The sequence below is a fragment of the Mastigoproctus giganteus genome, chromosome 3, assembly GCF_048544385.1.
Source record: "Mastigoproctus giganteus isolate SK-2022 chromosome 3, ASM4854438v1, whole genome shotgun sequence".
Lineage (NCBI taxonomy): Eukaryota > Metazoa > Arthropoda > Arachnida > Uropygi > Thelyphonidae > Mastigoproctus > Mastigoproctus giganteus.
This window is the reverse complement of record NC_143577.1, coordinates 32,266,091-32,338,179: the sequence shown is the minus strand read 5'-3', so window position 1 is coordinate 32,338,179 and position 72,089 is coordinate 32,266,091. Positions and strand designations below refer to the sequence as shown.

The following is a 72,089-nucleotide window of genomic DNA, read 5'->3' as shown; positions in this document are numbered from 1 at the left end:
TCGTCCAGCATCTTGTTCACTGCCGAACCAACTTTCCAACAAATTAATAATCTCCAACTTTTCATCAGTTAACAGAATTTAATTTCGAACTTAGAATATTTTGAATTAAACTTTAAATTTGCATCTTATGTACATTTTATACGCCAAGTTATACTGCATACGTTAAACCATTTTAAAATTCCAAACCAAGGTCAGTAGATCTTTTATTATAAAATTAGTTTTCATAATATAAAAAAATCCTCTTTCTATCTCAAGATTAGAGAAGTTTAAGGCGATTCTATAAAGTGATGAACAAACGCGCATTTCATCAGAGGGCTTATTGCCTCGATACTTAAATTAAAAAAGAAAAAAAAAAAAACAGAGAGTAGGAAAGAGCGACAAAATTAATTTGGTGCACGTGGTAACACAATGTGACAAGCAAATTTCCGAAAGTTCGCATTTTAATAAAAGCGTCTTAGGAGAGAAAGGTTGAACCTGCATGGCTCCCTACAGACTATAGGAAAGAGCTTAGTTTCTATTGTCTTGTTAAGAAGGGACAAGGCACTTATTAAGCTCGTGTCTGCCAGTTAAATTTATCGAAGCTACACATCAAAACTAAATTTGCCTCGGGGTCCATTTTATCCAGAGAACAAAGAAGTGGATGGCTTCGCACCAAGATATAATCACATTTTTATACGTAATTTGTCACTTAGATCGGCTTTAATTTCATGATACCGGTAATGTCCTCTCGAAGTGTTAATGATACTCTTTTTATCTTCTTTATTCTCACGCAATTTTGATTAACGTGTCACTTCGAAAACGAGGATTAAAGTAAGTGTGTTACACTATTGACAGCGCGTTGATCGTTTCATGGCAACAAGATGATAGCGTGTAAATTGATACGAGACATGGGCCATTAATAAGTTTGTCCTTTGATTAATATCAGAATCCATTACGCAAGAACTTTGCTAAACACGACACCATGTGAAAGCAAAGACAAGTTCTTGTCAACTTTAGACACCACCTTATCTGTCTATCATCGCTCTATCTTTCTAGAGTGGTGGATAGGGAAAAAAGTTTCGTTGAAGTACTTTGGCCAGAGTGGCTTTCTTGGCGTTGTGAAATCTAAATAAATAAAGAAGGATTATCTCTGTGGAATACATCCCAACTGTATACGCGTACCTGTTGTTGTAGTGTGGTTTTAGGGGCATCAACAACATCATCAAAAACAAAACCCCGATTTTCCGGGAGGAAATAACCATGCTGCCCTCTCCTGAGATCTACGTTGTGAAAAAGTCCATTAAAATTCCTCACGTAACCGACAGTACTCCAACTCAAGTCTTTGTGTGGGGACGATGGGGGTTCTACCAGCTGTGCTACCCACGAAGGATCACAGTATACAAGGATAAGGATCTTTCTATTATTCGTATTACCAAATACTCTTTGGTGCCCTTCTTTTCTATGAAATTACTGCGATCAAGGGATGATCTTCAGTATGGTATGACAGCTGTAAACAACAGACCAGATCCAGAGGCTCTATGGAGCTCTGGATCTGATGATTGGCGTTTTGTTGATAATGAGAATGACTTTTGTAGAAGATGCAGCAGGATCTTGGAGAAGTAGAAGCAGTTTCCTTTTTTTATATGAAGTACTTTGATTCCAGCTTGATGATACCAAAAGCTGCCTCAAGATCTAAGTACACAGTGCAAAGGATGTGGTTTATAATGCGGGGAAAGATAGCCTTTTCCCATCAACTTCAGTAGTAGTGCCTGAAATTGGACTAAAATGTGGTATTGTGTGTGTCAGTAAAGAAGAAGATTCTTTGAATCTTCTTCTTTACTGACCCAATCACATATTCCTTCTAGATTCTTATACTTTCATACTTATAAGTGCGAGAGCAACGCGGGACTGAATTTCGGAGAACAAAAGGAAAGGTGGAGGAGATATGTTGAAGAAATTTATGAAGATTCAAGCACGTAAACATGGAGGAATACGGCACTAGAAGAATAAGAAAACATGGAGGAGGAAATATCTAAAGATGAATTCAACACAGCCATAAAGTCTCTTAGAAATAACAAAGAACCAGCAATTGACAACATATCTGCAGAGCTTTTAAAATACAGTGGAGAAAATCTGAAGAAACCTTCTTTGAACTGATTAAGATATACAGGGATGGACGTTGGCCGAAGGAATTCTGCAAATAAATCATAATCCCCATACCCAAGAAGATGACACTAACAGTATGCTAAGACTACAGAACTATAAGTCTTATTACCCATGCATCCAAGACTCTGCTGAAAGTTATCAAAGTCCGTATGGAGAGTCATATTGAACAATTTCTGGATGACTCACAGTGCGATTTTCGCAGAGGTAGATCGACGAGAGATGGTACTGGAACGTTGAGAGAGAAAATGTGTAATATGGGAAGAAACTCTATGTGGGTATTGTGGATTACGAGAGGAGAGGGCTTTTGATAGAGTAATTTGGAGAGAACTGTTTCCATTGCTTGAGAAAATTGGATGCAAGAAGAAGATTATTGGATTGATCTATGACTTATATAGAAAAAATGCCAAGATAAGAGTGAGGGAAGAGCTGAGAGAAAAAGCTAAAGTTAAAAGTGAGTAAGACAGGGATGCTTAGTTTCACCTGGATTGTTCAATGCTTTTGCCGAAGAGATAATAAAGGAGGCACTTGGGAGTAAAAAGTGGAGGGTTAAAATAGGTGATAAGTACGTACAGGCTATTAAGTTTGCAGATATGCTGAGATTTAAACCACAATTGCAATGGCAAAACAATCTTTCAAGAATAAACTGTCGTTGATTACACAGAAGATGTCACAGGAAATTAGGAAGAAGAAGATAATAATGACACATATCTGGTCAGTGGCACTATATGCAGAAGAGACATGGATTCAAATGTGGAAGTATTAAGACCTGTCCAAAACAACGAAAAATTCTAGGCACACTAAGATCAATTAAACTGAAATGGGTGGGCCACGTGATTCGACATCGTGGTTTGCTTCTGGATGCCATGGATGGAAAACGCCCTAGGGCGTTTTCCATCCATGATTTCATTGCTTCATACAGCATGTCCCCCCACTTTTTCTTACTATCGAACATTCATGTGGTTTAAATCTCAGATTGACATGAAATGTTCTGTGCAAATAACAACGATGTCGATGGCAAACCAAACATACCTTCATCGGGACGTTGTTGGATGATGCAGGACTTCGAAATTTTGAGGAACTTAAACAAAAAACACAAGGGAGATAAAGATGGTGACAGCTCATCACAGGAACTGACCAGTCACAAGATTGAATTACTGATGATAAACTGTATTTTCTGACACGCTATTTTTAAACTCGGGGGCCCAATAAGATTGAAGGCTGCCTGCATGGCTTCGGGTCACACAATGTGAAGGAGTGGGTCGTGGGTTGTAGTAGGGTTTTAGGAGGATCAGCAACTAAGGCCATATTGCTCTGTGTATATTGTCTGTAAGTTGCGCGTGTTATCAGGTAGATTTTCTGTTTGCTGGACGAAAAGCCCAAGTTTCTGAGAGAAAACACCATGTTACCCTAGCCTGAGACCGGCTAACTCAGCCACGTTGTGAAATGGCACATAAAAATTCCTCCCGTCGACGATGGGACTCAAACTCTGATCTTTTTCATCCGATGTGGGGAGGACGGCGATTCTACCAAGTGCTACCCACGAGGGCTTGCACTGGACACCTCTGGTGTTGTTGAAGCACTGGATATTGTTTGGTGTCGTGCACTTATTGAAGGAATGAATAGGCAAAATGTTTTTTTTTTTATTTTTTATACAACTATTTCAAATGAAATAGTTCTATAAAATAACGCTACTATGCAGTATATTTTTCTGTCGACCGTATGATGACACGGTTGTTCCTCCGGTAACGGTTACAGCACTTTGGCTTAGACTCTTTAGAAACCACCACATTTGTGCACTTAATCGATCAGTAGTAAATAAAATAAACCAAAAGTAACTAATCTCGGTTTTAATCAGATAACGTCATCCAGTAGGTGAATCCGTTATCCATTAAAAACTCATGGCACGGATTTCTTACTGGGTGATGCTATTCAATTAAAAATGATATTAGTTACTTTTGGTGAACTGCGCGGACAAATGTATTCGTTTCTAAAAAAGCCTAAGCCATCTCAATCAACTGCCACTGTATCACACTGCTTTTTTACAACTTTTCTAAAAAGCCTAAGCCTAAGCGCCGTCAACGTCACTGGAGAGACAACGGCGTGGAGGCGCAGTGTTCAGCGTGGAGGTGCAGTGGCACATCCATTTGAGTTGACAGTGGTTCAACCTTGTGAGACTGCTAAATATGATAATTATATTTATGCCAAAATTATTAGTTATGAACCTCTATGGCTTGTATACTTGTGCAAAAATGATTAGTTATAAACTCCTCTGACTTCTGCATTCATGCTGAAATATAAACAGAACTTTTTTTTTTCTTTTTTGCTGATAGGGGTTGAATATGGCAGACATGAGTGCTTATGTTACTGACATGAAGGTTGATGTGCAAAGTGTGTAGATGGTCATGAAGGTATAGTGAGTTTACCATACCTTTGCATCTAGGAATAAGGAGATTATAGTTTGTTACACAAATCATTAGTGAAACTGCATATGCAATATTGTGTTGAGGTCTGAAAGCTTCATTGAAGGAAATGTATTGGGCCTCTTGAAAGAGTCCAAAGACAGGTGACTAGTGAGAATTGCAAAGTGACATCTGTATGAAGAGAGAGATTGAAAACATGGATTAGAGAGCTTGGAAACTAAGCATTTCTGAGGGGATCTGACTAAGGTATGTTAGGGATGAGGGGAAAAAATTGAACAACAGTAGAATTTTCGCATTGAAATGGAACCCAAAAATTGGAAAGCATATATCATAAGTGAAAACTGACCAGAAATGAAACTGTGAATTATGTTCTCCCCTACAAGATTCTTGATTATGCATTAGCATTAGTAGAGACATATGATACAAGAAAGCAAGCTTATACAGCATTAGCAAAAAAAAAAAAAAAAAAAAACCATTTCACACATCCATTCCCCCCAAAAGTTCTTCTAGTTCTGCCTCGAATTTATTTCAGCTGTCAACTTCCACTACGACAGATGGAAATTTGTTCCAGCAATTAACTACCCGCTGGCTAAAGGCAAATTTCCACATCAATTCTACAATTTTCTTTTCTCAGTTTGACTTTATGCCCCCTCAAGTTCGTAATCTGAGCAAAAAGAAGAATCTCATCAGGATTGAGCTTGCTCAAACCATTCAAGGCCTTATACACCCCATTCAGATCACCTCACAGGTGTCTAGTCTTCAGATGCTGCAATTTGTAGAACTTAAGCCTTTCTTGGTAAGAGAACCCCTTCATTCCACTCACCAATCTTGTTGCCCTTCTCTGTACTTGTTCTAGCAGCTCTACATCCTTCCTAAAATGAAGCCTCCAGACCTGTATGCAATATGAACAGTATGAACTAGCTATTGCCTGATACAATTGGATAATCCCCCCTTATCCCTGCTAGCAAAATTCCTGTTTATCATTGACAAGACCCCATGAGCTGCTCTTGCAGCCTGTCTGCACTGCTCAGAAAACTTTATATCTCACTGCACAATTACCCCCACGTCTTTTTCATTCTCCACTACCCTGAGTGTAGTACTGCGCAGTGGTATGTTACTGTGGGTTTAAAAATGCAAAGTACTGTTACCCATGTCCAGTACTTTGCATTTGTCAATGTTAACCTTTAGTTTCCCTCTTTGTGCTCTTTCCACACAGTATAGACCATTGTGCTGCTTGTGAAACTAGGTGCGTTTGCCTGATGAAATGCATCAACTGCATTTCAGTATCATACTGTTTGATTGTGCTGTGCATTATTATTATTATTATGAATGTAGATTAGAAATTGGTATACAACAGCTTTTCTTGATGTCTTTAGCATTTTATGCACTTTTTTTTTAAATTGTAATTTGGATATGAGATTCCATTACAACAAATATTTTTTTTTGATTTTTTTCACTTCTTATCATTGAACTTTCACTGTACTGAATATTCAATCATAATTAAAGTGATCAGATGTTCCGGATTTCAGTAGTTTGCCCCACATTGCAAACTGTCCCGGAAAATGTCCTGGATTGGACATGTAGTCTCCATACTTTGGTAAACATAATGCAAATTATTTGCATTATGTTTGCCGGGAACCAATGTTACAACGGAAAGAGTTTTTTCAATAGTAAATGAGCTGTGGGCATCAACAAAAACACAGCTGACCGTAGAAACGCTGAAAGCAATACTACAAGTTAAGTGCAATTTTGCTAATTCTTGTGAAGAATTTTATGAAGAAATAGCAAATAATGAAGAATTATTAAGACAAAATTACCCCAGGGGCTCACATCTGGTGAGTATGGGCTTGGTACACCCAGGGTCCTGAGCTGGATATCATCATTCTTCTAATTCTTAGTGATTCCCTTCTACTTTTGACTCTCTCTCTCTCTCTCTCTCTCTCTCTCAGGGTAACTTGAGATTTTTTTTTTTTTTTTTATCCCTTTTGGCTGGTGCAGCATAAGCCTCAGGCTTCCTTGCACCATATAGCTAATAATAATAAAAAAAAAATAAATAAAATAATATATTTGCAATTTTTGCATATCATTAAAATAAATAAACAAACCTCGAACTGAAAAGCGCCGGTTGTGTGGTGCGTCAAAGGGGGGACATTCTGAAAGTGATTGAATTCTGATTGTAAGAATGTGCCCTGTAAAAATTTGAATTCTGTGGATTAGGTGCCAGCTTTCGACTCTAAGACAAGAGGTTTTACTTGCTGTTTATTTCTCTTTATTATTATTATTTTTTTTTTTTTTAAGAAAATGAATCTTATAGTCGGTACAATACGGTAATTAATCATGGCATTTGAACGTACCCCACTCTTCTGCTGCAAAAAAAATTAAATTTCAAGCTTCTTCTTAACACAACGACTAAAATTTTAGCAATTAGATAGCGAATTTAGATATTAATTAGCGATATCTGATTGGATAAACCTTTCCCCAAGAGATCTTTGGCTTCACACCAATCTGCATTTAAACGAACCTGGCTCGAAGTTATTCTCACAAAGTATCTATCGAGTAACAACGTCCCCTAAGGCTGTAATTATTCATAATTATTTTTCAAAATTAATGTTTAAACACCAGTTTCAACTTTTAGTTAGCCTTAATTAATGCTAATTTACCCGTTTAGTATATTTTCTTACATCAATAAACGATGCACGTAAATGCGTTTTTGTGCTCGCACATAAGAAACTACGAGGTTTAGAATATTCTTACGTTAACCGGGTTGTGACCTTTCACCTACGGAAAGCTACACTAAGGAGAGTACTTCTCCGTATTGCAGTTCCCTCGCACGGTATTTCCTCAACTAAAGCGATCATTAATAATATTATTTACTTCGGTGCTATAGCTGTGGTAGGGCAATAGGAGGTAGAGAGGAAGCAGCCATAAAAGTCGCTTCTACATTTATATAAGGAGAATTCCGAAGATATTATGGCTCAGGAAATACCAGAGTACCTCACTGTTAAGAGTTGTGAGGCGCATCCACAAAATGCAATAACTTTTCTATTTATCCACTTCGAAAATATTGAAGCATTCATCATAAATGTCTGATTAAACATCCAGTTTTAAAATAACTTCGACCATACAGGAATATCCAACATGAAACTTCTAGTCACCATTATTTTGTAACAGCGTAGTCAATCAATTGCCAATATGCAAATACAATGCTTTTGCATTGGCATCAGTTTAATTCGTAGCCATCTACCAAATTAAATAAATTGGCATCGTTTTAATTATGTCTCATATTATGAATACCTTCACAACGAGCTGCCATGGTATTGCGCTACCTCGAATCGGTGGGGGGGCACGTATCCTAGTGTTGCAATAGTGACAACCCAGTTATGAAGTATAACCGGTGAGAGGCCAATAAGCTTCGAAATGGTGCCGTCTGGGGGTTGGTATCCGCGGAGAATAAGTAACATTAGTCTTCTCCACTGGTGAAGCGTTACTTATTTGAGGTAGTGCAATACCATGGCAACTCGTTGTGAAGGTATTCACAATATGAGATATAATTAAAACGATGCCAATTTATCCCCTTTGGTAGATGGCTACTTTGGCCAATTTATCCACTTTGGTAGATTGCTCTAAAATACTTTACAGTCTATACAAGGCTTTTGTAATACGAATTCAAATTCAATACAATTCGAATTCGACAGACGTTTAATACAATTCAAATTCAGCACACATTAAAATTCAATACAATTCAAATTCAACACATTCAATACAATTCAAATTCAACACAAATTGAATACAATTCAAATTCAGCACTCATTCGAATTCAATACGATTCTAATATTCAACACACATTCAATGCAATTCTAATTCGACACACATTCAATACAATTCAAATTCACCACACTTCAATACAATTCAAATTCACCGCACCAACAGAATTCAAATTCACCACACATTCAAATTCAATATAATTCAAATCAATACACATTCAAATTCATCACAAATTCAATATGATTCAATACAATTCAAATTTAACACTATTTCAATACAACTGAAATTCAACACACATTCAATACAATTGAAATTTAACACACATTCAATAGAATTCAAATTCAGCACACATTCGAATTCAATACGATTCTAATTCAACACACATTCAATATAATTTTAATTCAATACAATTCAAATTCACCACATATTCAAATTCAATATAATTCAAATCATTAATATTTCAATACAATTGAAATTTAATACACATTCAAATTCATTACTATTTCAATAAAATTGAAATTCAACACACATTCAATACAATTCAAATTTAACACTATTTCAATACAATTGAAATTCAACACACATTCAATACAATTCAAATTCGGCACACATTCGAATTCAATACGATTCTAATTCAACACACATTCAATGCGATTCTAATTCAACACACATTCAAATTCATTACAATTCAAATTCAGCACTAATTCAATAAAACTCAAAGTGAATAAATATAAAAGTTAAAAAGTTCTTTCTGTGAGAACTCTATGGTACTATCGAAAAAAAAGTTTTTAAGGTTTACTTCTTTGTTAAATAGAAACCTTTTTGATTTGTGAGCCCTTTTCACCTACACAACGAGTTGTCTCGATATTGGACTCTCAAATAAATGTTGTTTCGAATTCAAAGTATAAAATCTTTATGGAAATGTATATTTCGCCATACTGATAAAGTCATCCTCCCGAGAGAACAGTGCCATTTCTTTTGGCTCATCTCAATACCAAGGCAACTCGTTAGGAAGGTAGAGAATACTTCCGATTGTCGAAGCTTTGTTCGCATGGGGATAGGTCCGAGAAATAAGGAGGTAGTACTCGCAAAACCACCTTATTAAAATAAACTACAATGAAACCAAATTGCACAATGATGCAATTAATATGCGTATGCTTAAAATAACATCGCTATAGCGATAAAGCAATAAACAGAGTTAAAATAATCAAAATTGCAAAATAAAACACTAAAATACACCGGTATTTTAAAAAAATACCAGTGTATTTTAGTGTTTTATTTTTTGAGAAAAGTGATTTATTTTATAATTTTAAGTCAATTCGCAAATAAATCTGTGACGTCTTGAGTTTCCTTTGCAAAAATCCAAAGCCCCGCCTTTCTTAAGTATTTGAATTAAATGTGTTAGAGGTTGATGTTGTATTTAAGAATGCAATTAATTATTAAATAATATAAATTGGCAATTTAATCACAGTTTTATTTTTACCTTACTGTATAATATGCACTGTACTGTGCAGTATTTACTTTACATACTTTACTTTCCCGTGTACTGTAATTGGAGAAATGTAAAGGTCTCGTCTCAGAGATGAGCCAACGGTCTTTAAGGGACTTGAATTTTTGAACTGCGTCGTTGATTTGGGTTGCCATTCTTCTAATTCTATTAAATGTATTTTGGGCTGATAGTTGAGTTTAAGGCTAGGTGCAGTTCCAGGCCAGTTGAATTTGAGCAGCCTCGAAGTTGAACTTTTTATTGAACTTCGAGTCTACTTAAACTCTTGAGTTTTTGTAGGAGCTTTTCGTGGAAGTAGTTGCTGGAAAAGTTTTTCTCTTGGTGGTTGGTAGAATTGCCATCTACCCCACACTGGATGGAAAAGACCTGAGTTCGAGTCCGGTCGATGACATGAAGAATTTTTGTGGCCCTTTTTCACAACGTGGCTGAGTTAGCCGGTTTAATACGAGGGTAGCATGGTTTTTTCTTCCGGAAACTCGACTTTTTGTTTAGCAAACAAAAATTAACCACAGAACTCACGCAATTTAGAGACAATATACACAGAACAATATGGTATTAGATGCTGATGCTGTTAAAACCCTACTTCAACAACAATGTTGATGCTATGGGTCTAAAATCTTTGCAGGACTATGGATTCTTCGTCTTTGGGACTTGCTGCACAGTATATTACTTCCAGATTATTCGGCAAAGAGCCGATTCGCAGAATTTCGTTTTTGTTGCGATCACTCTGTTGTTGTTGTAAGGTTTTAAGCACATGAGCTACTTAGGCCATATTGTGCCGTGTATAACATGTCTACAAATTGAGTGTGTTCAGTGGTCCATTTGCTGTTTGCTTGAGGGCAAACTCAAGTTTCAGGGAGAAAATACCACGCAATCCACGCAGTCTCACAAATGTTCGATGAGATTGGTTTCTGGGCAGCCAAGGGAACACACGAAATGCTTGGACATGATTTTTGAACCTGCACAATGCGGCCTTGTGAGAAGTGTCTTGCTGAAAGGGCCCAGTACCATTCAGATCCACGGTCACCATGTAGGGAACAACTTAGTCCAAAACAAAGACAAGTTAGGATCTGGTGGTGAGGGTGTATGTTAAGGGGACCCAGTAATGTACATGAAGATATTCCCTAAACCATAAACCGCGGCCACCGATGGTTCATAGTTTAGGGGATATTTTGATAGACATCATTGAGTGAATATTTTCCATCAACATGACGTCTGGTCTCAGCTGTTCACCTGATCGCTGTCGAATACGCACACATCTATCACTATGGTGAGCTGGAACCTTGATTCCTCAACTAAGGCGAACCTTTTCCAGTCGTCTGATGTCCAGGAACGGCGCTCTCGTGCCCAATGAAGGCGTAAATATCGATGACTGTCAGTCATCATGGATACATGAACAGGTCGCGCACACTGGATTGTGTGCTCGGAAACGTTTCTCTGTTCACCCTGGTTGTATTTTTCCGTTAATTGAGGGATCGTGAGACCGTCTGTTGTCCCAGACAACATACGCTAACCATCGTTCACCTAGACTGTCAAACAGTGGTGATCTTCCGTCCTACGTGATAGGGTGGTTGTGTCACTCTTGGGACCCTTCTCGCCATGCGTTCACTACGACGGCCCTGGAACAATTGACAATGTTCTTGTTTATATTACTGCACAACCACCAGGTCAGTGGAGCTTACAATAAATCATCAGTACAAGCGTTAATCGTATTAAGCAGTGCGTGTGCTACTGCACTCTTTCTCATGAACACTCGGCTACGCCGGGCAATGCCTGCAATTGCTGAGATTATTATCAGTAGTGGCAAATGATGCATGCAAGAAAGAAAGCCAATGATGTATCAACCGAAGGAGGAAAAACTTCCATATCAGCTGTCCATCTCCTCCAATAACTTGTCCAGTTCTTCCTTGAATTTCTTCAAACTGCCCAAAAGACAGAGGGTTGTTCCAGGAATTAACCACCCACATCTATCCTGCAGCCATCCTTCCTCAATTTTAATTTATGCCCCCCTCTGTGTATAGTTTGAGCAGGAAGATTACAATCAGTACTGAGCTTTCTCAATCCATTCAAAGCCTTACACATCTCAATAAGATCACCTCGTAGGGAACTAATCTCCAGAGTTGCAATTTCAAGCTGTTGTGAGTAGTAGAGTTGGAGGAACGCCATGCTCCCATGTGGGGAGCACGGCGATTTTTATGGGTCTTTTTTCACAACGTGGCAGAGTTAATAGGTTTCAGTCAAGGGTAGCATGTTTTTTTTTGTTCCGAAAACTCGGATTTTGCGTCCAGCAAACAGAAAATCAACCACACAACACACGAAATTTATAGACAGTATATAAGGAGCAATATGGCTTTGTGGCTTTTGTCATACACTCCTAAAAACTCCACTACTACAACAGCTGCAATTTACAGAATTGAAGCTTTTTTCTCGGTTGAACAACCCTTTTGTTCCCTTCGCCAATCTGGTTGCCCTTCTCTGAACCCGTTTTAGCAGATTAGATCCCTTCTAAAATGAGGCCTCCAGATCTACATACAGTACTCAAGATGCGGCATAACTATTGTCTTGTGCAATGGAATAATCACCCTGCTAGCAGAGTTCCTGTATATCATTGAAAAGCCACATGAGCTGTTCAGAGAACTTCATATGTGAACCCGAACAATTGCCCCAGGTCTTTCATTTCCATCTACCATGAGTACAGCACCATTTCTCAGCCATACTGACTAATATTTTTTTAATTTTTTAAAATGCTGTTTAAAAAAACATCTCAGTCCCCCAGAGGGCCGGATTTTAAAGAGTTTACTGAACAAATTTCCTCCTACGCTCAAGAGACAAAACTTTATGACCACCTACCTTCTAACGTGTTGTCGCCCAGCACATTAGCGTCAAAAATCATTCTCTTATTGAAACTCCGTTAGATTCTTTCTTTCCCCATTGCAAAGGTTTCGTACAGGCGAACTGATAGGGTCACCTGTTCTGTCACTCTTAGACGCCGGGGGATACGTCCACTTATGGAGACACGTGTGATCATAATGTTATGGCTTATAAATATATGTCGGATTTTTTATTTCATTTTCTGTAAAGTGGTTAATGTACACTGAAATGACAGAATTCATGGGATACCTGGTTCCTGGGCAAAGCGGCGCTGTCACCCCTCTCGCTAGTGGACGAACCCACCGCGTGGCAGGTATATAGGTACACTGCATTCACGTAGACGGTAATTCGATGTCAGTATGGATTAACTGACTTGGGTTAACTGACTTTGAAAGAGGGACGTTAGTGGGTACCCGATGTTTGGGTCACTCTATCGCGGAGGTAGTACAAAAATTGTACTGTCCCCTCCCGTTCGACAGTATCAAGAGTGTATCAGGAATATGCCATTTCCGGAATAACATCTCATTGTTGACAGCCCTGTGGGCAGAGAAAGGTGGTGGATGAACATGGCAAGTCGACGCCTGCTTCGCATTGTTTCAGCCAACCGGAGAGCGACAGTGGCACAAATCACCGCGGACTTCAACGAGGAAGGTGCCAGAAATGTCTCCCCCAAGACCATCAGGCGATCATTAGTCACAATAGGTTAAGGGAGCCCTGGACCCACCAGAGTCCCATTGCTAACACCACAAGACAACACTCTACGCCTCAACTGATGTAAAGAAATTGGCACTGGACCTTCGATTATTGGAGACGGGTCACGTTATCCATGAGTTCTATTTCCAGTTATTTCGAGCTAACAGGAGGGTGCGTATCTGGCGGAAACCGCACGAAACTATGCACTTGTCATGTCAACAAGGAACTGTTCAGGCAGGTGGACGGTCGGTAATGGTCTGGAGCGTGTTCAACTGGCACATGTTGGGACCTCTGGTAGGTCTGGACACATCTCTGAACGGTCCAGTTTACATGTCCTCCCTTACAGACCATCATCGTGCACCCACAGGGCAATGGACTCTTCCAGCAGAACAATGCCCCTTCCCATAGAGCCTCGGTGACTAGAACATGGTTCGAGGTGCATTCCACAGATTTTACCACCATGAAATAGCCGCTCCGTTCACCGGACATGAACCCTGTGGAGCATCTTTGGGATGCGGTGGATAGATCCGAGCTTTGGATCCTCCACCCAGGAATGCGATGGAATTATGGACAGCGGTGCAGCAAGCACGGATGGAAATACCTGTGGAACGCTTTCGTGAACTAGTGGACTCAATGCCCCGCCATGTGACTACCCTTATCCTGCCGAAATATGGGCCTACCCATTACCAGGTAGCTATCCCGTGATTTCTGTCCACTTAGTGTAAAATAATGGTGGAGAAATGCATTAGGAGAAAATTATCAGTAAATAAAGCGATGATTGATTGATGGGTATCAAAGAGTGGTTTAGTAATGACTTTCATGGCCCAATGAAGATAAAAGGTGAAAGTGTCTGAATAGAAGATCCAGTATGCAGCAAATGACCGAAAAAATCAATTTAGCCAAGGAAAGACCGATTTCCAAAGAACTATGAGAAGGAAGTTGAAGAAATTGTGATGTGGTAGTCGTGTGTCAATACAAGTGGCACTTCTTTCTATAAAAATTCGAAAAATTTGACTGGAGTGGTGATGCCGCCAATGACAGAACAGTGGACCATGTGCTATGGCGAGTCTCGATTTATACATTTTTTGCACCAATGGTATGGTTAAAATATGGCGTGAACCTCGTGAAACCATGCAATCAGACTGTCTGGTGTTCACAACTCAAGTGGCTGAAGATAGTATCATGGTATTGGGTATGTTCTGGTACGGATTGAGTCTGCTCATACCGTTAAAAGGTCGTGTTACCTCCAATAAATATCTGTCAATTGTATCGAACCATCTTGCAGTGCTTCACATTAACGCGGATGCAATGGATTCTTTCAAGACAACAGCACAACTATTCACTGTGCAAAGATCGTATTTGAATGTACCTGTTTGAGAAACATTCCTAAAGTTTCTAAGATCTAATCTGGTCGTCTAATTCTCCAGATCTGAATCCAACTGAGAATGTCTGGAAAGAGAATTCAGCTTGGCAGTTGTCTATCGACCACAATACAGCAGCTGACAAATATCCTGCTGGAAGAATCTAGAGTTTGACTTCTTCAGACGCGTAGTGGAATTCAAAGCAAGACGTGTGTTGGTTGTACTGTAATCCTACCAAAAGGTGGCCTTAGTAAATATTGAAGGAAGGCTTCTACTCTTTGTCCGACGAGTGTAGAATGCAAATACACCGGAATTCGTTGATATACTTTGTGTGGACACAACCTTTACCGGACACGCACTATTTTATTCATTATGAGAATAATGCATACAATTTGAAGTATGTTGAATTATAAAACAGTACAAATATAAAGTACTCTTAGAAACTATTTTGTTATTGTTTATCTGGTAAGAGCAGTCTCATGACTTCAGCCTCAAGTTCATTTATTACAAATATCTACCTTCTAAACACACCTTTTCTAAAAGCAGTTTAAAAAATGTTTACTGGCACGCGATTTCATATTAAGAAGCCTCAAGATATGAGAAATAGATTCGAGTTTTATTAGCTTTGCTCCTTCAGGGCAAGCATTTCCAAGGCCTGTACTGCGTTGGATAGCTGCATTAATTTCATTCTGCCAGAAATTAAAAATAAATAGGAACTTCAAAACAACTGGTACTATTCCCAGAAGAAATCCTCGTGCAGTATCGAGTTAGACAGGAACACGTGCCTTACGAAACCACATTTACTCTACTGACAACAAAGAGAATTATAATTTGATTTCTCCAACACGTGGTATTTGTAAGAGCGAAGGTTATCGACTAGTCTAGATGGTTCTACCAAACTTTAGATTCGCCCAGAAAATTATACTCCATATTAATTAGTTTCTTGTCACTTAAGAGTTGCTAAGTAACCAGAAAAGACTTTGAGAAACCAGCAATATCCATTACACTCTTCGTGCTGTTTTTATTAAGAGAGCATTATGAAATATTATTTTCTGAATTTGTTAAGGTACATTTAAAATAACAAATACTCCCTCTGCTGATAGTTGTTATCCATCAGTGGTTGGTGGTTCGTATTTTAAAAGATCAGAAATAATTCAATTAAAAAGAAAACAAGAGATTGGTTCTTGATGCATATTTTCCTGTAATACACCACTACGTGGCGGATGGTTGTAAATAAGAGTGGTTCGACTTATAGGGATAATACGTGATCAACCGAATTTTCAAGGTAAAAAAAGAGAAATGGATTTATATGCTGGAACATGCGGTATCTACCATTCTCCTTCATATTCTGAGCTACACATTTATAACAAGACGATGGATGGCATATCACAGCGACTATAATTCTGCCAGTGGGTTTTCAGCAACATTAAAATAGATCCAATCCTAACCAGTTACCTTTCAGGAACAAATAGAGATCCATTGTAAAATCCTAGAAAGTAGAATCCCCATTTCATGCGAGTTCCCTTCACTGGTGATAAAGTGAATATCGTCGTTGGTTTCTTAAACCACGTGGAAAAGACCAAGTTCGTTTTTGGCGAGGGTTCCATTGTTCTTTTTCCAGAAGCTTGGATTTTTCATCCGACAAAACCCAAAATCGAACGATGAACGCAATAATTTTAGATTCCATAAGGACCAAGCAACATCGCTAGTAATTAAGGATTCCAAAACATGGTCTTTGGAGTAGACTCATCGACTGTCGAGTAATGGAATGAGGTTATCAATGACGCCGAGTTCCGTCACACAATTTTCAGCACTAGCAGTCTGGGAATATCCAGAGAACGTTACCTATTGCGGTACATTCTCAGCAATGAAATCGGATGAGAACGTATCATTGTGCCAAAAACCTTCAATTGTACAACGTATTGACATTTTGGACCTTGTTGCCTGCTTGTAGGATGAAAACCACGATCTTCCAGGAGATAAAACCATGTATCCCTTGCCTAGATATGTATAGTATCTTACATGTCTAGGCAAGGGTTGCATGGTTTTATCTCCTGGAAGAGGGGGTTTTTCCATCCACTCATAGAGTACTATGAGTGGACGAAAAATGCATTAACACTTCCAGGAGATAAAACCATGCACTCCTTGCCTATGGCCTACTTAGCCGTGTAGATAAAAAAAGCCCATAAAAAATCCTCTCGTTATTAAAGAGATTCGGACTTAGTCCATTTCCACCAGTTGTGGCAACGCGGTGATTAAAACCACTGTGCCAAGCACTGGTGTCCAAATACTTTTAGTTGGCTTTTAGTGATGGGCTCAGGAAGTCTCTTGAGTTGGTTCCTTTTCGAAAGGAAATGTATTTGAATAAGTGTAATAACATCAATAAATATGCAACTTGAACTGTTGTGTTTTCAGAAAGAAACAGACATCAAATCGCCAAAAATATTTTTATTTGTCTTTTGAGCTACCAAGATGTACTATGAGTGGATGGAAAATGCATTAACACTTTGTTCCTTAAAACTGAAGCACAACTTACCACTACTCAGTTAACTTAAAAAAGACAAACGCCAATCATTAGAAACATTACGAACACGTTATACAAATATGACAGAAAGAGGCAGTTATTAAAACAATACACACGGATGGTATAAATGAAATCATCTATTTGCTAGATTTCAACGGAGATCTTCTCAGATGTACTAATGACTGAAAATGCACAACTAGTTTGTTTTACAGTGACAGAGTTAAAGTCATTTTCTTGAATTTCAATAGGCAGTCCTTATTTATTGTGAACTTCACAAAGTCTACTTCTCTTGCGCACATGGAACTAGGATTAGCTCAACGTTCAAAGAGTTGATTCTTATCTGCCACTCTTTAATAAACTTTAATCGAATTCTTTTAATGTTTCTTCAGCATGTTTTTAAGGAGGTAGCAGTTGATTCATCAGTTCATTCCATCGAAGGAAGCTTGTGGCTTACAGCAGCGCCCCCTCACTTTTCGTAACGTAATATGAAGAATTTTATATTAAAAAAAAATGTTTCTAATGTTCTTAAAAAATGGCCAACTTCGATCTCAACTTTCAAGCGATCTATGGATGTTAGATGAATGATGAGAGTTTATTTTCGAAACAAAATATATATTTATAACATAAAAGTTCTGTTTTTGTTTGTTTGTTTTCTTGTGGTACGTCGACAACAATAAATAATTGCATTATACGATGAAGATCCACTTTATTAGGTACACTTATCCTTTTCATGAAAATGGAGTATACATTCAGTAACTACATCTTGTAATGTGTGTTAAATGCCAAAGCGAATAAGGTTATGAGACGTTAGTATACCGTGTCTATAAATTGTGTATATTCTGTGGTCGATTTGCTTGTTTGATGGACGAAAAACAAGATTCCGGGAGGAAAGTCATACCACCTTTGCCTGAGATAGACTAATTCAGCCATGTTTTGAAAAAGGTGGGATTCCAAAGCAGGTCTTTTCCACTAGGTTTTGGGAGGACAACGAACATATTAAGTGTGTTACCCGCGAGGGTAACTGCATCATGAGTTCTTATTATGTGTGCGTGTGAGCGTATGCGTGCGCGATTCAGGCTGGAAATGGACAAGACGAAAGATTTAAATGATCGTGACATGGAGTCGGTACTAAACGATGGTCGAAAACAGATGAGTGATGGCAGAGGTCATCGGAGGCTGTCAGGACTTCTGCAGGGTAATAAAAGGCTAGAGTCCTTCAAATAAGAACCGGGAACAAATGTGATAACCAAAGAGGCATTTCAGAACTTTCAAACTCGTTATACCCTGACACGGATGAGGTATCGCAGCTAACAACGAAACCGGTCCACTCTTGTCAGCACAAACAAGAAGTTGGAGATCCAATCCTACACTTTCCAACGCTGCACTGGACAATGGAGAATTGGATAAACGTTGCTTGCTCTGAAGAATTCCGGTTTTGCTATTTTAACTGATGGGATTACTAAAATATGCAGGCTGGTGGTGGCAATGTAATTGTGGGGGAAGTAGGTTTTGTGTTTTTCTAGTATAATTGTGCCCCTTGATACTAATGTAACGACGTTTGGTGTGACAGGTTATCTGAAAATTGTTTCCGGCCAGGCACACCCCTTCATGGCTGCAGTATCTCCATCAACGAATGGTTTTATCCCCAACAGGATAACTAGCCATGTCACAAGGTGCAAGAATTATACAGACCTAGCTCCAGGATCCTGAAAGTGAATTCAGCCCATGTAGATGACCTTTCCGGTCATCAGACCTCAATTGAGTATCTATGGGATCACTATGGATCAATATCCCTGGGCACTCTTTTTTACATGTGGTTGAGTCCATGCCCCAGCGAATCCAAGTTGTTCTGAGTGCTAAAGATGAGGAGGACATGTTCAGTATTTGGTAGGTGTATCTAATAAAATGGCCAATCAGTATCAGTCAATCATTTCATGATCTCTCGACTCCAAACTGAGCTTTTAGTTTTTTGTAGGAGCTGCATCCATTTCTTTAAGCATAAAACTTGCATAGGCGATGGGGAATGTTCTCTTTATGGTCACCATGCGTTACAGCAATATTTTATTAAATAATGGTTCAGAATAAAATTTCCCTGACTCCTATACAAGTAAAAACAATTTCTTGAATGCTTCCAGTGAACTAAATTGTCATGTTATTTCGACTGGAGTCTAAGCACCAGCTATTAGTTGCTAACGATCGCTCGCGTGCATGTGCTTGTCCTGCCTAAATAGAAAAAAGCAAACACACCTCGACGGTACAAACTTCTACGAATGAAAGACTTAAACGACAGTTCCAGAGTACCCAATCTCCCATTGGCCCCGCTTCTCTGACATCATTCTTCAGGTCCATGTGCACCCTAACACGGACTCTGCGAAGAATGTTCGTTAGTAGAAAACCATCTAGACGAGATGTGCACTGTTCCCATTTTGTCCAAAAAAAAAATGTCGCTTTACCGGAGCATGTTAAAAGGTCGGCAGTGCGGAAGTGGACTCGACCAGTGTCCCGAAGAAGTGCAGCGAAGACGATGGTAACCCAACACCCGGTATCCACTCTGGCATCCAACTACTACGACCTCTCCGATATCGTAGTGGAACTTGGTAGGCACTACGTGCCCATTAGCGGGTTCTCCTGGAAATTCGCAGGCCGGTTTACCTATGGAGAAACAAAAAATGCTATCAATTGATGCACAGTTTCTATGGTAACTACAGTTTCCATTCAAATGACGACAGTTTCTATGGTAACGAACGTTACCAGAGAAACTGCAGCCTTATAAATAGCATACCGAACTACTGAAGAGCCAATAATGCTTAGCGATAAAGAACTAGACGCTAATGGAAAGAACTTTAATATTAGCAAGTATCTGCAACCCTAATTGTAAATATTCGCGCTGCTAAGCATCATAGAATGCGTACAGGGAGTGGCCAGTTTATTAGGTTGGAACTGATCATCAAAGGAATCAATCGCTCTGTCAGACACAATATCTCATGCGCATTCCAGGCTACACAAAGAAGGCAGCCAGAAACCGAGGAATAGTATGCATGAAGTCCATTCCCCAACGACTTTAGGCTGTTCTGAGGGTTAATGGGTGTCATTTGCTGTTAGATCGTAATTAAATTAGCGAGTAGCAGCAGGAACTAAAACGTTATGGTCATAAGATAAAATTCAAATGAGAATATATTCATATAAAGTCGAGGAATAAGTTTCTAAAGATTAGGGTCACGTCAGCTGTCCAGAAATCCAAAAGTAAAATGAATTTGTCCTTCAAGATATCAAGAATACAGAACATCTGCAAGAATACAAGAATATAGAAAATCCGCAAGGTACTGCAACTTATGAAATAGGTTGCAGAACCTTAGCGACTTCAGTTACCATCCATTGAAACTCCTGACAAACCTCCATGTGAACTTGCTGTTGCTGAGGTGTGAATAGTCTTGGAACTTAACGTGCACAAACACGTGTCATAGGTCACGGATAATAATGTGCATGCTTCCTGCTGATATTCTCAACATCTTGCAGTTGCCTTACTGGGTTGGTCTTAAATTCTGCACCATTCTTTATTGAACAGCCTTTATTATCTTTATTGAACAGCCTCGTCTCTCGAAATGAACTATATAAGTTTCAATTCCTGTTGGTCCACAATTGTTAATGAAAGTAACTAGGCAGAGATTTCTGATAACTTTCGCGTGGTAATCAATAACAATTTATTATTATCAGGTCATTGGCATTAGTGACAGTTTGAAAGTCTGCATGGAGATCTGACAAGCTGCTATTAATTTTCCTGCGTACATTCTAGTAAATTTTCGTTACCAAAATGTACTCTTTCTGATAGTCCAAATATTTGCGTGTCCTTAGGCGCACTGCAGTCCACAAGAGAGCGGGTTCATCGTGGTTGTTAACTGATGTGTGTAATAAAATCATTAGCCGATAAACAGATGTCCACCGCGGGATGCCACTATCTCACTGTGTTTGACAGATGAGAGGAAACACCCATCCTCCCTCACACACACAGCGGCGTTGTTAAGAATGTAGAATTATTCTGCTCTGATGCTTCTCTGACAGATTTGCCTTCAATAAGATTGGTCATGTAGGGCCGCTATCAACGACGAATGAACGCCAATTATTAAGTCCGTACACCCCCCGCTAATTCCGTATATGAAACGCTCCTAAACCCGACATTGATGGATCCAAAAATGAATAAATAAACAGCGTTTCGTTGGCATCCATTTAAAATTTCATAAAATCTGTCGAGTAGATGAGCTACTTAAATTCCCAAAGTCTCCCTCTCATATGCACCAACGCTTGCATCGATCCATACACGAACTATCGGTTATGGAGATTTGTCATTCGTTTAATCGGTTGTTCCACGTTAGTAACGTTACAGGGCACACACATTAGTAATGCAATAAGTCAATAGAAAATTGAAAACGTATACGCACCATCTGGTGGCACACTTACATGTCGGTGCTGGATGAGACCAAACGCCGTGATCATTACAGATCGAGATGGAGCCGCCGATAATCACGTAACCAGCGTTACAAGTGAACTGGACGAAGTCACCGGACTGGAAACGATCCGAGTTTAATATGCGACCATTCCTTGGGGCAGCGGGAGGCTTGCAGGCAATAGCTGTAGAACATTGATTAAGTAATTGAACTTCCCTCGCACTTACTACAAAACTTTGCTCACTAATTATATCCTATTCTAAGTAAATGAATAGCCACAGAATATAATTACTTCAAAATATTAATTTAACACTGCAACTTTTGCGAATGACTTCAATAAATTACACGTCCCAATAATCACTCCTCTTTCAAATTCCAGATTGGCCTGATGCAATCTAAGCTAACTCGTCCACACTGATTTTTTTATTAATTTATTTGATTGTATGCAACTCGTGTAAATTGATTACTTATCCGTTTATCTAATTATTTCTTTGTTTGTTTGTTTGTTTACTGGAATATTTGATTCTTTATTATTTATAATTAATATTCGTCTAAACTGAGTGAGTATTAAGTGTATTTGTTTTTTGATCAGATTCGTTATTTTTTGACTTTTTCAAATTTGTTGATTTGATTGTTCATTTGTTTATGAGATATGATTATTTGTTTATTTTACTGTTTATTTGTTGAATTAATTGTTTGTTTGTTGATTTGATTGTGTATTTGTTTCCCAGATTAGTTATTTGCATGTTTTTGCTCATTTCATTGTTTATTTGTTTATTTTATTGTTTATCAGATTAGTCATTTGTTAAATTTACTATTTATTTGTTGAATTAATCTTTTTTTTTTTTGTTTACCAGATTAGTTATTTGCTTGTTTACTTGCTTATTTATTTATCAGATTAGTTATTTGTTGATTTGATTATTTATTTGTTTATGGCATTAGTTTTTTGCTTTTTTAATTACTTTTTGTTTATTAGATATTAGTTATTCATTTATTTGATCGTTTATTTATCAAATAAGTTAGTTATTAGCTGTTTATTGCCTTCATTGTTTTTGTTTATTAGATATTTGTTTCATTGTTTATTTGTTTATCCGATTATTTATATGTTGATTTGATTGTTTATTTGCTCATCATATTACTTAAATTTAATTGTTTACCGCTAATTATCTGTTTATTGTTTATTAGTAATTTTTTATTACTCATTTGTTTGTTTATCTGATTATTTTTGCCTCTGCGACAGTACAAGTGAGTGGTAAGGAGTGGGAGTGCAGTAGTACATGCTCTTTGATTAGACCGGGGTTCAAACCCCTGACTGCTAAATACGGTTGATCTGCCAACCCGCACTGGACCAACGTGGCAGATTATAGTCCATTTCCCTCAACGTGGATTGTTGAGGAGACTTCCGTCCTGCAGTGGATTGATAATGCCTGCAGTTTAAGCCCTACAAAAAGACCATCTTCCAACAAACAACTGAGTCCTAGCAATACTAACTGGAACCCATAGTCTTTTGCATGCAGTGCAAATAAAAATTGAGCTGGAAAGCAGGCCTTCTGTTGGAAGGGGTCCCAATGCGCAGTTTCGCAGTGTGTCAAATTTGAAATAAATTTTAAAAATTTTGGAGAGGAAATTCCCGGTGGGGCGTTTTTCCCTGTGAGCCATGCCAGTTCTAGATGCTCCTCAATAGGAAGAGAAAGTGGTAGGATGGAACGGAAACCAAACCATAATCATTAGGAAAAGACCACTATGGAGAAAGGGGTTTCATGGTTTGAGCAGACAATATGTCAAACACGGAACTTTGCGAGAAAATCAGTACGAACAAAATTCTTGAACCCTCTCAGATTTTTTAAAGCTACAGTATGTTTTCTGTTCCTTCTAATAGATGATAATGCTTTCTCCAATAAAATGGCGGAGAATTTCCTTCAAAGTGAGAATATTTCCCAAATGGGGTGGGGCCCGAGATCTCCACATGCTGAATTCCATTGAGAACGTATGTGATGACCTAAGGAGAGACAAATGTCGCGGTAACACTGCCCGTCCTACTCTCAGAAACTTAAATGAAATTCGAACTACTCCACTAGATGATTATGCTTCAATACCAACAAACAGGACCCGCTCAAGAATTATCCTCAATGAAAATGTAGGCCGATAATAAGTTTGTTTCATTACTATCTATCAAGTATTTTGATAGGGCTAGCATTGCAACCAGAACTTCTGAACTGGTTAAGAGCCAAAAGTCTCATCGTAGATGTAGACTTGCCTAACTGTCAGTGTTCAGCCATTAATATACGTTACTGAACTGAATGAACTCCTTTGCTGCATGTTGCCCTTTAATTTTCAAGTTTCATAAATTAACGTACATGCTTTACTTTAGGAACTATTTTAAGTGCATAATATTGTTTGTTTCTATTTTGGCATCAAGCGACTAAGGCTATGATGTGGCAGTGTAATACTGTGTCTATAAATAGCATGTAATCTATTTCATTTTACACTGAAAGGACAGAATTCGTGGGACATCTGGTTCCTGAGTAACTCGACGCTGTCACCCCTCTCGCTATTGTACGAACCCACCGTTTGGCAGGTATATAGGTACACCGCATTCACGTAGACCGTAATTCGATGTCACTATGGATAAACGTCGTGAGTTAGCCGACTTTGAAAGAGCAATGATAGTGGGTGCCCGACGCATGGGTCACTCTATCGCTGAGGTGGTACAGAAATTGCACTGTCTCTGTTCGAAGGTATCAAGAATGTATCGGGAATAAGCCATTTCCGGAATAACATCTCATCGTGGCGGCGCTGTGGGCGGAGAAAGGTGGTGAATGAACGTGGCCGTCTACGTTAGTCTCACAATGTTTCAGCCAACTGGAGAGCGACAGTGGCGCAAATAACTGCCGACTTCAAAGAGGGAGGCGCCAGAAACGTCTCCACTAAGGCCTCAGGCGACCATTAGCCGCAGAAGGTTATGGAAGCCGCCGACACATCAGAGTCCCATTGCTAACATCACGACACAAGACTCTACCCTTTAACTTGGCTAAAGAACATCAGCACTGGACCTTGGATGGTTAGGGACGGGTCTCCTGGTCCGATGAGTCCCGTTTCCAGTTATTTCGAACGGACGGGAGGATGAGTATCTGACAGAAACCGCATGAAGCTATGCACCCGTCATGTCAACAAGGAACTGAACAGGCAGGTGGACGGTCGGTAATGGTGTGGGGCATGTTCAATTGACACTCGTTGTGACCTCTGGTACGTCTAGACGTATCTCTGAACGGTTCAGGTTACGTGTCCGTCCTTGCGGACAATCTGCATCCCTTCATGGTCATTGTGCACCCACAGGGCAATGGACTCTTCCAGCAGGACAATGCGCCTTCCCAACATGGTTCGAAGATCATTCAGCAGATTTTTACCACCATGGAATGATCTCCCCGTTGATCGGACATGAATCCTGTGGAAAGGTCCATTCGAGCTTTGGATCCTCTACCCAAAAAGGCGACGGAATTATGGACAGCGGTGCAGAAAGCATGGATGGAAATACCCGTGGAACGTTTTCGTGAACTAGTGGACTCAATGCCCTTGCCATGTGACTGTCCTTATCCGGGCGAAAGGTGGACCTACACGTTACTAGGTATGTATTCCATGATTTCTGTCCACTCAGTATAGATAAGATCGAAACCGATTAATTCGGTCGAGATGGAAAAGCTGTTAAATTCCTTTTGTCTTGATAGGATTCGATTCCAAGTCTCCTTTTTTTTTTTTTTTGGTAGAGGACAGCGATCGTTAACCTCCGCGCTACCACAGAAGTGACGCTGAATTCCATTCACTATCATTTATTTTTCGAGCTACTGTACTTTTTACCCGAGGAGACCTGTATTGATTTACAGCGATCCATCAATATAGTTCTTCCTCTTTGTAAAAGTTTCTTTTTACAGAAAACATTGATCCAAAAAAATTCCATTTATACTCCAATATGGTCCCAAGGGAACAGGGAAGCTTCTACTTCATCAAAACTTCTTTATTACAACCGGTAAACCAGTGGAAGTATTAACTATAGGTTATACATTGTCTGTAGCAGGGCTAAGAGCTCTATCTTCCAAAGAGCGAAAGAGTAAGGTCATCAAATTCCAAATACAATACGCATATCTAAAATATTTGCATCCTGAGAAATACAATTTTTTAAAGTTTAGTAACCATTAAGGGGCTAAAAAAAAGGAAACACAAAAGGAAAATACGAAAATGGGAAAACAACCGACAACTGTAGATTTAAATAACTGCCTCGGTAGATTCCGAGACAGTATTTGATAAGAGGAAGACTGGCTTTTGGATTAGTCCTTCTCCAACATAGCAGTCAATTCAACTACTGACTGCAGACGTGTTAGTCTGCAGTCAGTAGTTGAATTAGTAAGTAGAGTGGTAAGTAGAGTAAGTTAGTAAGTGAATTAGTAAGTAGAGTAGAGTGGAATTGTCCAGAATGTCAACGTACTGTATGTTATTCATCGTTCGAGAACCGAAAACCAATGGTCCAAACCCAAATCAAGTCAAACAACTCCAGAAGGGATAACATCTCTGCCAAACTTCACATTTGGGCAGCACATTCTGGTAAATAACATTCTTCCAGCATCATACAGACCCGAACATGGCTGTCATATTGGAAAACTGTCTACCATGATTCGTCACTCCACAACACAGCTTTCGAACATTCCAGGGACCAGTTACAGTAGGCTGTCCAAGTAGACACCCCTTGTTGCGAGATGTGAAGTTTAGTAAGTTTGCCGCAGCTCTTCCTTATAATCCTATGCGATTCAACATTACGTATCGTCCTTGTACTAATATCAAATTCAGTCGAGTCCCTGAACTCCTGGTTGACAATTCACAAAGTGGACTGACTGAATCTTTATATCACGGGCGTAGTGGACGTAGTTCCTTTTGTACCTGTTACTGATGTGTAGATGGTGAGTATGATTCCTTTCTATTCAGGAATACCCGGAGACTTGGACCAAATTAATGTACATTCGAAAATAATTGAACAACATTTCAAATATTAGAAATCGAAGAATGATCTAAATCATCTCTTTTTTTTTTTTTTTTCATTTTCAACATTGAATTTCTCCTGTAACTTTAAAATATAAATAAAATTTTAGATGAGTTAAAAACTAAATTTAGCAGTTTTTAACAATTTTAACAACATTTGAATTAAAAGATATTTTTAACTGATTTTAAACCCTACCTTCACAAGCTGGAGTGCCATCTGACCAAGTTCCATTGGGCAAACAGATAACCTGAGGAGGCCCCACTATCCTGAAACCTGTAGGACAAGAAAAGTATACTTTTGTCCCATAGGTTTTATTTGCAGTATTCAGTTGTAAGTGAGGGTCGTCCGACTGCAGTTGCACACACTGTACTACTAAAGAAAAAAATAAAAATAAAATACTTTGGATTATCTGTCCCAGTTAATTTTTGTTCTAGAAAGTTAAAGCTATAATTTTATTGTCTGCATCTGTTTTATGTTTTATGAATAATAAAACAAGAGAAAATATTCACTCTTTGATCTAGTATGGCTCCAAGTAGACTCCTTAAAGATTTTATATCAATATTAGGCCATTCTTAAAACTATTGAGCACGTATTTCATTCAGGGTTCTTGTAAGCTTTTGTTTTGTTTTCATTTTCAGAAGGTAGTCTCCATTGAATTTAAATCTGATGACTTGGCTGGCCATTTTAAATGCTCAATAATTCTATCGCTGTTAACATTGGCCATTTTCGGGATAATCTACTCCAAATATCCATTTTATGCAATTCTCTTAGTGGTGGTTTCTCAAAAATCGATGGATCCTTAGAAAACTGTTTGCGCAGAGAATTGCATAACATGGATATCATGTTTGAAATCGTTTTCCAAAAGGACATTCGTCGCCGATCACGATCACGTAGCGCGGATATTCGACCCAATTCTGCAGCCGATTTCTTATTGATTTTGATTCACACCTGTCCATAAAACTGCTATTACTCTACTTTCTGAAACACCAGAAAAACTCAGCTACTGCCCTTTTAGCACGATGTCCTTCCAGCCTGCTAAATGTAATCGCTACTCTTTTTGCCAATCAGTAACATCTTTTCTGTGCTCTACTTTCTTGATGAAACAATTGTTTCTTCGGTCATAGCTGGTGTACCCTAAACAGAAAAAACGGGTTAACTTTACACTTTGTTTTAAGCGGTGCAAGCAAGAAGTACTCGTGTTCCATCTGTTACATGCCTTAAATACCATAAGTTGCTAATTTTTTGTCTTTAATCTAGTTTACCTTTTTGAACACTCCATTCACCACTTTCAGATTCAAGTAACTATTGAGATTTAATCACTAATTCAAATAATGTTGTTACTCTGTTTAAGTTCCTTGACTAGTTTTTTTGAAGTGACAAGATTCTGTTTGAATTATGATGATGGAAAGTACTTTTCTTGAAGGCAGGACCATAATCCATGCGGTGGATTCACCTTGTGTTCCATGTGCGGGTTTGTAGCCGTATGTTGAACTCCAGTTTACCGCTGTACAAGGAAGAAAAAAAGCCCTGAGTAAACTACGATGGGGGAACACATTGTCCAGATTTTTTTTGCAAAACGTATAAAATACAGATAATTACAGAAATATTAAAGCATGGGCCTTCCTTGCATGGTGTGACTAATACTAACCCGTATTAAAGTTCATGGCGGCCATAGTTGATGATTATAACCTGTCAAGCAACTTCTGAACAGATGGAATTGGGCAATGAAAGAATCTCCAGGTTCTTTGAAAATACATTAGATCACACTACTTTGAAAAGCAGTAAGTAAACTTTGAAAAATTGTTTTTCGTTTTACATCTGTTTTTTTTTTTTAATTCATTCAACCATGAAACTCGATTGTCAAATTTTATTCACAGATTTGGGCAGCCAAAGGGCAACCTTTGGCAGCCAAATAAACAAAGAATTTTTGTTTATTTTAACATATCATATTAAACAAATATCTTATATTTAAAAAATAAGATATAAAAAAAAACTCCTTTTGGAAAATAAAAAGGATAAAAATAAACATGTGTAGGCTTATAATTTTCGAAAAAAATATTTTAAATAATTTAAAAAGTTTTTAAAAAATGTTTTGAAAAAAAGTTCTTTAAAAATGTTTGAAATAAATGCTTTGAATGTTTTAAAATGTTCTGAAAAAGGTCCGAAAAAATATTTTGAATCTTTTGAAATGTTCGAAAAACGTTTAAAATGTTTTTAATCTTTTAAAGTGTTTAGAAAAATGTTTTGGATATTTTAAAATATTTTGAAAGATGCTTTGAAAAATGTTCGAAAAACGTTCGGAAAATGTTTTGAATCTTTTGAAATGTTCTGAAAATGCTTTGAAAAATTTTTGGACAACCGTTCGGAAAATGTTTTGAATATTTTAAAATGTTTATAAAAATGTTTTGAATCTTTTAAAATGTTTTTGAAAATGTTTTGAATGTATTAAAATACAGTATTTTTAAAAATGTTTTGAATGTTTTGAAATACAGTATTTTGAAAAATGTTTGCTCTTAAAATGTTCCGAAAACTGTTTTAAATGTTTTAAATACTTGAACTTAATATGTTCGGAAAAATGTTCTGAATGTTTAAATTTCTTGAAAAATATTTTGAAAGTTTTTAAAAATATTTGAACTTAAATGGTTGGAATAAAAATTTTGTTCATTAAAAACGAAATGTTAAATGTCCAAGGTATCAGAAAAAAGTATCGGGGAGTGGGAAGTTCTCTTTATTGACATTACTCCTACCAAGGTCAAATGGAGATCTGCCATCGCACTCCAATAATAATAATAATTAAATGTAATGCAACTTACAAACTCCAATCTACAGTGTGTGTGTGTGTTCATACCTTCGCAATGCGGAGCAACGTCTGACCATTCTCCGGATGCCAGACAAGTAATTTCTTCTGCTCCAACAAGGTTGAAGCCATCTATGCAGGCGAATTTGGCTTTACTGTGCATTTTATTGCCTTCTACAGCCATCACGCGGTTGTGGTCCACAGACTGAATTGCTGGACAGTGAACATCTAGAAAATACAAGTCAGAGCTATAATGGAACAACGGCTTAATTAAGTCATTTAATTTATTAAATATTTGAAATCAATAATCAATCTAATTAACTAATAAAAACTATAAAACTAACTACGCTACTATGAGATGTGACGCTTTTCTTTTTCGATCTAATTTTGTAAACGTAGTTAAAATAATTTTACTTTTTATTTAATTAAATAACTTTGCCTTCGCAAGACTCTTCGCGAGAGTTTAGCTTGCTAGAAAAACAACCTTCATTTTTTCTTAATTTATAGCACAAATCATCATGAGGACATAAAGGTTCCACAAGGAATGTGCAACGGTTTCATACAAAATTAGTAGAAGAAATGCAAGTTAGCATTTACAACAGGTTTCTAAACCTGTTCAAGATTTTTAATCAAAATTAAATCAGAAAGAGATCAAATCAGAGAATCATATTCCAAAATTACTTTTGTCATATGCTTTTGTGTCTTCTCTCTTTATTTAATTCAAGTATCTTTGAATGCTTGTTTATTAATATGGAGGATATGTTCCTTAAACCCAGAATAATGACTGGAGCACCCCTGGTCAACAATCAGACTTACCCTTGGTATGTCTTATTTGTTTTTGTGGTAAGTATGGTTTAGAATCAGTGACAATAGGTCATCTGAATATCCTAGGAAAATTCCAGAAACGTCGATATTCCAATGGGCCAGTCGGTCGGTGTGATAGATCTTTGTGCAGCCCAAATCTCTGTCCATCACTGCTTAGAATGATCTTGTTATGGTAATCATGAAAGAAAGAATTCTCTCAACCATCGACCCCAGTACACCAGGCCCATTCGTTACTATTCATTTCCAGTCCATTATTCTTTGTCCATCAGTAAATTCTATCAAAAGATCGCATCAATATTATACGATCATCTGTCTCATTGACAGCATTAAAAATCTTTGGATGATTTGCATAAGTAGACCAATACCATTATCCGTGGCGTTAGGTAAGTCGTTGCGGAAACACGCAAAGAAAAGTGGACTCAAGACCCTTGAGTCCACTTTTTTCCCACTTGAGTCTCTTTGCAAACATCACAGTTGTTACAAATCATGGCTGTTTTACTATCCAGAAAATGTTCACCCAGTCGATGCAGCACCAACAGAACTGAGATTATTAATTTTACTTGAGAGATCATCAAGGACGCCGAATCGAATGTTTTGGTTTTCACCTGAGAATTGGCGTTAAGAGGTTTCTTCAGTACCAAGTCAAATGAGAGCAAGCTAGTTATTGAGCATCTATCAGTTAAAAATCCATGGTGATTGTCATGGACGTATTAGTAAAGGACGCCATGAGTTGGTGATAAACCAATGCTTAAAAAACATTAGAAAAGGCACTGATTGCAAAATCTGTAATTCTGTCAAGTTGTGGGGAAAAATCCACCAATATTCCTCGCGTCATTGACAAGATTCAAAGCAAGATCTTTTTCTTTAACTTTTCCAACCTAATGTGGGGAAGATGATGATTATATCGATACTCACCAGAGCTCAGGCAGGGTTGAAGGAATTTTACAGGATATAACTATGTTTTGTTCGATCGTTTAATTTCTTTGAGTATTTTAATTTTTATATCTAAAGGGTGTGTTGCTAGCCTTTCTCTTCGACGGTGGACCACACTTCGTCAGATCCGTCGGCAAACGAAGAAGTGGAAGGCCAAAAAGAGGATGGAAGGATGAGCCAACATGCTTAATGAGAGAAGAAAACTGCTTAGAAACGCACAAATTTTCACGCCTATACAGGCTTTGCAAAGCCTGTAGGCGCTTGTCCCTATTCTGCGCTCGATGCAATTGTCCCATTTCCTTCGCTAGCCCTGGATTACTCTTTAACCTTTTGAGATGTACTTAGTCTTAATGGTTTTAAATAGTGCAATATCAGGGCAACTCGTTGTGAAGGAAAGTTGTTGTACTATCAGCAATATGCCTAGCTTTAACTAACCAGTTTAAATTCTATTGGCTATAAAAAAATAATAAATTAATTTTTTTAAATAATAAACGCAAATTTAACTATTTACATGAATTTAATTAATATTATAATTAAAATAAAATTTTAATTACTGTATTATTATAGCTATAATTTAGACAAATAATCCCAATATTATACGATTGTTTGAACAATAACTATATAAAGCATAACATTTTCTTAATATTAATAAATGTAATAATTATACAAAATACTCTGCTTTTTATCAAGAGGAAAGCTTTAAAAAAGGCATTAATATGCTAACTATTTCTTCCCTGCGTATGAATACACTTAGTACACGCACACTGCGCCATCTTAAATTAACATCATTATTGCATTGCGCAAGCATTTACCACTACTGCGCATTCATTACTACCTCAGTTTAATTAATTAATTATATTTTATTATCAAACTTTTCAATATGATAATTAAAAAGTATAATAACGAAAGGAAAATGTGTAATTCTTTAATAAATAAAGGAATAGAGCAAACAGAAGACAACATTCTATAAATTTAAATTCTCTTATACACCATTTTTCAGTCTGCAAAAAAAAAAAAGTTTTAATTAATGCAGTTGAAGCTTTTAGAATGCGAATACCGATGGGTGAAAAGCAGCACCTATGGAAAGGATCTTCGAAGAATCAGGCACCATCAATGTGTATTCTTAGAGGAACTCTTCTTAAGGAACAAGTTAAGGTAAAAAAGAAAAGTAATCTTAAATTGAGTGAGTGAGAGAAATAAACAATAGTTTCATTGTTTATTCAAGATCATGTCTTTTCGCCTTTTTTGGTCCTGAGATTAAAGATGATGTAGTTGGGCATCTATTCGCTCCGTTATGAGCTGATAAAGTGAGGGCATTTCTTGCAGGCATCAGATGAATCCAGGAGTGGTGCCCAGATTTTCTGAGGATGAATCTGGAAATAGTAAAAGGGTTGCTGACCGCCGTGTTCATCCATCTTATAACCAATATTCCAAAATTGAAGTATTTGTTTAGATAGGAGGTAGGAGAAAAGGACTAAATTTCAGAAGCGTAAAGTAATATAGGTGTATAACTCTTCAGGATGTACTGGCGAATGAGCAATGGATTACGCACACCTACAAGCTCCTGTTATACGTCTTCTTTCTCAACCTGACAAAGTGAAGTTGGAAAGTGAGCCCTTTATCACAGGCGAGGTCTAGGTCTGCGTGTGACGTCACCTTTAGCACCCGTTCTCCTCTTACAAATATTTGAATATCATTTTAACTCTTCTTTTGATAATCGTTATATTATCTGATTTTTGAAGGGTTCAGATGCAGATCAACTGATAAGGATTATTTGAGCTCACGTAGAACTTCAGGTCGTCGAAATAGGTAACAAAATTTGAATTATATGCTAAGAAATGCTCCAAAATTGACTGAAAGCACACTCCTCCACAGTATTCCTCTTATAACGTCGAGGGTTACCTAGAAGTTATTGTAGAAAACAAAGAAATATCTTGACAGTAAGACTGACTTCAAAATTTGGAGGATGATACCCGGCAAGCTGAAGTAGTGTTTGAATTTGGTAAAAAGAGCTGGTAGGTATATTCTGTCATATGTCGATTTAATGCTCAGGAAGATAATATCAATCTGGGATCTGTTGTTGACAGCCTGTTGTACTCTGAAGAATCTAGAAGATTGGTGGTTGTGGTTCGTGTATGACGATCTGTGTCCAAAGTAGTGCTGGGCAATTGCTATCTGAATCACTTTTGAGTAGAGAACAGTTGATGGAAATTGGTCGCAGATCTTTAGAAGATTTGGACTTCTTAATCTTTGGAACAGGCTTGACGTGATAGGATCTCAATATTGTTGGGACGATTCCAGATTGTAGAATTTGTTTGAAGATGTGAAGGAGGTGTACTATGTATGTGCTCCAGGTTTTAATTATGAAAAGTGGGAATCCATCTGGACCCGCAGTAGATGATTTGGTGATTTGTTTATAAAATCAATAGACATTTCTTTCTAGATATTTCAATATCATCCATTTGCGGCTTAGGTACCCAGCCCTCCTGTGGAAGAGAAGATAAGGTAAGCCAGGTAAGCCAGTTTGCTGAAAGTTGTTGACGCCAACTGCAAAAGTTTCTAATTTTTGGCTAGTGAGTGTATTTGAGCAAATAAAGAACTCCATGTATCAAAGGATTCGACCACTCCACTTCCAAAATTCTTAGGACTTTTGGATTTTTTTTCTACACACGAGTTTCACACTGTTTTGAGAAAAGCAAGTTAAAAAAAGGCCATCTATAATTAGGGCAGATTTTCTGACTTACTAAGACCTAATTTGGGGCAAACAGAAAACAACAGAGGACGCTTTAAACTTTATAGAACAAATCACTGCCATTCGTGCAACCTAAAGACTAACTTGATTGGCATTTTTTTTTTTTACCTTTCACCACGACAGTCACTTCGTTACTGAGGGCTTTGGGGGTGATGCACGTGTACGTTCCGGAATCTTGGTCTTTGGCATAATAGACAGAAAGACGGTATTTCCAGCTGCGTTCATCCGTTGCTATGGCCCAGCCACTGGTGTACTGTCTGTATCAAAAAATAAACGATTTAAAAAAAACGTATTTGCTATTAATATTTAAATTATTAGAATTTAATTTTATGAATTATAAATTTATTTGTTCACTCTATATTTATAAAGACAATTATTTCTTTCTTGCTTTAAAAATAACTTGAACTTTCTGCTCCAATTCTCGTATGCGTGACCTTTCTATCTTTATATAAAGATAGAAAGGCCACTCATCTTGGAATCATGAACAAGAGACGTGGATCATAAAGGTAACTTATAAACGAAAGCAACTCAATCTAGGTGATACTGCCATTTCAAATAGGTACTACATAGTTTAATTTAAAATTTATACCTGTGAGAAGATGTCCATTGCCACTGAGGGGTCCCAAACTGCCTCTGATACAGACAGTCAAAATGTAGGACGCTACCAGGGAATACCACAACTTCTCCCTCTTTCGTCAGGCCAGCATCCCCGGAACTAACGTGGTACAGAATTGTTGGAGGAACTTGCTCTACAATACATAAAAAAAAATAAGACTCTTCCTGTTGTACCTAAATTAAAAACAATGATCTCAATGATCTGTTTTCACGCTTTGTTAATAAAAATCAAAATTAATAACTGATAGTGCAGGTCAATATATGCAGTGATGTAGCATTTTATGCACTGTTTAGTTCCCAGTGGTCGAAGAATATTTTAAGAACTCATTGAAAAAAATAAATTTGTCCAAAGTACGCTCCTGAAAGAAAAGAGGGGACACGCTTACTTGGGTCCATGTAACAAATTGGATACTCGTAGAACTCTCCCGCACTCATTTGGTTTTGAAACCCATAGGTTATCCACCCACTTCCTGGTAGACTTCTAAGAAATCCTCTACTCAGATTCTGGGAAGAGCCTATCCTCTTCCATTCTGGCAAGCTTCAGAAGTATAAAGCAATTCATCGAAGCCTCTGCAGGCTTCGATGAATTCGATTAAAAGAAGAAATGGGAAAAAAAATCCATTGGTGGAGTGCGTGACCAGTGAATGGCAATCCCGTACTCAGGAGCCCCAATCTGGGCACCAGCAAAATCCAGCCTAAAGCACAAGGCCAGGAAAGAGGGGGGGGGGAGAGGAGATTGTAGGGAGAGGGAAAGAGGTAAAGGAAAATAGTTCGGTGGATAATATCCTTGTCAGTATCATCATCATCTACCGACTAGGGTTGTTGAAGTTCCCTTCATAGACTGATTCATGAAAAGAAATCCAGTTGTAGTTGGATCAAAGGATCACCAGTGGACAGTAGATGGATGTCTAGATGCAAGCAGTTGTTTTCGGCGAAGGAAATCCTTGGTAGCAAAGTCTCGAAGAAGTAGAAAGTTCTCCTTGGAGCTTAGCAGAGTGGAATTCAGCCAGTTTGACGTTTAGTGATCCATTACCAAAAATGAGAAATAACGTAAATAAGTTTGTAGTAAACCAGCGAGAATCATTTTCCACAGATGCAAATAGAACATTTGGAATGATTTGTAAGTTGTCCTTCCCTTAGAGGAGATATTCCAATTATTTTACCACCTCCGAAACAAAAACTCCCAGCAACATGACTTTTCAACTTTGGCATCAGTGGAATGTTAACTGTAAAACCGAAAAATTCAATAGAAGTCCTATATCTTGTATGAAATCTAATACCAAGGAAAATAAGCAGTAAAGAGGCAACTACAAGTACACAACCTGTACTTGTAGTTGCCTGTAAGTCAAGGCATTCCCAATTATCTCCGTCGGTTGACCTGTACCTGAGCTTGTCCGCCAAAAAAAAAATCAGAAAACGTTTCTTCAAGTTTTGGCAAGGCTTATATGATATACTTGTAATACCGATCACATCAAACAACCCTGGTATAAAAATAGTTCACATTACCATTCTACCCTTTGCTGCAACCAACGTTCCACGATTTCATTATGGAATGTTGTTTTCAGCAAGTTTCCTTCTGGTTGGCGTAGCCCTCGGGCGACCTTGGCCAGCTCTTCTTGTAATGATTCCTGTCTCCTGAAACTGCTTCCATAGTGCAGACGCGACACTGCGTGACACGTTAAGCTGACGTGCCACCTTCGCTTGCGACTGCCAGGCGTGAAGTTGTCCAACAGCCCACCATCTCAAAGAATCATCTAAACCACAACGACTTACCATCCTGAGTACTGGAGATGTGGCTATCCCAATGAGCAAGCCAAAAACGGAAATGAAATGATGTGGTCGCAACCCGGGTACGAATAATTTGCATAATGTGTGTCTCAGTAAGGTGGTAGATCGATTTCTATTGGATACTCGAAATTTGTATGCCAGGATGCCTATTATATCAAATATTCGCACTTGGTGACACTGCTCACAATAAATTATTCATGAAAAACATTTTGTTCTGTTAATTTTATCGAGCCGTGTAGTTACAGGAGTTTGTTAAGTTCTCATTAAGCTCTTATCAAGAAAATGGGCCTAACATAGACCAATTTCTTCAGGACGGCCAGTTAAAAGGAGAAAATGGACAAATATTTTTCTAATCTAAAATTTTAGAAGTTAAAATTTCTATGATATTTTATTCAACTTTTAATTTTATAATATAAATAAACTATTGGTATTACACGAATTACCGAGTTGAAAACCAAATCAAAAAGCCCCAAAATCTGAGTGTTCGATTATCTCTTGTGTGAAATATCTAGTCTGGATTGTCTAACAAGTTTTCATTCAATTAGACAGACAACTGTGTTGCTCCTAGTCAATTATCCGAGTTTTGTGACATTTGCTTCGAATCATTAAATCGCAAAGAGTAACACCAACTAGTTAGAAATTACTCCTTAACAAACTTGCGGCTGCTGGAACAGTTAATGAATTCACCATTACATATGCCAATGACAAGCTAACAAATGCATCATATAACCCCCTTTGTACGTCATATGGAAATTTGGGGAGGAACAAGTAAAATCCCTGCCTAACAACAGATGTGTCGGATAGATAAATTTATAGTAAGGACTTTTAAGTGTGCCTTACATAATATCTGAGAGAAACAGCTCAAAGGAGATAAATATTTGTACCAGGACCGAAGCTGTTATCTGTTCAAGAATTTCGTTGCCCATGGCAACAAACAAACTTGAATTATTCTAAGGTTCAGTGCACTATCTCGTGATTAGTTCAACGGAAGAGGTTGCCAACTAAGTTAATTCTGAATACAAACGAAGAAAATGTTAAATTATTGATTTCTTGATAATAAGATGGATTTCTGTAAAGGAATTGCTTTGTTTATATTAACGTTGGCTTCTGTTGAAGCATAGAAATGTTTTTAACAACATTTCATTGATCGCAAAATGATACTTACGTGAAAAGTTCCGATGGATCGTTGTGGCAATACAGTGAGGCATTGGAGAACTCCATTGGCCGTTGTTGCACGTTGCTGTTTTATTTCCAACGAATTTGTACAGACCCACCTCACCGCATCGGAACTCCAGGATGCTGCCATGTGGGACGGTAACTTCTGCGTCGGTTGGAAGAATGTGACCTTCTGAGTTCCTAGCGATTAGTTCTGCATCTGTTATCCGTAAGGGACATCTTTTCATCACTGGTTGAAACCGACTGCCTTCTGTGAGATGATAAAAAATCAATTCAGACCTTTACAAAGATATTCGAATACTGTTATCATAAAATTAATGGTTTAATTGTTGATGTCTAAAACTTGCAAATAACTATGCAAGTTTTAGGGTTTTGTTGTACTGGTTTTGGTTGTTGTTGATTTTAGGAGCATCGGCGATTAAGGCCTTGTTGCTCCATGTATACTGTCTATGTTCTGAGGTCGATTTTCTGTTTTCTGGACAAAAAACTGAGTTTCCGGGAGAAAAAACCATGATACCTTCGCCTGAGACAGACTAACTCAGCCACATTGTGAAAAAGGCCCATAAAAAATCCTCGACTAGAGGATCTTGACTTTTTAGTGAATCTGAAGGTAGTAAATATCCTTCTTGATTCGATGTCCTGCTAGGTGAAAGCAGTTATCACGGCCAAAAGCAGCTCAACACGCTATTAGGTGGGTAGACAAAATATTTTGTCTCGCGATTCCATATATATATATATTCTAGTGCTCTACAATCTACTAAAAGTTGAGAAACACTGATACAAGTTCAGTTGAACAGTTCTTTATCCAACTCAGAAGAAGAACTGTCCAAATGATAATAAGAGAGTCGCAATTACAAAGTAGTTTGATACACTCATCTTATCGTAGGTTAGTGTCAACACACTAATAATAAAAGAGATAAAAGCATAAAATACAATCACTGGCCACTTTATCAGGTAAAGGATAGATTTCTACCGACTCATTAGACTCCAGAATCGCCTGAATTCAACGTTCTCTGAACAAGGAGGTGATAGCGTTCCACAGCGTTCTACTTGTCTATGTTGACTCAAGCACTTGTGGGCCTAATCCCACAAGTGCTTGAGATCTGCTGACTTGAGGAAGTCACCGCAATAAGCTGGATTCACTGCCATGTCCAAAGTTCTGTACAACTCTGGCCTTGTGACATGACACATTATCCTGTTGGAAGAAATCATCCGCAGATGGACGCACAGCAACCACGAAATAATGCGCCTAGTCGGAAAAAATTTATAGACAACCTCTTGCATTCAATTTGTTCCGTTAGTACCAAAGGGTACAATGTACACCACAAAACGCTCTCTCACTACCACTGTTGACACCTGGCAAGGTCCAAGGATGCGTGTCGTCTCTCCATCAGAGTGAAACAACAAGAACTGAGATTCGTCGGACCACACAGCGTGTTTTTTAATCGCATCTTCTGGTTTCTGCTGACAGGAATGAGGTCCTGTTCAGTCATCAACTCTGATACCATACGAGTACCGAGTACAACTTCAGTACTTTGCTATCTACCATTCAACTTTCACTTATTTAAATTATTTTTTTGTTAGTTTTTTAATATCTAATAATATTTATTATTAAATATAATTATTATATAATAATTATATTTAATAATAAATAATAAATAAATATAAAATAAAAATAAATAATATTTATTATTATATAATTATTATTAAATATTAATTAATCTCTAAGAAGAATTACATCATATTCCAGCCCCAAACAGAATTGTGATGACTCTAAGCCCTCGGCAATGGATAGATTATTACTTTTCCCATATTAAATAATTATTATCGTACAAAAATTACAATGTTCACAATAACGTAACCTTCTTCTTAGCTGTCCAAGCCTCTTAAGCTCAGCTGCAAGTACAACTTACTTCGATTTCTTCTATTTACAACATTCTCCCTCCAGTTATCGACGCATAACTCTTCGAAGTCTCTATCCGCTTTCTATTTCCATCCCTTTTTCATTCGTTCTCTTGGTATAATTCCCTTCAGCCTACGATACATAGCTCTTCTTAGCTTCCCTCTTTTTGAGAAAGTCACTGATGCCCCTAAAAACTCAACAAATAAACAGCTTCCTTCTGTTCTTCCATCCTTTTAGTACGGATTGAGTCCCTCGGCAACTCATATTAATCAAAACGAATATCTCCACCCTCTCAAAACTCATCACCAAAAAAATAGATATCCCAGGTATTGCTTCCAGCTTCCAGCAGATCCCATCATCATAGCCAAACTACAATCCAGCCACCCAGGAACAGTATTAAAATCTTTAGACCAGATGTTTCCATCGAACAGTTGGAATGTTCCTCATCCTGGACATAGACTGTGATCGATTCTGCAAAGAAAAGGCCTACCGGACTCAGGTTAACAAACTAGAATTTATTTAAAGATTTTATGATATTGTTATTAATAAATACAACTCTTTTTAAGTGTAATTATTTATAAATATTTTATTAAACCGTTAACGCATAAATGTGCTTCTTTAAATTGTAGAAGCATTTAAAATAGTATTACCTTCGTCTATGGTACACAGGGGCCCCACCCATACTCCATTGAGACATTTAATTTTACAAATCCTCTTTTGTTCTTGAGGTCCCACCATGCCTAAAAACTGCACTTCTTGAACAGAAGTAAAATCACTTCCTCCAGATCCAGGAACAGCAGTTCCATTAACCGTCACTTCCGGTGGAGCGCAGCCATCTTTACTTACAGTGTCTCCCTCTATCAACAAAAATAAAACCAAAATAAATATCATGAAAAATCTGAAAAGGTTTATTTTATATTTATTGTAACATAAATCTTGTGTTTCAGTATAGTTGGATTGAATTCTTTCCCGTTTATTATTTTTTTTAATTCGGAACTTTTATATAATAATAAATGTCAGCAAATTAAAAGTAAGGAAAACTTGGAAAGCTTGTGCTACATATTTTCTTAATTTGTTTGGTCATAATATTTATGAACGCCACATGTGGTTATAAGAATGTCAGCAACATGTGCTTGAGAAGTTTAAACCACTAAAGATAAAGTTTAAGACAATTTTCATTTTAAGATCTGTTAGTGACATCATTGTGTTAGCTGACGAGCGTTTAAAATTAAAAGCAGTTCTAAAAAAAGTACAGGTGGGGTTGACTTTATTCCAGATGAATAAATAAATGAATACATTTTTCATCAATCGGAATCAGCAACGTGCATTACCAACTATATCAGATGTTATGGTTAAAAATAATTAAAGTTTCTGTTGGATCCCTAGGAGCATGTTTCTCTCACATTAGTACTTTCTGCTGGAATATTCGGAAGAGATGTAAGAAACATTAACTAGGGCTTTATAGGTGCAGGTTGACTTAGAGTTTTACTAACTTCTACTGAATATGGACTCCTTTTTTGTTGTTCTGTAACTGTTAGCGATTGAATGGTTGCAATTGAGACATTCGTTTTCTTGAAGTGGTCAGTAACCTTTCGTTTTAGTAGATTTCTGAGCAGTTATGTACCTTACTTTACAAACAGCCCTCGTACAAAGAGAACGAGAGGGAGATCGACTTTTGGCTTACTTTATTGAACTGGCAGCTATCTCTGCTACTATTCTACTTGTTTCATTTAGCTGATTTATTTAATTCAGCCCCTTAATTTTTAGGACAGCTTATATTACTAAAGAAGCTGTTTAAAAAAAATGCGAAATTTGTGGTGGAAATAATTGCCTTTAAAACTGTACTATTTATGTTTCATATTAGTGAGTGTCCAAATTGTATCAGTTCCACAATCCAGTGAGAAGCAATTCGCTTTGGAAGAAAAGACGAGTATTATTAATGAATACAGTTTTATAATAAATTATACTTTATACCAACTGTTTGTAAAAAATGGTGGATATGACGCCTATGCTATCATATATCCTCGTCAGTAACCATGCTAGAAGAGTACGTTAAGGAAGAAAGTTGGGGCATCATGATAGGGTAAAATAATTTTTCTTCTTTTTTAAGATAATATAACTGAACCCAATATTTATTTATTCAAATTTTATCAACTTGCATGTACGTATCAAACAACACAAATATAACAAGGATAACCTTGTTATTTGGTGTTTAAATTCGAGCGTGCAATCCACGGTTGAATTCTACGAAGAGATAATTCCAAGAACGGTAGATGTTTTCTGCTAGAACGCTCTTCAAACTGAGTAATAGTATCATGGGAAGGCAAGACCATTGATTAATTTGTAGACACAAATAGTGTCTCCTCCAAGTCGACAATCTCTAAGTAAGCAGAGCTTATGTACCGGTAACTTCTCTTTATAAGACATTTCTTGTAATTCGTCCATTATTTGACCTTTTGAGAAATAAAACAGACACCTGTCGGATAATAGGGATTACACGAATGAATATAAGACTCGAAACTAGTTTGAGTAAATGTTCCATACACATTTCAGCCTATGAGGCGTGGACTTTGCGCACGGGTACCTTCTAATGGAGAAACAAGACCCAATTTTTCTCATCTTTTCTCCCGAATTGCAACTTTTAACTTTGTCATAAATCTCACATAATATTCATCCGTTATTGTTGTTTTAGGTGCAGGGGTAATCAGTTAACAACCATCCTTTTGTTTCCCATAAATTGAGGCCAACATCTGATGGTTAGGTTCCAAACTTCTTTGGGGATTGAAGGTCCTGTGCTTCCAATGCTTTCTAATGGATCCAGGATCATAAACATTTAGCCAATTTTCATCATTAGTCATATAGGGGTTAAACATCTATCCAGATTAGCAAGAACTAATTTTAAATTCTCTTTTAATGACCCACTTTTATTGTTAAAATGTTTCTATGGAAGCCTTATGTCATTTTTCTAGTTCAGACACCTTAATTCTTCTATTTTCTAATGTTTTTTTCTTCAACGAAGCCAATTGTTTCAAAAGTGATTGCTTCAGATGGCCGACCAGACACTAGATCATATGCAACTAACTCCCGTCCTCCTTTGAACTCTGCCGACCATCTTTCAGCAAAATGAAAACTGGATGATACTTTCCCAAACACACTAGTCATTCTTTCATGGATTTCAATGCCATTTCTTCCCTCTTAGGTCAAAAATTTGATTATTGAACGATGCAGGATTTGCTGGATACTCATTCTTCTTCCACTTACCAACATAAAGTTTAAATTTTAGAAATTGCATAACACATTAGACATTCCAAAATAATTAATAATTGTTTTCATTTTATTTTGGAAGACATTAAGCTATCAAAATATTCTATAATTTATAAGTATATTTTATGCATTCTATTTTAAAAACTGTTCCAGAATCGGGTTGTGCTTATATGAACTTTTTACATCGTTTTAAGGTACTGAATCGATGTGAAATTACAGTCCTTCATGTAATGAAACACCCTTTATAGTAGTAACAAAATTATCAAGTTCTATAACGCTACAGAATATTTCGAATAAACCATGGTTTGCGAATAATTGACATAAAGAATAATTAAAAATGTTTCTGAACATTTTTCCATCTAGTTAATCAATATAGAAGCCATTTATCCACAATAACAATCTCTCGAAGTTACTTCCAAACGTAATTTTAGCTTTAAAAATTTTGATAACTATTCCCACTGACGGTTCTAAAACGGAGGGATCCTTCTGGGTACATGATATACGGTTGCCCAATTTCGTGATATCACACCCTTGCAATGCTCTCCTGTAGCTGAATCTTACTTGTGGCTTCTTCTGAGCAATTTTAGACGACTTTATGTACCAGCAATTTTCAATAGGGTTCAAATCTGGACTGTTGGTGGGCCAGTCCAACACTGTAATGCCAAGATTTCTGAGCTATGACTGCACCTTAAGGGAGAAAAACGAGGGAAAACATTTGTGTAAGTATGTTTTAAGCCTTGTGAGACAAGAAGACAAACTCATCATTAAATCTAAATAGCATAAAATTTACCAATTTTGCTGTGTGGCAAGGTGCTGAGTCCTGTTGAAAAATGCAGTTTTGGACGTTTGTGTGGTGATCCCTAATAACGGGTTTCAGGCACTCCTCCAAGATAGCTGTGTAGGTTTCTGCATTCACCGTTCCGTTTATAAACTTAATTCGCTCCACCTCTTTGCTTGTTATGCATCCCCAGACCATCTGACCGGCGGGGAACTTTACAGCCTGTGTTATGCAATCAGGATGGTGTGCCTCCGATTTTCGTCTTCTGACATATCGCTTCTCATCCGAGCCATGCAGATTGAATTTCGATTCGTCAGAAAAGATGACGGTGTCCCATTGCTGTTTTGTCCATGAAACATGCGTTTTTTAACCCAAGCAAGTCGCTTCTTCCTCATTTGTTGGCTCAACAAAGGATTCTTCTTGGGCCGATAGGCATGCAGACCACATTTCGAAATCCGTCTTTGGATAGTTCGTGCACTTGCTTCAACACCAGAGACCATCTGAAAGTCCAGTTTTAGATCAGGAGCACTAGCATGGAGATTACAAAGCCATAGCCGTTTCAAATATCGATTTTGGGAAGGCGTAGTAACTCTCTTACAGCCTGATCCAGGTCATCTCTTCACATCACCGGTTTCACGCTTTAATTTCAACACCCGAGATACTGTTGACTGGTGGAAGCTTATTTTATCAGCGATAACACGCGTAGAAAGCCTTTCCTTTTTTTTTTTTCTTGGTGTCAAGTGAACATTTGGAGCCATGCTTACACCTCATGCTCATGAGTATCCTGTTTACATACAAAACAACGGATACTAATGAGCGTGTATACCCTTCCAACGCGGTATTTATGGTATTTATAGAAACGTCTGATGCAATACCTTGCAATTACTGTCTGATGCAATAGAAGCGTTATTTGACGCAATACCTTTGCTTTGCGACAAACAAAATGACTGTAATCAAACAATATCTTATACGTTTCACTATAAATGTTACTTTTTTTAAGGTGGTGCAGTTTTTTTGCCCACCACTGTATATAAGTACATGTATTTAATTTTCAATAAATGTTTATTTATTTAAATTTAAAAATAGAACCTTCCTCAAGAGAGCACAAATATCGATGTGTTCTATAGTTATAGAAAAAAAAGTAATAATCCAGGTTATTAATTAGAACTAATATAATCGTTAATAATTTATATAAAAAATCAATTTATCCTGAAACGACAAACTAGATTGAGTGACTTAAAGAATACTAAAAAGAGAATTAAAAATTATGTAGAAATCGATATTAAACAGATAAATAAATAAATCTTTCTTCCCTTTAAATAGCAATAAAGGTATTCTTACACTGGGTAGTAAAACGTCGAGTACCCCGTCGAAGTGGAAGGGATTGTGTGAAATCAAAAATTGGTGGAAATTTCAGAAGCTTTTGAAATGGTGAAATAAATATCCAACCTGGATGGGGCCATTCCTCTTTCAGTGCAGTTGCCAATTCAGCTGTAGAAGAAGGGGCGTATTGACATTCCCCCTGATTCGACTCCCATCCTAAGGATTTTTTTCAGTGTCCGGACTTTGGCCGAATCAGGTGAGTTTTTGGTCTTCATTTTCCTCAAACCAGGTTTATTCACTGGTCATGTATCGGATGGTGCATTATCGTGTTGGATTATGAAGAGTTCATTTCCGCAGAACTGTCACAATGTGAACACCACAAAATCAGGCAAGGTGTCAAGGTCACCGAAGTAATGAATCTATTTGTCGATTTTTTGGGTCACGATTGCCAATAACTGCTGAGGTTTTATTGTAATGGAACTTGAACTGTTTAGTCATCTCTAAATAGCCAGGCCAAAACAAAAATATCTGAAAGAGAACAAATGTGGAGAGAGTAAAGGTGTTTCTTCTTTCTTTTTAAGGGACAAGTAGAGCAACGGGATTCTCATTTTCAGCTATTAGAAGAATAGATACTCCATATTATCTAGCTGTCCATCGAGCGACCACAGAGAACCTATTTTAACTAATGTTGGTAATTTTGATTTTCCTGAAAGCAAACTCCTTTATCACGACTTGCGTAAATATTGCACTACTTCTAAACAAATAGGTACAGTCATCCTTTCTTTCTAGATGTGACACTTCCAGTGACCACCAACGTATCCTCACTCTGAAGAAAGTTCACCAATTGTGTTTTTTCGGGATGAGGGCAATATCTTTCATTAGAATGAGCAGGTGACCTACAACACTCCCCAAAGTCTGATGTAGGATTCAAGGAAGATGTTGGTCCCCTTACATGCAATCCGCGACTATTTCTTTTGGATCCAATTAAGGTATGCACGACACCAATTGAAGCGAACTCTTCTCTGCAATAACATGAGATAGAAATATCATGGGTCGTCTTGCAAGGAGATGACTCTCTCTTTTCAGTGCTACGAGACGCAGTTTGGAGGAAATTGAGCCTTGAGGGCGCTATATACTCGGAAGATATCTATTATTCTGTCGTCTCTGTGTCACCTGACGTTTACTGGTCGTGAGCTTTGTCCACCTTGTACAGCTATTTAAGATATTTCTCCTCTCTCCTTAAACTGAATGCTGTACGTAATTGGGATACCACATTTCGGTGGACATTCAAACCCTCGCTACTTTCTCCTGTCATTAGCCTGCTTCCATCCTACCGTATCACTCCTCCATTAGACCATGAAACGTTACTCACACACGCTTGATATCCGTGCACAGAGTGATGCATGGTGAGACCTCTCTATTGAAAGCCATCCCATATTTGCATATTAGAAGGATGTCTGCATACGGACATGTGCTCATTTGCATCAGTTATTCAACCTACACACACAATTTCAGAGTCAGTTACAAAGGTTAGTGTGCAAATTCTTGTGTACCTTAACTTTTATCCATTAGTGCAGTAATGAGCCGATTCTAATGAGCCCAATCTACCAAGCCATAAGGAAGACAGACAAATAGCACGCATCACTCAACCTCAACAACGAGAGCATACACACAAACAGAAGAAACAAAGACAGAAAGATTGGCGAAGAAAGCACTTCATGGTAAACGCTACAATGACCTCCATCAAAGGCTACATAGATAAGATGGTTTCCCATGCTGACGAGCAGGAGTATCTTTCTCGAAACCGAAGCATTATTATCATTGTGTTCATATTCATTGTTATTAGTTGGTCGCTTTCATCCTGCTCCGTTTTTTTCCAGGATTACAGGAGCTAACATACCAGAACAGTTGGGAACCGTTTCAACCACTTGGTGTGTGGTTTCGGCCTATACATTGTCGTGTCTGTCTGTAGCTTCGTTCCTGGAGTATGTCCCTTGATAAACGTATTCATTTCAATGCTCCACTTCATGCGTTGGCCTCTTCTTCCTTCCTGGGTGGTCATTAGCGTAGTTACGCAAGAAACACTTTCAGTTTGTTGAGCTGGGTGGTCTTTGCCCTTCAGTTGCTGTAGCCATGCGGGAAACAGCGTCACTTGCTCCACTGTCCTCAGCGGGAGACTTGTCTCCTACTTTTCAAACCAACCCCTCTGCCTAAGGCCTGAATGCGAGTGACTTTATCCTGCACCACACTCGATACAGCATATTCAATATTTCTACTTCTCATCTTCATCCAGATATAGAGGTAGACGTGTTTAGCTTTAGTTTTTGCATTTAGTTGTGGTAGTAATTACTGGGAACGACACCAAATGGCGCCATCACTTCGCTGGGTGAGGTAGGTCAGATGAAGCGACTTTCGCGATTATCCCGCTTTTTTCTTCTTCGCGGCGGGATTCGAACCCAGTTCTATAATTTTAGTGGTACAGCGTGGTAACCACTGGGCTTATCGCACCCCTTTTATTATTTTTATTATATTTCCATAGGGAAAATGGGTATCATTTTTAAAAGCAAGTAAGTACTCGAATAGTTTTAGAGATTGATTCACTTTATTGTGATAAATACCAGAGGTGATCCCATTACGTTTCTGGGTCAGTATATGTAGGTTCCTTCGAACAGAAAAACTTCAGAATACATTCGGTAAATTGAAATCCATCCAAAAAAATAAAAAAAAAAACCTTCAGCTTTTGAAAAACGACTATCGCACTGTGATGGAAAGTTTTACACACACGCTCACAAACTCATGGGAACAATTTGGAATTTCCGGGAGTTTACCAGAAAAGGTTGGCAACCTACTACGTTGAATAAAAACAAAACAAAACAAAATAATTTGATTCTATCAAATCTACTCTTCCAGACCAAGTAAGACAAATGCGATATAAACAAGGACCAAAGTAACCAAATACTTTGTATCAGAGTTTTTGTGAAGAATGTCCTAAAAAATAGGCAGGCGTTGCATTTTTTATAGTGCACCATCTGATTTCCATTTTACCATCGGGGTGAATGGCTTTAGAAAAATCTGAGAGTCCCAAAGAAAAAAGTTCTCATGCTTACTAACAGAACTTAGATTATACTCCGGATGAATGGTGGGTTCTGAGTAAGGAATAAATACTGAAGCTTAGAGAAATAGAATCCAGCAACCTCTCATCAATATTGGTTTGATAAGACGCTGATGATATAATCGATAAGTGAAAGAGCACTCTTTTGTACAAAGACTGGAGAAGATGTATTTTTAAACAGCTGAAGATTAGACAAAGGATCAGATATAAGTATTATAATAAAATATTTCACCTCTGATAAACACGTAGAGGTCATTCTTTTCGATGGAGTTCTTTGGTTTCATTTTCTTAACAGAAAACAACCCAGTACTTATTTATTTAGAGTGAAAGATTTTCAGAAAATAAAGTGCTCTTTTATTTATTTTTACTTTAAAATGAAATAGTTGGATAAATTGGATTTTCTGTTTGCTGATGTACGTCGATGCTGCAGCTGAATTAAAGTGCGTTATCGGAATTGTTAAATAAATAAATTGTTTTAGAATGTTTCTATATATGTTTATATTCATAAATAAACATTATTAAGTTAGTTGTTACTTTTTAAAAAGAAACTTATTTTCTTTAAAAATTAACGGTTTATTTTCAGAGTAGTTTATACACCATTCTCATAAAAATATAAAATGGACTGACAGAGTTATGACTGAATGAACGAATTATGATGTTCTGTACCACTAAACCATCAATTACTACGTCCTTTGCACTAATTGTCACAATTTTAAATGGTGAGCTGTACCAATGAAGAGCATGACCAATTTTATCTTACTATCTTCATTCACAGCATCTTTTTCAAGAAAGTACTGAATTATATCACCAGAAGAGATAAAGTAATCATCTCCAGACTTAATTAAAACTGGATCCTTAAATCCTAAAACCATCAATTACTACGTCCTTTGAACTAATTGTCACAATTTTAAATGGTGAGCTGTACCAATGAAGAGCATGACCAATTTTATCTTACTATCTTCATTCACAGCATCTTTTTCAAGAAAGTACTGAATTATATCACCAGAAGAGATAAAGTCATCATCTCCAGACAATTAAAACTGGATCCTTAAATCCTAAATTATGTATTACATCCTTAAATTTTGAACTAAATGTCACAGTTTTAAATGGTGGGCTGTGACATTTAGTTCAAAATTTAAGGATGTGATACGTAATTTAGGATTTAAGAATCCAGTTGTTATTCAAAGCATGTACATATTTAAGTCTATTCTTCTGGACTTCAGTTCAGTCCAGAATTACTGTGGTGTTTTCTGTACTGTGGAACCTGGGATCCTGAAATGATGGGGATTGCTGCTGGTTCCTTGTGAGGAAGAGTAAGCAAGAATAAAAGAGAAAAATCCCTTAGTAGCAAACATAAGGACAATTACAGGTATGCTGATTATACATTATTGAAATATAACTATTTCGCTATGATTTATGATATTGACCGAGTGAAGGCTTCTAATACTTTAACCAGGAAGTGTATAATATCCTTCGAAAGGCAGAGATCTTTTAATTTTCCACAAGATTCGTCGCATCTTTATCCAATTTTATTAGATGTGAATAAAAATAAAATGGACGTAAACGCAATTAGTTCTATTTTTAGCGATTCTAGGAGCAGCGATGGATAAAAATATTACTCTCTGTCCATTTACTTACAATAGTCACGTCTAAAGAAATTTCATCTTCTTCTACTTCGCTGACGAGACATTTTATATCGCCATCAGACGAGATAAGTCTGTTCGCCGTTGGTCGGCACGTACCTCCGTCAAATGTAACGCTATTTGCTCTCTATTCGCTTCTGATAAACATTTTCTATATCATTATCTGTTCGTGATGAAGAATGGCGAAAAAATGTGAAGGAGGCGTCAGTTTACAGTTAGGAGGAGAAAAGATTGATCTATAGATGACTATCCGCTGTCAAAGAGAACGAAGAAAAAGCAAAAATGATGATGGGCCAAAAGGTTAAATTACGTCTAGAGTCGGCAATAAGTGAAAACAAGATTAGACAAAGTCGTGCTCGGAAATCTTTTGAACGCTGAACGATGCTCAAATGATTTGCACAGATTTTGTCGCTGTCAAAGGTCGAGTAATGCGATATTATCTAAGGAGATCATGAATCTAAGGAGATCAGGAAAAAAATTGAATTGAAAATGCCAATAACGTGCTAAAATTGTTTTCAGCTCATTTTCTATTTTTAGATCCTTTTTATATATTACAACATTACTGTAAAAGATTAGAATAAAAAAATAAAAGTAAAAAATCTTTTATTTAAAAATTAAAATAAAAATCTTAGAAAACAATAAATTTACAAGTATATTATATATTTCTTTATTGTGTAAACTGTAGTGTTAGCATCAGCAAGAAGATTACATTATTTTATGCAAATTATCTTAGTGATTATCTCTCAATTCATATTATCATCGAGTTCATTGCGCCTATGTAATTTAACTGTGCCCTAAAGTTTTAAAGGGAATTAAATTATAGAATAAGGAATAATTGAAAACAAGATTAGATAAGGTTGTTCCTGCATTTTCTTCTCATATTTTCTCCTTATCTAAGTGAAGTAATAGGATATTATCTAAAGATGTCAAGAAAAACGAGGATTTGAAGTTAAAAATATATTAAAAAAAAAGATCTTTAGGCAACACGATCAATACAGTAACCAAATGCTCTACAATAAATTTATAAAAGATATTTGTAACAATATCGTTCTCCATCTCTAAAGTTTCTTAATTTATTTTAATTTTCTTATTTTAGTTCTTAAGAATAGTCTTAATTCTCACAGTAAAACAAACTTACGTTTTCAGGTTTATCCTAGTATTGCACTAACAGATGAGTTCACCAAAACTTTAAGTGACCATTCGTTTAAAAGATTATAATACAGTGACCCTATTTCGGGTCTAATTGGTGCCTCATCAGATAGCCTCTAGCGACAGCACGCTGACAAAGGACGCTGACATTGGCGTTAGCCAATTTGACTGGTAAAGTCAACTATGATCAACTATGTCCATATAAGGAATGCTGACGTCATCTTAATCTTAACACCAGACGTCCTACACATGATTTTTGTTATTATGGCAGTCGGCCATTTTTTTTTTTTTCCATATGAATTCTTATAAAAAGACCTCAATCGTTAAAATTAACCAAATCAAAGCAAAAATTCAAAAATGTGATCTAAAGGGTCCACGCCCTCTAGATCATAGGGCGCGTATCCATGTGCTCTTATTGATGGGAATAAATTGATATCTCTATGAGCTCCACTAATAAAAATAGAAAGGAAATTAAGTGTCAGCCGGACCCTACCCATTGAGTACTGATAGGTTTCTTCGTGTAAGAATAGGATGGACCTGACAGACCGCCCATCTATCAGCAGGACCTATCTGGACTTTCAGAAGAAATTGCTAAATTACTTCATTCGTTCCATTCACGCTCTTTAATTTCCCAACTGCACATGGAGTGTCCCAAGACAAGACACCCAGACTTCATCTGAAAAGTGCGGAATAGTTCATGATATTAAATGCCAGGATTATAGGAAGGTTATTATTATTAGTAGTATATTATAAGGAAATCCCTAAATTCCCCACTCTTTTCTTCTTGTATATTAATGACCTTCTTCCATTGACTGGAAATCCTATCCATAGTTTTGCTGATGATATCACGTTGCATTAGACCTTCCAATTTGAGAAACCTTGCCCTGCACAAACAGCTTCAACTTCTCCAATATCCACTACCAATTGCTTAAATGCTGATCTCCAGGTGGGCGAAGACAATTTCAATCCTTCAAAAACTCAGTTCTGTTTTATATCTCGCAAAAACAGATTCTTCTGCTCCCATGCTTATCCTCGACGAAACTCAGATTTCTAGACAAGGATTGCATATTTTTATTAGGGATCAACCTGGCTTCTTGTCTCTCTTGGCATCAGCACATTACAAATATTGCTTCTTCTGCATCTAAAAAAAATGGTTTTATCTTTCTCTCTCTTGGCGTTTCTTTTCTTCTAAACAGCTACTCACTCTGTACAAATCTCAAATTCGCTGTATCATGTAATATTGTTTCCATGTCTGGGGAGGTGTTCCCATAACCGCTATCAGGTTTCTGAGTTCCATTGAAAGAGAGCAGTTAGGATAATTAAAGACTCATCTCTAACAAAGTCTCTCCAATCTCTGCCTCATAGACGTTCTGTTTCTGCTGCATGCCTTTTCTATAGATACTTCCATGTTCTTCTGAATTAGCTTCTACAATTCTCTCCCTATCTCTCTCTCTCTCTCTCTCTCTCTCTCTCTCTCTCTCTCTCTCTCTCTCTCTCTCTCTCTCTCTCTCTCTCTCTCTCTCTCTCTCTCAAACTAGTACGAACACGTGCCTCAACTCGTCAACATCTGCTTGCTGTCCAACTTCGAACTCCCAGAACCAACTTTTCTTCTTCCTCATTTATTCCTTCAACTTCCGTTTACTGGAACAACCTTCCTTCACACGTATTTCCTAAAAAATTACAATCTGCAGTAATTCAAGTCTAATGTCAACAAGTATCTTCATTCATCTTATCAACCTTCGACCCACGCACGGTACTAAGTGCTGCAGCTTCTAATATCTTTCGCATTTGGGAGTTTCATAAAAAAACTTTCTTTCTCCAGAGCATTTCTTGTTCTTGTTTCGCCCCTTCTGGTAACTCACTTGGTAACGTGTAGAAATGATGCACTAATGGTAATCTTTTTTGGAAAATAACAGTTTCCATTACACTTTTAATACGAGGATACCTATTACAGATCATTTTAGGTCCACATCTTAAACTGTGAAGAGCATCCAGCCCAAATGTCCGAAAGAATTTATATTTATCAGGGATCATAATCCGAGTCGGTTGTCACATGCATAAATGGGAGTTTATTTTGTAATTCTTTAGCCCAAAACTTTCTGCCCAATAGGAGCTGCCTATAAACGCACTACAATACCATCAGCTATAACCAGCGCACGTAAGGGCATGTCTTAGACACAGCAATACAATCATCTGAGTGCTGCCATTGACAATCACATCATGGACCATATTGAACACGACGTAATAATGAATTATGTCCCATGAGTCTGGGAAAGATAAGTGCATGGCGTGTTGCTGATACTGTGTTCCTTGGATTCACTATAACTGTCTATAGGAAACCAATAGCGCCTGTGTGTTGGCCAATAATTAAAATGGAGATCAAGGCGCTCTGTAACCAAGCTAGAGCTTTAACCAGCTGCACCTTCTCCGGTTTCAGTAATGAAAACCGACAGAGGAGAAGAAATTAAGATCAGACGCGATCTCTCAGGGTGCTGTTTTCTTAAAAATGTCATCAACCACCCGTGTGGCACGTGGATCACAACTGGTGCATTCTGAACACTTAGCAACCAATCGTAACCATGATCATAACCTCAAAGACGTATCATTTCCGTTAAGAAAAGAGAGAGCAACTCTCTGCAATGTTAAGATGCCATCGTTGCATATCGTAATTTGAAAATTAGCTTTCAATGCAAAGCTCAGAAGAAGGTGCGAATACCATTAATGCAAAAATAATAAGATCTTTCATGATTTCTTCTCTAGAAAATTGTTTGGATCACTTTTCATTAAAACAATAATTCAGCATTCAACGAAAAGTAAAGTTTGGCTATACAAGTTTTCTTTTAAGCAGTCATTAACAGGTTGATGACAACTGAAGGCGACATGTTCCATTTCTGCAGAAAGCTCCAGGTCACATAGCTGAAGTTTTGTTTTGTTTTAGTAAGAGCAAGGGGCCCCAAAATCCATCCACGATGTATACACTGAAAGGACAGAATTCATGGGCTACCTAGTTCCTGGGCAACGCAACGCTGTCATCCCTCTCGCTAGTGGACGGACCCACCGCTTGGCAGGTATATAGGTACACTGCATCACTCCATTCACGTAGACGGTAATTCGATGTCAGTATGGATAAACGTCGGGAGTTAACCGACTTTGAAAAACGGAACATGGTGGGTGCCCGACGCATGGGTAACTCTATTGCGGATGTGGTACAGACATTGCACTATCCCCGTTCAACAGTATTTAGACTGTGTAGGGAATACGCCATTTCCGGAATAACATTCATCGTGGACAGTGCTGTGGGAGGAGAAAGGTGGTGGATGAAGGTGGCTGTCCACGTTTGTCTCGCATAATTTCAGCCAACCGGAGAGTGACAGTGGCACAAATCACCGCCCACTTCAACGAGGAGGTGCCAGAAATGTCTCTACCAAGACCATCGGGTGATCATTAGCCGCAATAGGTTATGGGAGCCGCCGACCCACCAGAGTCCCTTTGCTAACACCACAAAACAGGACTCTACACCTCAACTGGGCGAAAGAACAGCGGCACTGGACCTTGGATAATTGGAGACGTGTCTCCTGCTCCGATGAGTCCCGTTTACAGTTATTTCGAGCAGACGGGAGGGTGAGTATCTGGCGGAAACTATGCACCCGTCATGTCAACAAGGAACTATTCAGGCAGTTGGACAGTCGGTAATGGTGTGGGGCGTGTTCAACTGGCACACGTTGGGACCTCTGGCACGTCTAGACGCATCTCTGAACAGTCCAAGTTATGTCCAGACCTCGCAGACCATCTGCATCCATTCATGGTCATCGTGGACCCACAGGGCAATGGATTCTTCCAGCAGAACAATGCGCCTCTCCACAGAGCCGTGGTGACTATAACATGGTTCGAAGAGCATTCTGCAGATTTTACCACCGTGGAATGGCCTCCCCGTTCAACGGACATGAACCCTGTGAAGAATCTTTGGGATGCTGTTGAAAGGTCCGTTCGAGCTTTGGATCCCCCACCCAAGAATGCGACGGAATTCTAGACAGCGGTGCAGCAAGCATGGTGCAAATGCCTGTGGAACGCTGTCGTGAACTAGTGGACTCAATGCCTCGCCGTGTGACTGCCCTTATCCGGGCGAAAAGTGTGCCTACCCGTTACTAGGTAGGTATCCCATAATTTCTGTCCACTTAGTTTACATTCATGACCACCTACATTATGACCATCTACCTAATAGCATCTTGGGCCTCATTTCGCCGTGATAACCGCATGAACCCAACGTGGCATCGATTCCACAAGACAACGGAAGGTGTTCTAGTGTATCGTGTACAAGGTAGACAGAAGAATGTCCTGGAATTCGTAAAGGACCGAGGCACCAGTGTATTGAGGAATGCTGCGTTCCACTGTATCCCACAAATGTTTGATGGGAGTGATGTGTAGAGTGGGGAGAAATTTTGCGATCAGGAGAGCATATGACATGCCTAGACATGATCCTCTCACCATTCCTACATAGTGGAAGACTATTTCAACAAGTGCCATCTGGATACATAGTCACCATTCAGAACAAAACTTGATACGAAAGAATGCCAAGGTAGGATCTGGAGGTGAGGATGTGTTCAATGGGGTTGAGATGACCCAGTGATGTCTATGAAAACATCTTCCAAAACATGATACCACCGCCGCCGCTCTGTGCAATCTGGCTGCAGCTGTGAACCTGCTCGCCGTCGAATACGCACCGTCTATCGTCATGGCGGGGCTGGAACCTTAATTCATCATATCAGGCGACTCTTTTCCAGTCGTCCGATGTTCAGCAACGGCACTCACATGCTTAATGAAGGTGTAAGTGTCGATGACGGTCGGTCAGCATGGGTACATGAATAGGTTGCATACTCCGCAGGACTCCGCAAAAGGATCCGCTGGATGGTGTGCTTGGAAACGTTTTGCTGTACGCCCTGGTTGTGGTCAACCATTAATTGAGAGATCCCGAGCTTTCTATTGTCCCCGATAGCCAATGTCAACGGCCGCACCTCGATTGTCAACCAGTGCTAGTCTTCTTGTCCTTGCAAGTTGGGTGGTTCTGTGTCCCTCTTCGGACCAATCCGTACACCTTCACTACGGCGACCTATAGCAGAAAATGCCTGCTGATTCTGAGATGCTGGTCGCGCCTTCATAGTATGACAAATCATTCTCCGTTAAAAATATGTCAGGTCCTTCCCTTTCTCCATTGCACGTTACTATCTATTATGCGCCGATCGGTGACGCCACTCTTAGGTGCTGAGGGATGCGTCGACTCGTGGAGACAGGGTTGATCATAATGCTCTGGCCCATGAGTGTACATCCAACTTGTTAATCTATTTGTTTTGATTCTGATCACAGAGCCGTCGTGGGTAGCGCAATTGGTAGAATCGCCATCCTCCTCCACAGCGGATGGAAAAGACCTGAGTTCGAGTCCCTCGATAACGAGAGGGATTTTTATGGCTTTTTCACAACGTGGCTAAATTAGGGTCTCAGGCAAGGGTAAACAGTTTTTTCTCCCGGAAACTCGGGTTTTTCATATAAGAAAAAGAAACAACTGCATTGATGGAAACATGTCACGGATCTCTTCTGTTTGCAGGCAGTGTTGTGATGTTGGACACGATTTTTTGGAAGAACGCAAGCTGATTTACGCTCTGGACAGCAATCCTGCTTGAAAACCTGATGCATCCTATCATAAGAACTTGATCAACATCTCATTTCGCGTTGCAGAAGAGCAGGCCTATGCAAAACCACTATCAAAACATTGCTTAACTCATATCACTCAGAGAAGTATCAATGCAGTAGAAAAGATAGCCAACTACTTCCCAATAACTGTTTTCAGCATTACCACCATAATTATCTCAAGAAGGAAAACAATTTCTTTAATGAAACTCATCTTCTTAAGCATTAATGGTTCCCAAATACTTTTGAGAGTGTGGTGTAGTTCTTTAGCAGGTCAGAAATGCAATTAACTTATCCGAAACCTTTAAAAAAATAAAGAAACACTCCTTCACAATTTGTAGCTGTTAACTACAAAGCATCCACCAGAGCCCGACGGAAGTACTTTACCTCAGGGCATAAGAAACCATCTATAACAACATCTCAACAGCTGGAGAGGCTAAAAGGCCCTCGGAGGAGAGAAGGAATATAAAAATAAGAGTAGAATTCCACCTTGACAACGATTATCTGGAAAAGTAATTGCTTACCCTACTTTTTCCAGACAATAAAAGGATACACACATTGCCAAATAATCCTGGACACACACTTGGATATCTCGCTTCTGGCTGAGCAATTTCCTTTCGAAAATGTTAAAAATAGTCTTTCTTGCATCATGTAAGATGCTTTTGCAAAAAAAGAAAAGAAAAACTCACTGAACGATGTAATCTTCTTATATATTAACAACAAAGACAATTAATTTTTAACGCTAAGGGGCTTTATTTATTCCATTTATTTATTTATAAAGATTTATTCACTCCAATGAACTTTTGCCTGTTTTAATGATCTCTCAAAAGCCTGATGTTAGTTTAAAATTTAATTAAATTAATGATTTCATTTAACTAATTTTTTTAGAATAATGCGGTAGGTTTATTGTAATCCTTAGAGTATATCAAATACCTGAAAAATGCCTCAAGGCATCCTTCTTCGAAAAGAACCGTATTAAATATCGTAAGGTATTTCTAAGAAGGATACCTGATTCCTAAGCCTAGAAGTGGTTGTCCACCAGGGACAAAAGAAGTGATTTAAAGGATTGATGAGATTCAACAACAACCCTTTGAGATTTGAAGGACACAGTCTCTCTAGAGGTGGAGAACAACGTCTCCTTTTTCTAAGAGAACCGTATTAAATATTGTAGGGTGTTTCTAAGAAGGATACCTAAGCCCTAAGCCGAGAAGTGACCGTCTGTATGATCACAAGAAGTGATTCAAAGGATTGATAAGATTCAATAACAACCCTTTCAGATTGGAAGGACAGAATCGTCTAGAGGTGAAGAAGAATATCTTCTTGTTCGAAACGAACCGTATTAAATATTGTAAGCTGTTTCTAAGAAATATACTTAAGGCCTAAGCTTAGAAGTGGTCGTCCACCAGGGACAAGAGAAGTGATTCAAAGGATTAATGAGATTCAATAACAACAGATTAAGGACACAATCTGTCTAGAGGTGGAGAACAATGTTTCCTTGTTCGAAGAGCACCGTATTAAATATTGTAGGGTGTTTCTAAAAAGGAGACCTAAGCCCTAAGCCTAGAAATAATCGTCTGCCAGCGTACCAAGAAGTGATTCAAAGGACTGAGATTCAACAACAACCCTTTCAGATTTGAAGGACACAATCTGTCTAGCGGCGAAGAAGAATGTCTTCTTGTTCGAAGCGAACCGTATTAAATATTGTCAGTTGTTTCTAAGAGAGACACTTAAGTCTACCAGGGACAAACGAAGTGATTCAAAGGATTAATGAGATTCAGCAACAACCCTTTCAGATTTAAAGGACACAATCTGTCTAGCGCGCGAAGAAGAATGTCTTCTTGTTCGAAGCGAACCGTGTTAAATATTGTAAGGTGGATTGTAAGGTTAAATATTGTACCTAAGAAGGATACCTAAGTCTAGAAGTGGTCATCCACCAGCGTCACAAGAAGTGATCCAGAGGATTAATGAGATTCAAAAACAACCCTTTCATATTTTAAGGACGAAATCTGCCCAGAAGTGGAGAACATTCCATCGGAAATTTTGAAAGCAACAGTGGAGGCACAATGCAGTCTTGATTCCATATTCGAACATAATGGTAACCACGTGGAGATTCCATCGGCAATAAAGATTGGGTGAAAATTTTACATCTATGTTATTTTTGCAAATTAATCATCTTCCCCTGGATGACAAATTTCGAACTCGTTTTTATATATACTCTATTTTCAGAATCTGAAAACTGAAGGTTGTTGACAAACAAAAATGCACACATCTCAAATAAATCTACAAATATTTATATATATATAGATGAGGGGATGTATAAATAAATGGCGCTTAGATCCATGGAAAAACCTCCATGCCTAAATGGTGAATCGTACAGAAACTTGTATAAACTGGTTCAAATTTAATGTTTTCATTTTTGACGTGAGCTCCTATCGATCATTTTTCTTTTCCTCAAAATTTCTCTGAAGGTGTGTGTGTGTGTCTACAATATCGTCAAGAAACTTCCATTATCATCCACGACGCCTTCGACCGACACATCACCTGTTTGTGAAGAGTGTGATTGTAAGAAATTTTGTTCTCTAAGGACGAGCTGATATGGCGTGATGCCAAAAAATGAACTATTGGTAAAGGTAGCACGTGTTTGCGACTACACCAACTCTCCTTAATCTTCATTTTTGTGGCTAACTTACATCTAGATCAATACGAAAAACATGCCTGAAAACAAGAAGCGGAGAAAGAAAGAAATGATAAAAGAAAGCAGTTTATGAAATGCATAACTTCCAGGATGAATCACCATCTCCTTTGTATAGCCAGTATCTACTCTTTAACCATCCCAAATATTGTGGATTTTCTTTGGCTTTCCCTCGTTCTTCAAGCTTCGCGTGCAAAAGAAATACCCTGAATATTCTGGCAAAGGCAGTCTTCAATTTATCTGTGGAGATTTTCTTTCCGACAACGCTTCGTAATGCGGTCTGCTTGTCTTTCCACCAGAGAGCAAAAAACGCCTGCAACCACCAACGGTAGAGGGCGTACCGTATAATAAATGTCACAAGAGCTTCATTGCTTTTACTTAGCGCGGAAGAGACATGTTTCTAGTAGATGTTAAGGATACGGATCAAAAGGCCGATTCCAGTGGTGATTTATTTGCTGTTTTGTGTTTGCGTTGTCACAGTGACTCACTCGTATAAGAAACACGTTCAAATGTACACCGAGCATAAAGACAAATCGAATTAATAACAGGTCTCCATAGAGATGCTCTGGTCTCCATGGAGATACCTCAAAAACGTGTTAATATAAAACCAAAGGTATTATGAATTTTCATTCTCTCTCTTGTTGTTTCTCTACTATTAAAAATGAAAATTTCAGCACGATTTTTTCAGCAGTAAATTAGAAAGAAGAAGAAGGGATAATGAAGAGAGGGCCCTTCAATTTTTGGGCACATAGAAGAAGATAATGAACAAAGAGCTCATCATCTCTTCGAAATGAAACCTCATTCACATAATTTGAGCTTTATTTAGTATATTTCATTCATTGGAAATCACACTTGAAACAGAAAAGGATGATTCTCCTAAACGTTATACTTGATATTCCAGCTGGATTTTCTTTATTGATCTTTGAAAATTCAGACCTAAAAAACACTTTTATGAATTTGTATTTATGAAAAATAGTCTTATTCCTAGGATAATTCTCATTGGCCTTTTAAATTGACAAAATATAAAGTTATTTACTTTAAAGACAATGGATAAAATGAAGAAAAAGTGTAAAATCAATTCCCAAAGTTGTATATCCAAACTGGAGAGTTAATTTAAAGCCAGAACGGTCTTTGTATGCACCATTAATAAACTGCTATTGTGCAGATTGTATATCAAAGAAAATACAGAAAGGTTTCATAAAAAGGAAGAAATTATGGAGCCATTGTACTCAACCAAGTTCTACTTTCGTGTCCTGGCTGACAACTTATAATATAGAGGACATCCCAGAGCAAAAATCAGGTGAAATCTGCTGATATTCAAGCAACCCTTCACAAAGGAATCAACCAGCATTTGCAATGTATAACGATCATTTAGCATCCTTTTCAAGAGATAAGAGAGAGGCAGAGAAGCTGCTATAATTGCACGGGACTGGGCCTTTGGCTGTAAAACAACTTAGATTACACTTTAAATGATAATATCCGTATTACACAGGGGGCCCGAATGTAATTAGAATGTGGACAACACCGACACAATACTATTACTAAATAATAACCACAATTTCCTGCACGTTACCGGAGATGGGTGGTACAAAATGAAGTCAATATCCGGATCGCATAAAGCTTACTTGAAAATAAACTTAGTGAGGAACAAGGAAATGGTTCTGTTATCTTTACTATTACGAATTTAATATTTTTGATTAGTTTGTGAGCTCTTTAAAATGTAAGATATGAAGGTTAGTGGCTATCTCGCTAAATTTAAATTGTTTGAGTAAGGATAGTAGTAGTAGTATTCAAACCCTGAACATGAATAGCGCTGTTAAACAATGTTAAGTAGAGAAATTGATGTGTTATTCTAAGCACTTTATTCGGATCATTTTTCCTGCATCATTCCTTTGAAATTCTAATTGTCTAGGCAAGAATAAATAATTATTTACCTGCCTAATAAATACGAATGCATAGAACACAATAGCAGATTTCTAAATAATACAAAGGAACACCTTTTAAGTGTTTTTAAACCTGTTTTGATTTCGATTTAATATGTAGGATGCTGATGTAATTTTCGGAGAATTATGGGTAGTAAAATGAGATACAGTTATTTATGTTCTACGTGCATATATTTAAATAATTTAGAGTTTAATTTATGCATTTGATAATGTATTGCAAATAACAACCGAACGAAATATTAGAGAATGTTTTTAACTAAAGCAACTGTTGAGATATTGCATCTTAAATCTCTAGTTAATATATACGAGATGCTTGTATATTTTTGTTATAAAAATATTTAGAGACAACTTCTTTCTATTCTCTGTGCAAAAACTTATGTCTCTTTTATAACCTACAACAGTACGCGAAATACCTTTTTTATAGTTAAATATGCAAATCAATATTTTCAGCCTCGCTGTTCTATTTCTTAAGAAATAAAATAACTTGTTATATTTAGATATAAAAATAGTTGTAGATATAAAATGTGCATTACAAACTGATTCATATACATCGCTACTATACAAAAATAGATCAATATGAGTTCTAATGGACACGATTAATATATTAATACCAAAAACTCCAACGGATATATAATCAAACTGTTTTGAACATACAAAGAGAGAATATCTTCTACGTTCCTACGTTTAATGTAGTCTTCTTTAATATATTTATAAATTAAAGAGAATATTAAATATATATTAAACGCATATTCAGAAATTATTTATATTTATTAATCTTAGTTTGTTATAAATTTCCAGGTGGACACATTTTTCGTAGTCTCTAGATCCATTATCCATTCTTCCACTTAATTATACTCCTCTTATGAATGCAAAACCTTTTTTAAAAGGATATAATTTATTTAATTCTATTTCCGCCACATTCTACAATTTTATTGAAAATTACATCAATCAAGTTTCTATTTTATAAATGAAAGTTAGATCAAAGCACATTCGCATTGTGATGCTATAAAGTATTCGATCTTTAATTTAAAATAAAAAGGGGTTCGCAGTTCTTACTAATACATGCTCAACCAAGTAAATTAAGGTTTGTTGTCATGCAAACACCATAGCAACAGATGATGGCTACTCACTAACGATGTCTGACATCCACTGATGGCCACGAATCCTGAGCACACACAAAAATGTCAAAGTCGTCCACAGGTTACATTTCGGCGTCATGGCCTGAGCAGGGAATGCAGAATTCTTAATTCAGACCTCGTTTAGATTATCCTAGCAACACTTCAACAGTACCTGCCTCCTTCACCAAGACACGATTTACAAACTGCACGTCTGCAGCCAGCGTGCTCTATCACCACGCTAATTTCAACTTTTGATAGCGCACACACACAGACTAGGGCGACCAGCGCTGCCACTGCCTCTCCTACCGCACGTAATATTCGAATGAGGCCTAGTTGAATCGCTTCACAGCCTCCTGTAGTCGTCACCATAGTGACGTAATGAAAACGTCGTTCGGTGCCCCCTTACGTCAGAACATAAACATGGAAGTAGTCAATTGTTCGAGCTGCACACACACATTAACTGCAACAGGTGTTTTTGCGTGGGTTAGTGGCAGGAACCAGATTATTTGATACGTGGGGAGGGACGCTTATTTCATGCATAATATATTTATGCTTCCCTTAGCGATACGCTGAAATCGATTTTGAATGTTTACATACAAACGCGAAGTTTTTTTTAAAGCTAAGAGTGGGCTGATTTCTCTGTATGACAGATAAGCTCTGCCGGGCGGTATCCTTTACAGGGGTTAACGTACGCTTCTTTAAGAGTGTATTATAAAAAAAAAAGAAAAATTTTTATATATTTAAATATAAAGAAATAAAGGATTGATAATAGCACCTTTTATTCCATACAATCAAATTTCAAAATAAATTTTATTTCTAAAACGTATAGAATTTTGAATTCTATACAACTTACTCCAAATAATTAGGAGTCTCAATTGAAAGAGACAAAAGATTTATTAATACGGATTAATGAGAGTAATGTATCAATAAGAGTAAACAGTATCAATCTTAGCAATATAGTTTAATCAAGTTCCATTTATCTAAATGAGAGGAGACTTTAAAAACAAGGATGTGGATTAGTGTCATTTTTGTAGCCGTTTCATATTATGCATTTAGCCTTATACTGCGAATAAGGCCAATGCAATGAGGAATATTCTGTATAGTTTTCTTTCCATTAAAATCTGGACATTTTTCTTTTGGATTTTTACCTCTCTGGATCATTTAAGATTTTTGAAAAAACAAATGTTTGGCAGCACCTTAACGATTTAGGTGCCTGTTTTCCAGGCATTGCAAACCTATTCTAAAAAACTGTATGATTCAGAAATACTAATATTCCTATGCCGATAGAATAAGTCAGTACAGGAAAGGTAGAGTAAATTAATGAGTATGCTTAATAGGAAACAGATAAGTCCATTCAGTGATTTATTGTGATCGAAATTAGGGGCAAAATTTGAATCTCATCTCGTAATTTATTCTTTAATTTTTATTGAACATTCAAAAATCTTTTTAACTTTAAACATATATTTAATTAACAATATTATCATAATTATATTTAACTGATAAATATGTTGATGTTTTAAAAAGCGCTTTTTGTTATAAAACTTGATAAAATTATCTTGTTCTTTCCTGATATCGATTTAAAGAGTTGGACAATTCTCTAAGTGATAGAACAAACAACCCTTGGCGGTTTGTAAAGTATAGATGAGTATTGAGTAGAAAGAAATCTTAATTTTATCAAAGTTGTTTCTCCCAGCTCCAAAAATAGAAGATGCTCTATTTGTACCAGCTTGTTTTATCCCGTCAGAGGAAATATAGTTTTGCTTTGGCACACATTCCCTGAGATCGCAGAATGCTGGAAACTTTGCCTCTTACACTAAAACGAAATGTCGAAAATGGGAGAAAAACAGACGTACTTTTCCAAACCTTATTTACCTAAGTCTCTCCAGAGATAACCGAAGCTCTCCGAGTTTCTTGACTTTTACAGATACGAACTCGTTTTTATTTGAAACACAACTTAAACTAGAAAAAAAGGGCATTTTCTTTTCAAGCTTAGATTCGCTTAACTATCTCCCGCAAGGAATACGTCAGGGACTAAACAGAAAAGAAAATGTTCTATTGAATTACCAAGTCAGTAACAACAGATCGCCTAACCCGCATCATAATATTTTTTTTTGCTGGTATTTTTTCATCAAATGGATTCTTTGGGGTATTTCTGTTATATTTGGATACATATCAAATATGGAATGTGGATGACATACAAATATGTCATCCACATTCCAAATACAAACTAATATTTTGAACGACTTTTTCTTCAAATTGCTTTTTTTTCACTGAGATAACACAGGTCCAAATCCATTTATTTGTTTACGGTTTAATATTTGAAATATAGTTTTGGGATATTTTAAGAAACTATTGGGAATTTCGTAAACGTAACTGTTGGTGGATGACATGCTGGAAATCCTTGTATTTCAGAAAATCGTATAAGATTGGACAGTCATTTATTGGATGGATTTGTTGTAGCTCTTAAGATAGTGATAATAAACCTTCCCTGAAACATACGAATCGCATTGGTGACATCTTTTAAGTCAACGTACTTTATTAAGATTTAGTTTTAGGAGAGATTCTTCCAATTATAAGATTTGTTCAAAATGTTGTAACCACAAACGCGAAATAAATTGATTATTATCGAAATAAGATGTTGAAGGTGATATAGAGATAAACATCAGTTTCATCTCGATTAATTAATTTGAGTATTTCTTAAATATTTAAATTGTTTGGCCACCCATATACTGTTTCCATCGAATACTTGAACTGTGGTCTGCGATGTGACCCTCATACTTTGAAGATACCCTTCAGACGTTATCTCAAAAATATAATGAAGATGATACAGCAGACACCCGGTTTTTCTACAGAAAAAGCATTCCTACAATCGATTTTTATCAAAGTACATAGGAGAAAATTCTCCCTCAAAATCAGAGGTATGGATGCTGGCTAATGGTAGGTTATTCAGACTTTGTCTCTTACTATGACTGTTCAAATAGGAACTCAATATCCGATAGCAATTTGGGGAGATCGTGGATTTGTTTGACATAAGAGGAACTTTAGATACTAAATGTTAGACTCGGAAAAAAGATGAAAAAATGTTAAGAAACCCACAAGAAGATCCCCATGAGGGATTTTAGCAAATAATACTGGTGACCGAAGTTAAGAGAGAACACGATCAGGAGAAAGTGGAAAGAGATTAAACGAGGAAAATACGTAATAGTGGTCCCAGAGTAAGTGGAGGCTCCTATTGTGGTGTCCTGAGGGAGGCAACAGCAGAATAAAGCAAAAAAGCTTGGCTTACCTTTGGAGACACAGCGGACAACTCCAGGGAAGTGGCACATCTGATGTACACCGCTCATCGATCAAATATTCAACAACCACGGAGAGGAAAGTGATAGCTATTGATGGATAAAAGGAAATGACCGAATAATAGGCGAAACGTGTTCATCTAAGCTTCATTGTAGAAATGTACTCTTGTTTTAAAAGATCACGGATATTATTGGGAAGGTTTCAAATTTCGTAATTTTTATAAAGTAAGATTAGATCAGTTGCAATTTCAAGTTTTCACTCTATCTTACAATCCACACTATCACGGACCGCTTGACTGAAATTGAAATTCTGTTTCGACAAAGTTATTTATTGTTTTTTTTTCCGCAAACCCATTTAGATTTTATAGGGTCATAAAATGAGAAATTTCCACCATTTATTTGTGTACGACAGCCGGTGGCCAAACTGGAAAAAATCAAAACACTCTAAAATAATTTAACAACCTTTACTGAGATTATTTTATCTGTAACAACACATTGTTGAGGAAGTTTAAAATTAAGTGAAATAACCCCTGAGTTTCTGAAGGCTGCAATAAGGTCGATGGTAAGTAAGATCCTAGTAAGATTGCAAAGGACAAGAATGAAATCAAAGAAATATGGTGTTTCAAAAACTTGAAAGTTTTTGAAACACCATCGACATTCTCCATTGCATTCAGATCTGGAGAATTAGACGGCCAGGGTAGATGTTGTAAATCTTGGGACTGTTCCTCGAACCATTCTGATGCATTCACACGGTGCACAGTTGCGTTGTCGTCTTGAAAGAATCCATCGCATCCAGGTAAAAATGAAGTACTGCAGGCGGAAGTTGGTTCGATACAAGAAGAGACATTCATTGGAGGTGAAGGGACTTACAACGGATGGAACAGATCCAGTCCTTACAAACATAATATACTCCATACCATGAAACCACGTCCAGCTGCTTAGTAATGACCACGGGACAGTCTGGATGCATGACGTCAATAGGTTCATGCCATCAATCTCACACTATCATTGGTGCAAAAAAATATGTAAATCTAGAGTCGTCAGACCAAACTATCTTTTTCCACTCTTCTACAGTCTTGGCATTGACTCCAGTCGATTCGTTCGAATTTTTACAGAAAGAAGTAGCTTTCTTATAGGCACACGACTGTCAAATTCCATAATCTTCAGGTCCCGCAACAAATTCGGTTGGAAATTGGTCCTTCTTTGATTAAATTGAATATTTCAGTAATATTCTAGACACTGGACTTTTTATTCCGATGCACAATTCACTTTAAATTCCTTTGCGGCTTGTTCTGGAGTACCGACTTTCTGCCATATTTCTCTTCTTTCAGAGCTGCATTTCTTCTTTTTTTATTTCACTCATTGAATACTTTTGAGATGGATGCTTTCGACACAAATGGTCCAACAATGACATCTTTCTGAAAATCGAAAAGATCACCTTTCATCCCCGTGACAGGATCCACTAAAAAATCCTGAGAAAATGCGCAATGTTTATCTGATATCAATAAATAAATAAGATCTTTATTGTAAAGTTCACCGGTACACCCAGGTACCACGACTCTACAGTACCCTTCACGACACCATGCCAGGGGTTAACAAGCGGCAGAGATAACCTCGCAGGAAAAATAAAGATTAAATTATACAAACTAAAATAATACAAATTGCGATAACAAAAGATAATTTTCATGAATCCAGTTTCCTGTGAGATTCTTGCCCAACTGTAACTATCTGAAATCAGTTGGTAGTTGTGGAGACTACGTGCAGATCTAGGATGAGCCGTCTATACCTTTTATTTTATTTTTTATCATCAATTATTTTAAACAAGTCAGCATCCAGGATTGAACTAGATGGAGGTTCTGATAAAGTAGGAACCGATCTTTAAAATGCAGCCTCGAAGGAAGAGCAAGAAGCTTGAGAGTGGAGCGGAGAGCTGGTTGGGAGATCCGCCAGCACACGGTGTCCCAAATGTTGGGCGCTGATACTTCCCCTGCGATTATTTTTGCGGTGAAGATGGGTCTTCTCTCGTACATTAATGCTGAAAATCTGGTTAACTTCAGCGCTTTTGCCATCGGTGTTGTGTATTGTTGTGGTGGAAGATGACACTTCCAGGTTGCCCACTTCAGCAGCCAGTATTCAGCGTGCAAGACACAGTCTTACAAGAAAAATTAAATATCGATATAATTAAAGATAGAATGCTAGATAGAGTGATATTATAGACCTTACAAGAAAACACTTAAAATCACAAATATTTTTTAAGATAATGGGTCTCGCGCTAATGGAATAAATTTAAGAGAAGGTTAAATTTAATGTACAAGCAACTATACCGTGAAAATAAACATTAGAAAGAGATATACGATCAGCGCCCACTACCTGAAGCAGCAAGTGAAGATACCGAGACGGAACAGTGGGGGGTTAATTGATGGAATGGCAAAAGGGACGGAGTGCTCCAGAGATTACAATAGGGGTAACAGGTGTAAGCGTTTTTGTTTACTGCAAACAGAGCAGGTGTGGTCATTTTATAATAAGGCGAGACGAATCAAGAAAATGGACGCAGATGTTTTCCGGAGGGATTCTGAGCTCCGAAATTTCTGGTCATTTCCAGAATATTCGAGAATTCTCTAGAAACGGAAGTTCTTTCTACACCGGAAGGAACTCGGCCTTCCTGTCATGTGTCATAGGCAAATGAGAATGGAGACGATGATGGTCAGATAGAAGTGATTGGTTGAGGAAAGGAGAGGCGTTACTAAATTTTGGGAAATAAAAGGGGAAGAGCGCGCGCAAAAGAGATGTGTGATAAAGTTTTTTTGGATGTGATAAAGTTTTTTTCTCGGGAGTGATAAAGTTTTTTTGGAGGTGATGAAGTTTTTTTTGGAGAGGTATATTTTAGAAGGGGTGATGAAGTTTTTTTGATGGCGAGAAAGGTGTTTTTGGAGAGATAGGCTCAGGAAACAGTCCCCGGAAGCTATCCACCAGTAGAACCAGTTATAGTGAGTTGACTAAATTCTGATAGCTTTAATAAAGTGTAGATAAGTTACAGAAAGGGGAACTTTCTCGAGATGGAACATAGAAGTCCGAGAGCGTCCACCGAGAGATATATTTGAAAGGAAGACAGCGAGATAATGCTTACGGAAGAACACCGTACCGTCCTGTAGAAATAAAGTGATGGGAAGCGACTCCTACTGAATGATCCGGCACAGCAAAGAAGGATACGACACCAGGATGATCGGCAAAGCGAATAGTGTCCCTGGCAGAAGTTAGCATTCCGGAATCGGGGAAGAATGTTCCCAAACCAATGGAGGACCCGATGCAGAGCAGAAAGTCACAGGCCAAACATTGTATTAGCGGTAGGATCCAAATCCCCAGAAGTAAGTGGTTAAACAACGAATATACCTCTATGTAATTGCAAAGGACTGCAGGGAAGATTATATAAATATTAAATGAGATTTAGGGAAACATACAATTAATCCAATACATGTTGTATAGATAAGCAAGGAAATATCATAGAAATAGTTTAATGAAGGATTGTTTACAGTTATGGTTTATTTGCTAATTAATTAATGGAAGGAAGTTAATAATTTTGGACGGGTTAGCCTATAGAGCAGGTACAGTTGTATGTTACTTATATAATGTCACTGAAGTAGAGAAATTAGTCGCTAAATGCTGGAGTTTACCTGAGAGGATGAAGAAATAAATAAACCAATGTATATTTCATTAACATGTAACTTTAAAGTGCTGGGGTGAGAATAGAATAGAATAATGTGTAAAGTGGACATTAAATTCCAGAAGAAGAATTGTGTTAACCATGAAGAAGAATGTAGGACTGTGCTAGATAAGTATGAATAATAAATAAAAAAAGTCAATTGTATTTAAGAAAGAGTTAGGTGAAACTGATCGTAGGAATGTGTTAGTTGCCGAATATTAAGAAGATGATGATAGGAGAGCCTAATGACCAGGAACGTAAGCCATGCCATGTACCTATATATGAAGTGAATAATGTGTAATGATTTGTTTGATCTTTTTATTTGTAATTATGTATAATAAACTAATTGTATTTAACTTAATGCAAATGGTGTTTGGTCATTTCTGAACACACAGCAAAATCCAAAGGAGGAGTGCACTAATATAGGAACTCCCACAGGACCGGAATTCTTCTGTGAGATAACAAGTCACATGCAAAGTGGGGATTTTTAAGAATATAAATAATAATAAATACTATAATATAAACAAAACAAAATTAATAAATATATATAAAACGCCACCCCCAAAAGCGGCTTTTAATGGTTTAATTGTGGTGTTTGCAGCCGAGCCCCGCAACTCTACTCCATAAACTTGTGATGTGCCGAATTATATTTGCATAATGTGCGTATAATTATCTGTTGATGGCATTTGCAAAAGGTTTCTAATTTCTTAAACATCAACACTTTACAAGTATAAGGTGTTAATATGTATAAGATGTTACCATAAACATTTTACAAGGGTACGTACAAAAATCTCAAGAAAAGGATACAGGTGAGCTGAAACCATATCATATTCCTAGTCTGATTTGGGTTGACAATTGCGAGCGGGCGTCAATGGCAATCGCCATTGGCAACTGCTATACAAGACGAATGATACATAATGTGTTTGGCCATCTGTGAAACCGTGGACGTTGGCTAAGGACACAATAGAGTAATAGCTTCGATACGAATAGGGTATAACGACGGATACATGAACCGACATGTAATGGAGCCTTAGTCTGTATTCTAATGATGTTTAGCCAGTTAGCAAAATAACTTTATGACCGCCATTATGCTGAAGGCAGAACCATAAATTATCCTCAAACTTTGCGGCAATTTAAGAGAGCTGGCCCTGTCATTTGCATCTGTCGGGGTGGTTTATGAACAAGTAATCTATTCAGTTGACGTCATTTGTATCCGGGGGGCAAAATAGCTTAAAATAATGTCGCGTCGTTTAGCACACAGTCACCTTCCGTGGACAACTAAAGAGGGTGTCTCCGTATACCTTCGCCTATCTGGCCTTTAATTAGCGGCGTAGGCCCAGATATTAGTGAGGCGAAATGGTGATAGTGTATCAGGTTCCGTGGTGTCTGTTTGCTTTCACTTAATTACTAGAGGCCTTTGTTACTACACGACTAAGCATATAAACTGGCTGATAGACATAGATGAGATAGGCTAATAGCGTCAACTTCTACAGATTTACCTGTGATAGATTCGCCGCTAGACAATCTACTGGAATTCGCTTTGGTAGAAAATATGCATATAGAGAGCATCATTACATTTTGCGCGAGTGTGTCTTGCGCGTGCGTTTTAATTAACTGCGTTACTGGCACAGATCGGACAAGCTTTCTGTAAAATCAACCATCAATAAGATATTTCCGAATCACCTTATATTATTACACAAAATCAAGCTCTGAACTCGCACGAAATAAACTCTCAACTCGTATGAATCAATTCTTAACTCGCACGAAACTTCTTAACTCGTACAAAAATTCTTAAATCCGTACGAGTTAAGAACAAATTCTTAACTTGAATTGGTTAAAAGATTCAGTTGAAAGGGTGTCGAATATGTGTATGTAATTTGAGGGTGTATTTTATTTCGATTTGACGATATAGAGACACCAAACAAAAATTAATCAGCTGTTTAATTTTAAAATAATAATGTATAACCCTTCTTTAAAATAAATCTCTTGAATTCTCGTTGATAGGGATTCAACTGGTCCCTTAAATAGTTTACATCGATATTAGTTCGTTCTGCAAACAATTGAGCCAGTAATTTATTCAGGTTTCGTGGAGGCTGTTGTTGTGTTTTCACTTTCCATTCAAGATAGAACTATACGTTCTCTAGAGGATTCAAATCTGGTGACTTGGTTGGCGAATTTAAATGCCCTACTATTCCGTTGTGTTTTTTCTCGTGTCATTTTCAAACAGTAGACTCTCTGTGAAAAGGATGGTTGTCGTATTGGAATATATGATTTGAAATCAATACTCTTGTATCCTGACTTTCATCCTGACTGGTATTTCAAGTAGAGAAGGAACCAATTGACAATCAATCAAACATCCCTAAAGCATCGCTGACCTGCCACCAGCTTATATGACACCTTGCACACAGTCTGGATAAAATGCCTCATTGCTTCTCCTGTGAGTGAAGTCGGTACCTAGAGAATTAGCAAAATGTATGACGTTCAGCGACATACAAATCACAAAAAGTTTTTTGCTGAACCTATGTAATTGCTCTAACTGAAACATTAACATCCCGAAGACTGGTATATTAATGGCAATGGTCAATATCCATATTCACCACCGAATCTATGGTGGTCAATATGGATATTGACCACCATAGATTTAGTGGTCAATGTCCATAGATATATAAGTATAAATTTCTGAAAAATTTATATTTCTATTTTTTATAAAAGGATTCACGCCGATTCTTCTCATAGACCGGTTGGAAAGCAAGTACGTGCATATTTCAGCGTGACTATGTCCATATTCTTCTTCTTCTTCTAGCGTTATAACCCAGGGTGGGTCATAGCCTTCTTAACGATGTTCC

At 37.5% G+C, this 72,089-nt stretch overlaps 1 protein-coding gene across 1 annotated transcript; it reads right to left on the bottom strand.

Annotated features, from left to right (window-relative positions):
- Positions 1-19,735: 19,735 nt before the first annotated feature.
- LOC150087851 (locomotion-related protein Hikaru genki-like) lies at positions 19,736-62,551 on the bottom strand. The gene is made up of 9 exons (XM_090369942.1): positions 62,263-62,551; positions 40,197-40,403; positions 37,633-37,893; positions 34,654-34,813; positions 34,173-34,321; positions 29,606-29,782; positions 26,953-27,129; positions 21,742-21,912; positions 19,736-19,938 (listed from the first exon to the last, which is right to left on the bottom strand). The coding sequence occupies exons 1-9, from the start codon at positions 62,348-62,350 to the stop codon at positions 19,736-19,738; spliced, it is 1,593 nt and encodes a 530-aa protein (XP_090226068.1). The 5' UTR covers positions 62,351-62,551.
- Positions 62,552-72,089: the final 9,538 nt, after the last annotated feature.

What these genes read in the sequence shown, in the direction of transcription:
- LOC150087851 (XM_090369942.1), bottom strand. Translation starts at nt 62,350, where the DNA reads ATGACGCCGAAATGTAACCTGTGGACGACTTTGACATTTTTGTGTGTG. An exon ending in CAATGGACATCTTCTCACAG is followed by an intron (nt 34,322 to 34,653) that starts GTATAAATTTTA and finishes TTTTTGATACAG; the next exon opens with ACAGTACACCAGTGGCTGGG. An exon ending in TGGCACTCCAGCTTGTGAAG is followed by an intron (nt 21,913 to 26,952) that starts GTAGGGTTTAAA and finishes AATGTTCTACAG; the next exon opens with CTATTGCCTGCAAGCCTCCC.